The 72,089-nt window shown below is 38.7% G+C and overlaps 1 protein-coding gene and 1 pseudogene across 2 annotated transcripts; one reads left to right on the forward strand and one right to left on the reverse strand.

The window, feature by feature from the left end:
* Window positions 1-5,163: 5,163 nt before the first annotated feature.
* LOC143572510 (CDPK-related kinase 7-like) lies at window positions 5,164-11,515 on the reverse strand. Its single transcript, XM_077057657.1, has 12 exons — window positions 11,433-11,515; window positions 10,546-11,317; window positions 9,884-10,014; window positions 9,750-9,791; window positions 9,566-9,674; window positions 8,899-8,977; window positions 8,516-8,812; window positions 7,803-7,915; window positions 7,424-7,531; window positions 7,268-7,330; window positions 7,005-7,172; window positions 5,164-5,384 (listed from the first exon to the last, which is right to left on the reverse strand). Exons 2-12 carry the CDS (start codon window positions 11,032-11,034, stop codon window positions 5,247-5,249), a joined length of 1,737 nt encoding a protein of 578 aa, XP_076913772.1. The 5' UTR covers window positions 11,035-11,317; window positions 11,433-11,515; the 3' UTR covers window positions 5,164-5,246.
* A 54,717-nt stretch (window positions 11,516-66,232) lies between these two features.
* On the forward strand, window positions 66,233-67,376 carry LOC143572503 (transcription factor bHLH106-like; annotated as a pseudogene). Its single transcript, XR_013142268.1, has 2 exons — window positions 66,233-66,614; window positions 66,939-67,376. The product of XR_013142268.1 is annotated as a transcription factor bHLH106-like (transcript).
* The last annotated feature ends 4,713 nt before the right edge of the window (window positions 67,377-72,089 follow it).

Here is a 72,089-nt window from a genome sequence, read left to right on the forward strand (position 1 = left end):
ATAAACATAGTCTAAAGGGGGTGTGATGCGCCTCAAATGAAGGTGTTTTGTGACATTGTTGAAAAAGGTTATGATTAGAGGCTTGTCTACACATAATATTCATAGAAAATTACATTTTTATTGCCCAAGTGACACCAAGAGTAAGAGTGTTTTTTGTAAGATTCATAATGCTTCTTACATCAAATGTTATAATAAATCAGATAGATGTATCATTTTATGTTGTTAATAATCTTTGAAGTGTAGAATAAGGTCATAGATGAATCTTAAAGACAAATATTGGAACTTTTTAGCTAAAATGGGCTTAAAGTACGTAAATCTCTTCAAATTAACTACCTGTTCAAAGTCTTTAAACAAAATTTTAACTTCTTGGAGTCTTAAGTGAACTATATTCTTGGATTCGAGCATATTTAGTTTCAAAATTGGTTACTCTCTTAACCAATAAAACCAAAGAAATAATGTTTTCTCACGTAAATCCGAAATGCTTTATAATTTCAAAAGGAATCAATTGAAAGAAGGTTTAAAATGAGAATGAAGATAATTGTTTTGTCTTATTTACACCACATGTGTAAACTATTAATTTCTTATGTTATGTTTAACATAAGAAGTACATTGCATGTTATTGTTTATTAATTATTATAAATGACATACTATAGGTAGGTTAGTATCGAGTCTATTACGCAACCCAACCCCATTGGTTCAATCGTTAAAAATAGAAAAGAAGAGTTCATTCGTGTTGATATAAATTAAATTAAATCAATGTGAAATCAAAATATACTACAAAAGACAGGACAAGTGAGACTTACTAAGATGAAAATAAAATTAAAAAGGAAAACCAGTTTATCATTATTACAAAATATAAAGTAAAAGGAAACTAATTTATCAATCAAAAACAAATTATGATATAACATTTTAAAGTTAAAAGAAACTACTTTGTCATCTAATCAAGATAAATATTTCTAGCGTTACTTTTGTTTTCTAACATCATCGGACGAGTTAAAAACGTCATGCTAAAATGAATCAAACCCAATTATCAAATGAACAGTTATGTTAATATGTTATAATAAAGCCAGATTATCTTCAATTATAAACCGGACGTTGGCGTCTAACATTTCATATTATTTCCAAAATTGTTGTCCTTAACTTCTACAAATTCTAATAATTTCAAAAAATGTATCTAATTGATGATGTAGTTATAAAACATGAATTTGAATATAAAGTATTTGTTAGTTACGTTGTGCATTATACATAAAAATAGCATATATTCTTTCATATGATGGAGACACATGGGGCTCACTTTTGACAATAAAAGAAAACTCGATTTGGCAAACCTTAATTATTTGAGGAATTATGCCTTGTTGTGGGACCCCAACTCATGTTTTAGTTGATTAAGTGTTACAAAATTATTGGTCTAGAGATGTTCAACGAAACCGGTTCCTGAACCGAACCGGTGGACCCGAACCGGACCCGAACCGGTTCCTACCCGTTTTTTGTAGGAACCGAACCCTATCTGATTCAACCCGATAATCCGTGACCAGTTCGTGCATTTCTGAGTGGGGACGGGTAGGAACCGGAACCGAACCGGAACCGGTTCTGGAACCTGTTCGACCGGAACCGGTTCGGAACCGGTTCTAGCCGTTGGAGTAGTTCTAGCCGTTGGGAAACGGTTTTATGGCCGTTTTTTGACCGTTGGGGTCAAAAATGGCCGTTTTTTTTGGCTCCCCAAACACCCCACTACTAGTATAAATAGGTATTTGGTGTAATGGGTTCATCACAACACTCAAAACGCAAACCCGAACGCAAAAAAATACAAAAAAACGCTATTACAACGTTCTGAGTTCTCTAATCTCTTGTTTTCTCTTCTTCTATATTCATATTTGTTGTTATGGCTGCCTCACAATCATCGGTTGGTCAAGGTTCCACCGCCGGACCAAGTTTCGTTCGTATTGTACCTCATAATCGTAATCAAGAGATTTGGTGCAATTGGGATTTGGTTGAATTGAGTGACCATTCATTGAAGGCTCGGTGCAAGTTTTGTCGGATTTATTTAAACCCACTTTCGAATTCAAATTTGAAGAAACACATCGAAAGACCGTATTGCAGGGCGTTGAAACAGAACGTCGAGTCGCAACAAACGCAAATGGATAGTGAAGGCGGAATATTTACATACCAAATTGATCGAGTTCAATATCGTATGGCGAAGTTTGTGATTCAAGAAGCTTTGCCGTTTAGCCACTTCGACAACCCTCGCTTAACCGCCATGATTCGAGATACGCTTCAACCACAATACACTCACGTAAGTCGTCATACTTTTAAACGTTATTGTTTAAAATTGTGGAAGAAGGCCAAAGAGGTACTAATTGCATATTTTGAAAATATAAATACGGGAATAAACTTAACTAGTGATGTTTGGTCGGCTCCACATGGTCTACCCGAATCTTATCTTTGTGTCACCGCTCATTGGGTAGACCCGTCATCGTGGGAAATGATGAAACGCACCATTGTTTTCGAACTCTTTGAGTATCCACATACGGGAGATAATTTGTTTGAAATTTTAGATTATGTTATAAAAACTTATAAACTAGAAAATAAAATATTTTCAATTGCATTTGATAACGCGTCGAATAATACATCGGCGGTTGATAAATTAAAATTAAAATATACGCCGATTTGCAATGGTGTATTTTTTCACTCAAGGTGTGTTGCACATATCATTAATTTAATCGTGCAAGACGGACTTGCTTCGGATGAGGTTACATCGGTTATAAACGATTTTAGACTAATGATACATGAAGTTTTTAAGAAAAGTAAAAAAAGACAAATGGAATATAGAAAATTTTGTAAAGATACGGGAAGAAAAGCTTTGGGAGCTAATTGGGATGTACCTCATCGATGGAATTCCACTTGCATAATGTTTCAAAGTGCTTTGAAACAAAGAGAAACCTTACAAATGTTTCATTCTAGTCTTGCCGAGAATGATTTGGCAATCCCCTTTTCAAATGAGAAATGGGAAATTATCAATGACTTATAGACTTTTCTTGAAGTTTTTAAAACATCAACTACGAAATTATCGGGAACGTATTATCCGACAAGTCCCTTGGTTCTTTCGGAGTTATTTTTAATCGTTAACAATCTTAAAGAATTTGAAAATAAAAGTCCAATGTTTTCAAACATCATATTACCAATGTAGTTTAATTTAAAAAAATACTTTCTTGAATTGCCACCGGTTTTTACTTGCGCCGCCGCTTTAAACCCAATGCTAAATGTTACGGGGGTTGAATGTGTGATAGACGAAATTTTTTCAGCCTTAGATATGCATGAAGTTGACCCAAACTTTTCAACAGAGGCAAAAAATAATTTTAACTTGAATTTTAAATTTATGTATGACTTTTATTTAAATAAATATGGGTCAAACATACACATGCCTATGCCGGGGGGGGGGGGGGGGGGGTCTTCATCAAGTTCAAGTGCTACTAGAGTACGAGATCCCATGATTAGCCTTATGAACACCGTTCGCAACGCAACGGCTAAAAAACAAAGGGGTAACACCCCTTCAAGCGAACTAGGAAAGTATAGTGCAAATGATTACTCTACCGGTTTATCCGAAGAGAAATATGGCACTTTTGATGTTTTGGCTTGGTGGAAGGTAAAGAAAACCGAGTTTCCGATTCTTGCCACCATGGCCCGTGATTTACTAACCGTCCAAGCTTCTACGGTAGCTTCGGAATCCGCTTTTTCTCTTAGTGGCAGGGTAATATCGGTGAGAAGAACAAGACTAAATTCGGAGTCGGTGGAGATGTGCATTTGCTTAAAGGATCACTTGGACTCAATCGATCGTATTCAACACGTAACCACTCTCGAAGATGAAACACCACTTGATGTTCGAGTGCACGACGAACAAGAAGACATTTCTACAAGTAATTCCGAGGAAGAAGTCGCCGCTCAATAATTACGACGAACAAGAAGGCTTTTCTAGAAATAATATGTCACAACTTTATATTTATAAGTTTAATGTTCCCACTGATGAGTATTCCTCATCAGTTAATTGTTTATTTTTATGTTAATTGTTTTTTTTATTTTTCATGTTATACAAATACGAATCGTAGTTTAGAATCCAAATCGCAAACGAAAAACGAAAAAAAAAAAAAATTTACACTGTAACCGGTTGGAATCGGTTACGGTACAGGAACCGGGTTAGGAACCGGTAAGAACCGGTTAGATAGGTTAGGGGTCCGAGGGTGGGAGAACCGGTTCGGTTCCCTAACCGGTTCGAGCCTGAAACCGGTTTAAAAGGGGGTTTTGAATATAGGAACCGGTTAGGAACCGGTTCCGGTTCCTAGTCCCAAACCGTTTTGAACATGCCTAGTCTAAACACTAAACAGCATGCCCATGTGTGACAGGATCTAAAACAACATGTCAACATGCCATGGGCCCAACTTTAATCCAATCAAACTCTTATGAAAACTTTGTGCAACACATATATATGTGACATAGCAACGTGTCTAAATAAAATAAATGTTGAGTTACAGAATGAATGACACGTTAAAATATGAAGAAACCATGAGTATGACTAGAGGTCCAGTCTCAATTAACATTAAACATACATATCACAAAGTTGGACCTTAAGATTCAATGCATGACATGAAGATGATACTATTAATATTATGGTCCATGTTTAAGCATAAAAACTGCAAAAATCAAATAATATTACATGTTCCTGGGAACGTGTATCAAATAATATCTGGTGTATGTATCAGAACTAATATATACAAGTATCAAATAATATCTGATAAAAGCATACTAGCACGGGAACGTGTATCAGAACTAAATCAATATATACAAGTATCACAGTTAAAGTAATATATACATGTTCCCGTGCTAGTACGCTTATACACAGTTGACAGGTACACAAAATTCACCCAACAAAGTTGTGTTCCTAACATTATTGTTACAATGACATAACATTGTTTCAAAAGTACAAAACAACAATACATCAGGAACATAACCGAAAACTAACATTAACATAACAAACAATACAAAATTCACTCAACCATCATGTGGTTTCTAAACTAAAACACACTGAGGCCTACCTCTGTACAATTCTCTAGATTTTGACATCGCGGTTTACTGCAAATGGCCTTGAGTAAACGTTTTTGCTTTCTTGTTTCATGGATTCTCTCTTGATTAAGTTTGTATCAACGAGACAGTTTTATGATGGCACGCGAAGGTGCTTTATTTCTTATGATATTTCAAGCCTTTTGGAAGGCACGAGACGAGGCTCCATGTAGAAGCCGTACGAACCCCAAGAAACTAAGCTTCCCGTCCGCGTGTCTGATCCAATCTTGAAGAACAATGTGAACCGGTATTGACGGGCTAAGACCAAGTTCCTATATTTATAAAAAAAACATATTTAAATTCATTAATCTTGAATAAGGAAGAAGAATTATGCTTTAACCCAAACGGGTCAAACTCATGAATCGGGTCAAGGTCAAATGAATTAAAAGCTGCATAGATTTCCTAAATTTATTTATAAATAGTTAAAAAGAAAACAGGCCAAGGTCAAAAAATCGGTATTGATGGGACTAAGACCAAGTTCCTAAAGTTATAAAAAAGTATTTAAGTTTATTAATCTTGAAGAAGAAAAAAATTTATGTTTTAACTCAAAACAGTCAGAATGGTGAAAACGTGTCAAGGTCAAATAGGTATTGAAGGGCTAAGACCAAATTTCTAATTTTATAAAGAAAAATATATATACAAATTTTATAATCTTGAATAAGCAAAAAGATTTATGCTAAAAAAATAGTGGTCGATTCATACTAAGTTTCTACTCCGACGGGTCAAACTAGTAAAACAAATAGATAATTTTAAAAAAACGGGTCAAGGTCACATGGGTCAAAAATCACGTGTAGTGTCTTTTGAATGCATACAATCCCCTAACTCATCTAATTCAAAAATTTGTATTCTTAACTAAATGTTAGTTAGTTAGTTAGTTAGTTAGTTTTGAATGCCTAAGCCACAGGTATATTGTGCGACAAGAGTTTCCCGACTAAACTAAAGGGAAAATTCTATAGGGTGGCAGTTAGACCTGCAATGCTATATGGAACAGATTGTTGGGCCATCAAGAAGGCACAAGTGCGGAAGATGGAGGTAGCAGAAATGAGAATGCTACGTTGGATGTGTGGGCACACAAGGCTAGACCGAATAAGAAACGTTGAGTTTCGCGAGAGATTAGGGGTGGCGAACATAGCAGACAAGATAAGAGAGTGGAGATTGAGATGGTTTGGACATGTAAAGAGAAGACAGACGACGAATCCTGTTAGATCCGTAGAAAACATTACTATAGAGGGGAGGAGGGGTAGAGGACGACCGAAATTGACTTGGGATGTGAGGATTAGGCATGATTTGATAGACCTAAACCTCTCCGAGGACATGGTTGAGGATAGGAATTCGTGGAGAAGTAGAATTAAAGTTAAGGATTTTTAGAGAGAATTGAATACCTTAGGGCTTAGAATTAACTTATTTAGGTCACATACCATAATGGTATTTCCCTTACATATATTATTATTATTATAATTATTATTAGCTTTTATATAGCTGTTAAACTGTGATCTTATTATTAATATTATTATAATTAGTAGTAGCTTTTATATAACTGTTAAACTTTGATTTCCTTTATTTTGCTTCATACACATGTACTTAGAGCCGAGGGTCTCTCTGGAAGCCACCTCTTTATTCCTTTGGATAGAGGTACGGTGTGCCTACATCCCACCCTCCCCAGACCCTACTTATAGCTTTGCTGTCGGTGGGATTTTACTGGGTATGATTGATTGATTGATATTCTTAACTAAATGTCTAAAACTATATATTTTCATAATCATATCTAACACGCTAATTACTCTTATGTTGTTGCTAAAATTATATATTCTTTACTAAAACTATATATTTTCATATTCATATTTAACACGCTAATTACTCTTATATTGTTGCTAAATTTATATATTTCATACCGAGGCAAGTTCTTCAATCATAATAGGACGATTTCCGTCTTTCTCAAAAAGGTCATATGCACGACGCGCGAGTTGCTCCCAGTTATCCATTGCTTCTAGCTGATGAATGCTAATGGCAGCCGCTCCAAATTCTTCAAAATCAATTTTTTTATATTGAAGAGAACTCACCTGTAAAAACATAAACATATATTTTTATTTAGCTTCCATTGTTTTGGTTTCTTGTTATTGATCTTCACCACTAAAAGGGTATTTGAGCAAATTACCATATTCACAAAATCTAGTACACGCGAGTCCTTAACAGCATCGGTGCAGTTTTTCACTAAAGCCTGCAGAGTTATAAACAAATTTAAATTAGCAAAAAGAAAAACACACTATCACTTATGACAAAAAGTTGTGATTATTCAAGACAAAAGACGTACTGATTTGAAGTTCTGCATGGAGATGAATCCATTTTTGTTAGGCCCGAGTGACATGAATTGATCGCGAAGATAACCTAGTTCTGTAACAGTCAATGTCTTTGCAACAGCCTGTCAAGTAGCATAATAAGGTCAAACAATTTGACTTAATACTCAAAATCGTACAATTTCGGTTGCAGTTTTGTCATGGAAATATTTGATGATGATGTTAGTCTGTTGCTAGAAAAAAAAATGTAATATCCGAAATTATATTAAGATATCAAAGGACAGTTCAAGATTTTGACTTTTGAGGTTTAAAAAACAGTCGGTTTGACCATGAAAGTCAAAGTCAGTTAAATCTTTTTTAAGGAAATATGAAAATAGAAATAAATAAGGTACATACCCCTAAAGCAGCTTTTCTTAGAGGAGATGAACATATATACGCTTTTACATTCTTGTAGATTATCATGTCCAACGGTATTCTCACGTCATGATAATTGGCCAACCATGGATGACCTAACGTGAAAACACATAACGTTAGTATAACACTATGAATAATACAAGTTACTTTCCATTTTTAGAAATTTCTTCATTTCCCATATATAGAAAGTTCTTCACTTCTCATTTAAACAAAAATCGGTGTACGTGAATATGCAGTTCTCTACTTAAAATTGGTATCGTATTGAACGTCCCTCTGTTTGCGGAAAGAAATTTTAACTGTTAATTTTTTCAATCTTAATTTTTTTTTGAAAAAATATAAGAAAATAGTATAAATGTAATTGTCATTGTTACTCACTCCTCTCTTCTAAAAAAAAGAACAAATACAAACAAATTAGTCTGATTGTTTGTTCGTGTGTATATAACCTACAAGTGTAGGTAAATGGTACAAAATTAGATCATAATAAGTCACATATGTCCATACTAGTTTGATACAGTTTTTATGCACATAACTATGCATGTGAATGTAAAAAAGCACAAAATTTAATGAATATAAAAGTTTATCAAAAAGATTAAAGATGTATATTTATTCATTTAGTAATTTGGTGTCTAATGATCCTTCTCTCTCTCTCTCTACACACATATATATATATTCTTAGTAAGGGTGGAAAAACTTACTTAGAGCTTGTGAAGCGGTAAGTCGTTTTCTGTAATCTTTGTTTAACAACCTCTTAACAAAGTCAACTGCATCGGTTGACAAAGAAGGCCACGGGGCTTCTTCAAAATTTGGGTCAGCCTTGAGAACAGCCCGGAAGATTCCGGACTCCGTGCGGGCCCAAAATGGCCGACTTCCACATAAAAGAATGTAAGCAATAACACCAATACTCCACATGTCAGCTTTAGTTCCATATGATCTGTGTAAAACCTCGGGAGCTACATAGTATGCACTTCCAACAATATCGTTCAACCTCCCATCTGTACGTGTTTAACCGTTAGTCAAACATGGTCAAAGCTGTTTAGAGCCCGTTAAAGACAAATAATAAGAGTATTAAGACTTTGACCTGGCTTAACATAGTCAGAGAGTCCAAAGTCAATGGCTTTAAGGAGTGAATGCTCGTCTTTAGATGTAAACAAAAAATTCTGAGGCGAAATAAAGCAAATATTAGCAACTACTTTAAAATCTGACGTCGATATCATTTGTAAATGTTGTAGTAACAAATTGCAATGTTTGACTAGACACATAGCTTAATAATAGCTTTGACTAATACTAGAAAATATATATGTGGCAAAACGGTCGGTTTGGACAAAGGGTTTGGGTCAAAACCGATAATTTCTTGTGCAGATGCAAAAGGGTCTGGTTGGATTGACTTGAAACACTTTTTGTCCAAATGTTTAGAAAATATACGAACATGTAATGCGTCAAATATGATTCCAAAACTTATGTTATTTCATATATAACCTAATGGTTAAAAACGATTTAGGATGATTTATGCATTTTTATTTCATTGACAATCTAAGTTTCGAAAATGATTTAAAATGGTTTATGCAAAAAAAAAAAAAAAAAACATTTTGACCAACTCGTGACCGACCGCCCATTTACTTTTTGGCTAATTTTTTTCCTATTTTTAACCTTTTGGCGTTAAAGATTAAAAGAATATCCCATATCTCAACCACAAAAGTCAAAAATATAAAAGTCAAAAGTAAAAAAATGTAAAATGAGTTATTTACCTCGGGCTTTAGATCACGGTGAACCACACCTTGAAGATGACAATACGCGGTGATTCTCAATATTTGGACCATAACGGCCTTTGCATCTTCTTCAGAGTATTTTCCACCCCTACAAACACACTTATTTACAAATTGACCAAAAAGGTTGACCATGTTTGATTACAATAAGATTAACCGTGCATACCTTGCAAGTATTCTATCCAATAGTTCACCACCTTTACATAACCTACAAGAGGGTACACACATACAATATTAACGATTATGCCTTCAAAACATATATGATGCAACGTAAAATGTCAAAAGTACCATCCCACTTACTCCATAACTATGTAGACATTATCTTCATCCTCATAAGCATCATAAAATTGAACTAGATTGTCGTGGCCTGATAATGCCTTTAATATTTTCACTTCTCTCCTTGCATCTTCAATGGCAATTACCGTTGTCATCTGAATAAACATCAAGAAACTTATTATAAAGCCACACAAAACTAAAAGTCTCACTCTATTAAAAATACTGAATACCAAGATTAATTTAGAATCTTTTATATAGTTAAATGTAATAAAAGATTAGGTATTTATACTAACTATAAAGTCAAAATGAAATCTTTTGACCACAGAAGTCAGCCTCCACATAATTTTAGCAATTAAATGTTCTTTTTTGAACTTTTAATGTGATTTTATTTCTTACCTAGAGATTTAAAAAGTAAAATGGCCATAAATACCAAGATTGCTTTAGTATCAATTATAGAGTTACTGTAAAACAAGATTTAGTTTTTATATTAACTATAAAGTCAAAAAGTAATAATTTTGATCACAGAAGTCATCACACCTCAAGCGCGCATTTTATAATCAAGAAATAGATATTACTAGAACAGGAACTATAGCAGATTAACAGTTTTAAACTTTTAAAGGTTATTTATGATCAAACAACACAACATAACAAACAAGTGATATGAGTAAAATTAGTAAAAATCTAACCTTGGATTTGGGAATAACTTTAACTGCAACATCATGACCCTTCATGCTCCTTTTCTTTCCCTTTGCAGTACAAGTATACCCAAAATGCCCCCTACCCACTTCTTCCCCAAGATCATAATGACTCAACAACTGCTTCGAATACCCGAAATTCTTATCAAGTCCAACTTCAAACTCATTTCCTTCAGGAATTGAGGCCTCATTAGGCTTAACAGACCCATGTCTTCTAGCAAGCAAAGATCTAATATGTTTAGCAGGGGACGGTGGTGCGAATGATCGTTTGAATATCCGTAAAGGCGTCGAAACGACACTCGAATTTGCCGGTGAGTTTTTGAAAGCAGTGCTGTTGTGAAAGGGGCTTGGACTGTAATAAGGGAAATTTGATGATTTGCCGGTTGAATTCAGTGCTGTCGGCTCGATTTCATCGTGGGAATTCGGGTTTTCGAGATGAGTTTCGAGGGTTTGATTGGGTTTTCCATGACAAAGACCCATGGGTTCACTAAAAATAAGTTAAAGCAAGGTGCTTTATGGTTATATAGTTCAAGAAAATCAAGAAAGTGGTGGAATTTAACAAATTTGGATGTCAAGATTGTAACTTTATCAAACTTTATCAATTACACTGTATCACCCACCAATTTCTTGAAAACTTTATAAAATTTTATAAAAAAAAACAGAGGAAATTGCAATGATTTGTTAGCTTTATTGGCTTTCTTGGCACAACCCACTAAGAACGAGGTCACCAATTCTTGAAAATAATTATGTTCCTAAATATTACCTGCAAAAGATGGAAGAAAAGCTCAAGACTTTGAAAAGCAAATTCACTTTCTGATCAAGAACAATGATAATAATAATTATAGTAATAATGTCAGAAAGAGAGAGTAATAACTTACAAGAAATCAGAAATGAACAAGGGTTTGCACCTGAAGATTATAAAGAAATAGTTGAGTGAGAATAATAATAATAATAATAATAATAATAATAATAATAATTGTAAGAGGGTTTGTTCTCCATGAAAGTAAAGTGACCGAAGAGGTATGCACCCGCCTTAACATCGAGCGGGGCGGGTCAACTCACAAGATATAGACAAGAGCCTTGAAATCAAGATGTCATGAAGGCACAAAGCCAAAACCTATGCGCATGGCGCATATCACATATGCTCACGCATCACATATGCTCACGCGTATCACATGCTCACGCACCATATATGCTCACGCATATCACATCTGCGCGTGGCGCATATCACATATGCTCACGCATCATATATGCTCACGCATATCACATCTGCGCGTGGCGCATCTGCGCGTGGCGCATATCACATATGCTCACGCATATCACATATGCTCACGCATATTACATATGCTTGCGCATATCACATCTGCGCATGAAACATCTGCGCGTGAGAATAAAGAGAAGACCTCGCGCATCCTCAGGATAGGCGCATATCACACATGCACATAATCAACCTCGTCCTTATCCAAATCAGGATAAGGACAACCCTGATTGTGCTCATCAGACAACCTTCCAGAAGGTATCCTTTAAGGAATAAATAAATAATATGCTGATGTTGACAGCTGCCAATGAAAGGTGGACAACTCAGCAAAAACCCATGTGCTACCACGTGATTGCACATGGGTCAGGTGAAATACCTTGGTCAGAGAATAATCAATGAAAAAGCACCAGGTGTCCTAAGGACACGTGGCGCGAAGCAATAGGAGGAAGCCAAAAAAGCCCTAATGGGATCTGAGCCCAATCATTGGAAACCCTAACACTATAAATACCACACCACCTCCACAAGGGGAGGTAAGCAAGAAAATACACTCTAAATCCTTACTTTAAGATTATTATCTTCTCCTACAATCTCTTGTTCTCACACCGGAGGGTTACCCCAAAGAGGACCCCTCTGTCCCTTTCTGAGGGGTAAGTTCACGGTGCTGCTCGTTTTGTAGGTGGAAGAATTCATACTCAGGAGAACCATCGATGATATAGCATACTCATACCCGAGGAAAGTTGATCGTCTACTAGTGAGCCGATCCACGTTTCTTCAGTGACTGTGTGTGTTTGAGAGATTGGGAGAATGGGAGGTTAAGAAAAGAACCCAGAAAAGTGGAATGAAAAAGATGCTTATTTAGCACACAGAGAAAACAACAATAAAAAAGAAAATTAAAGCCTGCACAAATTTTGTCCTGTTTTAAACATCTCCCAGTCTTATTATTTTTAGGGATGGTATTATGTTGTTGTCATGGGATTTTATACCTAATTATAAAATATCTTAACTATTCATTAATTATTCAGTTTGTTGGTAAATAGACCTTAAAACCGATTTAAAATGTCAAATACTTGACTATATTTCTTACAGTTCTATAATTTTAATACGTTCATCTTTCTAACAGTTTCAAACTTCTTAAAGCTATATGATATATTAATTTATTCGGTTTTGATATTGATAAATAGATTCAGGTGACTAGACAAGTATCGTCCAGTGTCATATGTGTTCCATACTCATAAAAAGCTTTATAAGTTTTTAACAATATTCTAAGTTTTTAAATAATCATTAGAATGTTTCAGGATTCTGATTTTTTTAATCAATGTTTCAACTTTCTTTATTGCCCCTTTACATTTTGTTCAAAACTATTTTAATGAAAGTTATTAAATATTGATAATGATACAAGGTTTTGTGCTTAAAAACTAAAGATGATAAATTTAGTAAGAAACTAAATTAAAGTAATAATAATAATAATGTGAGAAATGGGTGTACTGTTGAGAGATGATTAGAGGACCCTATTATTTATGTGGTGTATTTATTTCTATTGTAATGGTGGTGAGTGGGGTTAGTTCTTTGGATGCTTCCAGCCTGTCCATATTAGAGGCAAGAACTATACATTTGCTAACAAACACTTTAAGACTTTCAGCTTTGACCATGATTTTGCTTTGACCATACTAAAATCCACTTTCAATTACTTAATTATTAGAAGTTTAATCATGCATTTGTAATGCATTAGATGCCATTGATAGTATTAGAGATATCATCTTCCTTTGGGTCTTGTTGTTTGTGGTCCTAGTTTCTTCTAGGCCGAACATTTTGGTTTTTTTTGTAATACATACGACGTTAAAAAAAGAAAAAGATATGATCATCGATAATTTATATAAACTTCCGTTTATTATATCTATAGATTAGGAGTTAATACGGTAATAGTAAAAATTGAACACCTAGAGAATTAAGCCAATAGAAAAACCAGACAACTTAGGAGTCATATAGAAGGATTAAAGCGCATTCGAATTCTTACTGCTTTTAAACTTATAACTTTAGAAAGATGAATGAATATAAAATTATCAGTCTTCTAAAATTGGATGGGAAACTATTCAAACTGTTGTTTTAGTCTATTTATATTGTAATGCCAAAATTTTAACTTTAATAAACACATTTAAGGTTTTAGTCTATTTAAGGTTTCACTCATTTAGATTGTGTCATTTTTGTACCTATTTACATCATCCCATATCAAGTTAGAATGTTGTCTCAAACACAACATAAGTTGACATATTTACAAAAGAAGTCATCGAATGTGCACCTACGTTCGTTCCCACCTCTTCGAAATTTGCTTTTGGATCTCTTCAGTACAATGTCTCGTGGTCCTCTTACATGTTGATGAGGACTCAGTTTCCCCCGAGTCATTGTCATATATGATGACTTTCTCCGTGATCAACGTTATCAGCAATTGAATGACATAAATTTTCAATTCAAATAACTAGCATCAAACATCTCTAAAACATTACTCGTTTATGATCTATTACCTAGTGCATTTCTCTACCATATGGATATAAGCCTCAATTCATGTATGCTTCACATTACTTATTCTTTTACACCTTCAGCTTAATTGTGATAATATTAAGAGCACTTTACTACATTCCGTATGTTTACTAACTACGTCGACAATATGCAATAGTCAACACGCTATGCTTATGTGTTCGTCCTGTTATCGCATCACATCTAAGCGATCAAGTTTCAGTTTATAATTTGTTGAAGCTTTTCTCTAATCATAGTTTTATAAACTTACTTAATGTGTTACTTTTTAACGGTTTTAATGCATTATAATCGCCTATCTATCAAAACAAAATTCAACCATAAAAATGTTACTGAACCATTCTCATTCGTAATTAAATCTTTTTTTCATGACAAGAACATCAATTAACATTATAGGATAATTCACGGGACTTGCCAATACAACGAGATCAAATAACTCATAGCAAATATTGGATAGATAGCTTTCAAAAGATTGTTGTCAGAAATTAGTAGAGTCAAGATTCAGAAAACAAATTTAGATTATTACCCTTTGAAGATTTAATGTACTTGAATGCTACAAGTTGCATACCTAACTTATGCTCAATCGTTATATAACTCATTTAAACCAGTTCATCTGTTTTTATCAACTCTTAACTTCTTGTTCTAACTATCATCTTCAAACTTATTGTGGTTTTTTTTAGATAAAAGGACATACATTTTTTCTAATAATAAAGAGACATAATGATACTTGAGCAACAATTGATGGCGGCATTAAATTTTTGGTAGGATTCAAAGTTGGAAGTAATTGTATTTGAAGACTTTCGTTCAACTACAAGTAACGTGCTAATAATATGTATTTAATACCATTCAATTAAACATTTTACTATTTTTTTCAATTTTTTATGAGTGAAAATTTAAGATTTGTATAGGTTTACCCTTTACCTATCACTTCATATTAAACATGTAAATTGTGTATCGTTTGTATGTTTGGCTTCTAGCAATTTGCTCTGTAATAATATAATATCGTTTTTCAGAAAGGAAAAATACTTAATACAAATTGTTAGATTAATGCAATTATAATTGCTCAAATCATTTAGTTACCAATATTGTTTAGATCTAGGGGGCGTGAGGGTGATATAAGTTTTGTTCTTGATTTTTGCTACTTATTAACACTTGAACCGACAATTTATTACCACCTCACCTTACAACCACATTTCATATTTCACCTCATCATAAGATCGAGTGTTATAGATCATGAAAGTCCTCTGCCCAAATGTCAGCTAGACAACTTTCATGGTGAACACCGCGGATGCCGTGAAGGGTACGTGCACGAAATTGTGCCTTGAGATGGATACAACAGACGTGAAGGCTTGTTTGTTTGATTTTTTTTAATTATTAATTGATAATAAAATCAATCATTTCATTACATCTCACTCTACCTTAGTATTATTTAGCCAATTTCACCGATATCTCCCATACTCCCACACTCTCTAGTGAGTGTAAATGTGAAAGCCCTATTAACACCTCATGGCTTACGTGTCGTAATTTGCTTCTTTCACCTGGGCCTATTCACCCATTCCATAACACACGGTTCAAACATACTTTTGAATGTGATATGTGGATGTGAAATCGATTAAGGCGATAACTTATTTTTCTTAATTAAGATGCGGCATGTATTTCTGGTTTTTCATAATATAAAAGTAATCTTTTTATAGTAACATAGGCAGTGAATTAATAATTTCTAAAGGTTTAGTTGTGGGCGATCGTATATACGTAGCACATTTAACCCTCAAAAAGATATCTAATTCCAAACCACCAATACCTATATTTGTACTAGTGTTTTACACTTCAAGTTTTAATAACCACAATCCAAAATAACCCATGTTATCTTGACCAAATTGGTTTATCTACCCTTAATTATTTTCTAACAATAATACCAACAAGTGGGATTCAACCCGAGCAGTATATGGTTGGGATGTGACAGAAATTCAGTCAGTATCGGTGCATACAATATAACAACCAAAAGAGCAAACCTAAAAAGTTAAGTCGTAATCCGCCTTTGGATAGTACAATCCAAACGTTAAGTCGCAACAAAAGAACAAACCCAAATATACCATAAAAATCATTAGTATGCATATTTCTTTTTAAATAACTGAGTTTGTTGGTAGTTCTTACTCAACTATTTCACTACATTCATAAGGTTTCAAAGCCTATATTATGTACTTAACCAAATTATAAGTAGGTGTCAAGTTGTGATTTTGGTTTATCCTCCGCATGCAACACATTTGATTTCTTTTCATTAAATAAATTTCATTTAAGTTGTTATACATAATATAAATATGGTTAACCACCACTAGGAAAATGCATGTTGTATAATATATGTTTTGGTAAGCATTTGAGGTGGCAAGAGACTGGTGACCTACATGACACAACCCCCCACCACCACACCAACACACAAAATAATTATAATAAATCTTGGTTAGAATATTTGATACACTTTTCACCTCTTAGTTATTAATGTCAACTTTGTTAGTACTTTGGCAGTTGTTTGGTTATACTTGGATTGGTTGAGTTGTAAATGTCTTAGAATTCGAAAATGTTTTAGAATAAACCTGAAAGATTAAGTTTGAATCTAATAATTATGTATTTTCTAACAATTTAGTTGAGATGCGTTAACACAAGCTGTAGATATCGAGTTTAATGGAAGGTCGACTTCAATCCTAAAGATGATGGAGATGATAAAGGAGGAGTCGTTCCTCTAGTTAATAAGTATGTCGTTTTGTAAGTGTGTAGCTTGAGAGAACTTGATTGATTTTGATTCAGGCACCATGTTGTAATTTGTTTGTTTGGTTGTTTTCGGCTTCTTGCCGGGCCTCTATATTTACATATAGATGTTACTGTTAAAAAAATGTAGAACCACAAGTATTTTGTTAAATCATAACAAAATTGATATATTTTTAGGTTTTCTGATATGTTTGTTTGTTTTAGGTCATGTAATCAGATGCAACTTCTTATTACTCGAAAATCGTTTCAACTTCATAATTTTCTGTAATAAAGAGACGGAAAATTTGATATAATTAACAATTCAGTAAAGTACTTAAAAAGTCATGCTATACCTCTACATAGATGATAGTAACCCATAAACTTTTTATAGTTAATGGTTGAATTGTAACATAAGTAGAATAAAGGGCACATGAATCCTTTATGTCAAAGGTCCACATTATGGTACTAAATAAATTAACGGGAAGTTGGAAGTTTGACATAAGTGACGGACCAAACTAGTCACTTTCATTTATTATAATAACCATACGGCAACTATCAAAATGAAGATAATAACTATAAGTATACAAAAAAAAGAACCCTTTTTTTGTAATGCCTATGATGCAATTGGAGCTTATCGGCAAAAACGAATCAATTTAGGTAGTCCTTTGTGGTTGCGATGGCGACTAGATCAACGTGTTATTGCTGCAAGAGAAGTTCCTATCGAAATTCACTATGAATCTTTGGGGACCTATTATGATATTTATGGACATGCATACGTGATAATTGATGTCCAAACACTCCAAAACAGTATACCGGAATGAAGAATCCGATCACCGGTTATCGGCCGACTACAAGCCATATCATGTGTTTGTGTTACATGCATAGTAGATAATGTAAGATTTTTTTTGAAAGAGGGGCCAAAATACAAGGGTAAATCACAAGGGGGCTGGAATTATTTTTTTTTTCAAAAGAGGGGTCACCTCCATTTGTAATGGCGGGGAGTTTTATACATGATAGGGGTGTCAGGTGAGTGTCAGGTACGAGGTTATGCCCTCCATTTGTAATGGCGGTGAGTTTGAAAAAGTGGTCTCCGCTCCATTTGTAATGGCGTGGACTGCAGAAAGGGACTCCCCTCCTTTTGTAATGGCGAGCAGTATGAAAAAGGTATCTCCCCTCCATTTATAATGGAGGGGAGTCTGAAATAAAGTACAGTTCCTTTTAAATCACATTTACATCGAGACATCTACCATATTTATTTATACCAACTATTTCATTTCTTACTACATGCACATTAAATATTTTCTGCATGCACCAACCTTCATCCAACATTTAATCTATATATTTACATGCTTTGGACAACCATACCATCACAACCATCCCATAATTTTTGTTCTTTGTTTATTTTCCTCCAAAGCCAGCAACCTACATGCTTTGTTTATTTCCCTCCAAAGCCAGCAATCACATATTTTTTTAGATCATAACCAAAACCAAAAATGTTTTCTCCGTTTTTTGTTCAGCTATTTTGGGGTGGTGAGGTATCATACGAAAATGGAGTTATTTCGTGTGATAATTATACTAGAAACACTACCGTTATTATTCAACAAAAACTTTCATATGTTGAATTTTTGGATTTGATTTATCTCCATCTTAAGGTTCAAAAAGAATTTTACAGTTTAAAATTGAAGTTATATTATACTCATCTAGGCTATTCTCAATCATCCGAAATATTTAGCGACCCTAGTCTCGAAGTGTTGTATTTTTTAGCGGTCAACGAGGGTAACTTTCACCCTAACATTTACTCTCAAATTGAGCCAATGGTGTCATTCACACAATCCAGTTGTATGGATCTCATGCGTGGTTTTTCTTCTGTGTATGAGGCCCCCCAACAAACAACTCATTCTTATAATGGGTTTATGAACCCACATGAACTTGAAGCCGGCCCATATTCCAACGTTCATGACATGGCTAACGCCGATGTTGACTTTGAATTTGAATCTGAATCCAAATAAGATGTTGAGCAAGCTAGTGATGAAGAATCAGAACCCGATCCGTCATCGGTAGAAACCACAGACGATGATGATGAAATCGTTCATGAATTTATTACACAATATAACTCTACAAATATACAAGCATTGTCACATGATACTGTGAATTATTCCCACGATCTTGATGATTTAAGAGCTTATGAAGCTCCTGATTTTAATGACGGCGACACCGATGAGGATATGGAGGTATGGAACAAAGCTGTTCCCTACGTAGTGCGTCTGGGTATGTACTTTGAAAACAAAGATGATGTTATGTTTGGTGTTCGGTCGTGGAATATTGAATGTGGCAAGGAGTTGTATGTTGTTGAAAGCAAAAGTGCCAAATGGAGAGCAAGATGCAACTCAACAAATCCTAAGTGCAAAACTAATTATAGTATAGGTCCTCCATGTAATTGGTATGTCAACGCTGTTAAGAAGAAAAATGATCACATGTGGCAAATTATCAGATGGGTTAATTCACACAACTGCTACGGGACGGTAGTTGGAAACAACAACAGAAGCTTGAAATCTAGGGATATTGCCACACGTATCATCCGCACATGCGTGAAGACATTGCATATTCTGTAAAACAAATTCGAGCGTCAATAAAAGATCAGCTTCACATTGATGTTTCTTATAGCAAGGCTTGGAGAGCTCGGAAAGAGGCGGTAGAGAGGATCTATGGTTCTTGGGAGAGTAACTTTCGGGAGTTACCACAATACATTGCAGCATTACAAACATCTAATCCTGGTACCGTTGTTGAATGGCTACATGGTCCCACCGGACCTTCTGATTGTTTTACGTTTAAATTTGTGTTTTGGGCATTTGGGCCTGCCATAAAAACATTTCAACATTGCATGCCTATTATATCAGTGGATGGTACTCACTTGAAGGGATCTTACCGGGGCAAAATGCTAATTGTTGTCACGAAAAATGCCAACAAATACATTGTCCCTATCGCTTTCGCAATTGTTGATGAGGAGACGGTGGAAAGCTGGAAATGGTTTTTCACACAACTTTGGGTTCACATCGCATCACATCGGGGGGAAAAGTTGTGTGTTATTTCGGATAGACACAAAGGTATCATCAACGCCCTAAAAAACCTTCGAGTATGGAAAGAAAATTGCGTTCATCGTTTCTGTCTAAGACACATTCGAAGCAATTTTATGCAAAAGTTTAAGGTGTCTAAATTGAAACGCCTTTGTTGGATTATTGATAGCACCACACAAGTAAGGAAGTACAATCATTCAGTTGATATAATGAAGCTCATGAATACAAATGCATGGGAGTATCTGAAAGGTATTAAAGAGGAAAATTTGGACGCTTGTAAAGGATAAGAACCATCGTCGTTGGGGGAATCTAACGACTAACATTTCGGAGAGCTTTAACAATGCGTTAGGGGATAAGGCTTATGCCAATCAAGGCCATAATTAATTGTACGCTTGAAAAGTCGGTGCAACAATGGGTAACGCACACCGAGATTGCATGGAACTGTAACACAAGGTTACCCCCTCGCACATGGTGTTGGTTTGAAAAGCGTGATGCTCGGTCGCGTGAACACCGTTTAATGAGTTTGATTTTCGAAATGGTAGGTACAAGGTCGTATCAAAGATACAACCAAACTCAACCGGTGGAAACGATTACACCGTTGAGTACCTTAAAAAAATTGCACATGTGGTAAGTGGCAAATGGAAAGATTTCCTTGCTCACATGCTATCGCGGTTTGTCATAATAGAGGTGATTCTCTCGATAGCATTATTAATCAATTTTACACAATTGGTGCCTACAAAGCACAATATGATGGTGAGTTTTTCCCATTAGCTCACCCTGATTATTGGATAGACCCGGGTTGGAGAATTAAAGAAGACACATCAAAACTTACCACATCACGTGGTAGAAGAAAGTCAAGAAGAATTCATAACGAGATGGATGTTCGACATCAAGACCAACCTAGAACATTTAGATGTGGAATATGTAAACAAGTGGGTCATAAAAGGAACGCTTGTCGGTCATTATATCGGTGATTATAATGTTATGTGTTAACTCTTTTTCAATGTACTTCCTTTTTAATTTTTTAATGTAACTTTATCATTAATCGAGCAAAGTTGGGTTTGAGATTTTGCAAGCAATTTTTTTTTAAATAATATTACAAAGGTTACATTCCTAAAAACAAAAATTACACAATAATACTTAGCATAAAACCACAAGCTCGTTTATATGTAATTAATCATGTATGTGCTTGTTTCCTTCATGAGTGCCACACCATTTATTATTAACGCCTGCATTTGGCCGTTTGCCTTTTCGTTTAGCTAAGGGGAGGGAACCAGTCAAGGCTACATCTTCATTGTCATCGTCATCTTCATCATCCTCGTCGTCATCTTCAACCCCGTCCTCCTTGTTTAAGTCAAAATTTATGTCTCTGCCATCTACAACTTGTGGCCTGGTTGGTCTTGTATTTTGGTTTTGATGAAACCCAAACCCTGATGAGGTATCCACGTTGGGGTAGAAGGGCATTTGGAGTAAAGGACTTAAAAAATCTTGTTGAATCGATGGGATAAAGTTTGTTGAAGAACCCCCTATTTGCATATCGTCAAGGTCAAATGGCGAGGAAAACATATCATAACTTGCCATAATTAATTGTGAAGACTGCCCGAGCGGATTACTTTGGGATAGACTAAGATGCGGGCTGCTCATACAACTCGCATGTGGGCTGCCCATATGACTCGTATGCAGTGGGCTGCTCATATGACTCGTATGTGGGCTGCTCATACGACTCGTATGTGGGCTGCTTATATGACTCGTAGATATGCCACTCGTTTGCTCCCCCGGGTTCGGTTGCTCTACATTAACTCCACGACCCCTTACATGTCTTCTCCGGATTCGTTGGGGGATAGGAGGCACTTGACGACCAATATTTTGGGTCTCATGAGTCGGATAATAACTCATATGATCACCTAAGCTAGCGTACCCCATGTAACGACCGACCAACTCTCTCACCGGATTTTCATTTGACGTTTGATGCACCTGGCTCAATCCTTCCATCTGCATTTAACTTAGTATTATATTTATTATTTAAATATATAAATTAATAGCATGCAATTTAAAAGAAATTAATAAATTAAATATTAACAAATTTTCACATACCAACATCATAACCCTCCCCCCATCATTTGGATACTCTCGCGGGTTTTGGTAACTACGTGTCGGATTAGCCGTGTATAAAACTGTATGAGACTTAAACCACTGCATGTACTCTGGGCTCGCAGCGACCGAAGTCCACTCAACTTGAGTGACAGTCGTGTGATTACGAGCCATCCATGAGTTAATATACTTTTGATGTTCGTTTAACCAGTCGCCACTCCGACCACCCGCACGACTAATGTTGTGGAGTTTCTTATGTTCATCAACATTCAAAAGTGTATTCATAGGGATTGGTTGAAACATGCCAAATTGTCTCAAAACCCTACTAGGAATATGGGGTTCGACAATTTCCCAACAAATGAGATACGTCTCACTCCTCCAACATTGTTCACCATTTCTTCAAATTTGGGGAAGTCTATGAAGGTCATCATCGTATGGCTTCCACATGAATTGAAACTCCGAATAAGAATTGAACTCCGAACGGTAGGCACTAAGTACGTGTGATGAAGCTTCAAGAAACGTCAAAGGACCTTGCCATCTTTGGAAAAAAAAATTATTTAAACAACTAAATTATATTAATAACACTTTGTAATTTTTTTATATATTTTTCTACAACAGTATACAAAAATATAACGCATACCGTGAAGCTAATGGTTTATTCCAATCAGTTTGGCGTAACTGTTTTGGAGTTGTGCTAGGAAATCTTTCCCATGCCCATAACTGCAACAAAAAAACTCCACCGGCAATCTCATTCGTATTAATATTGGTGGCTTTACAAAGACTTCTATATAAACAAGATAAAACCGCGCTACCCCAGCTAAGCTCGCCGTATGCAGCTAAATCTTGTAGGTGATTTAAATATTTAACATGCACCCAGTTGCTTGAATTTTTAGGAAATAGTTGACCACCAATTAAAAGAATTATAATCGTTCTTGCTCGCTGGAGACATTGTAATTCTGATGGATTTTCTGGAAATTGTACTTCCATTAAATATTTTAAAATAAAAGGCATATTTATTTTTGCCCACTTATGCCCGTACCATTTTCTAGTCGAATACCGGTTAAAGAAAAAAAAGATTCCTGGATTTCTTCAACGTTCCAGTGATGATCATTACCACATACGGCATTACCGTCAACCCGCAAACCACACAAGACTTCTACATCTTGTAAGGTTACTGTTACCTCCCCAAATGGCATGTGAAATGTGTGTGTTTCTGGCCGCCATCTTTCAACGAGTGCTGATATTAGAGCATTGTCAATCCTACCGTTGCCACACTCCAATACACCAGCGAAACCGGCCATACGAATATAATGCAACACGTTCTCCGTAATTGGATTTCTATGAATGTAACCCCATAATTTTTCATCACCGCGTCTAACTCTTAAAAACCCGCCTTTCGGCACGTCTTTTAGTTGTTGAAACACGTAATCTGCTCTGTGGTTACCACTTAAAAACAACAAGTCGTCTTCCAAAGGTCCGGAAGTAAAATGTCATTCCATATTTATATGTAGTTTGACGGGAAATATAGGAGTGAAAATTGGAAGAGAAAATGAAAATCTTGAAGTGTGAAAAACCTTACAAAATCTTATTGATTAGTTGAGTTGTGTAATCTAATGAATTGTCTTCAATTTTATGGTTGAGGTTAGGTGGGATGGTGGATCAATAAATATTGTGTTAATTGAAGTGTATATGAAACTGAGTGTGTATATTAAAAGGAAGTGTGTTCCCAACGTTTATTTCAGACTCCCCTCCATTACAAATGGAGGGGAGATACCTTTTTCATACTGTCCGTCATTACAAAAGGAGGGGAGTACCTTTTTGCAGTCCACGCCATTACAAATGGAGGGGAGACCACTTTTTCAAACTCACCGCCATTACAAATGGAGGGTATAACCTCGTACCTGACACTCACCTGACACCCTTATCACGTATAAAACTCCCCGTCATTACAAATGGAGGTAACCCCTCTTTTGAAAAAAAAATAATTCCATCCCCCCTTGTGATTTACCCTTGTATTTTGGCCCCTCTTTAAAAAAAATCATAATGAAAAGATTTTTTTTACTTGTGTCATTTCTTTGTTTTTAGCATGAAATAGACATTGCAAAATGAATGACCTAGCTTCATCTCATAGATGTGTATATATGTGAATGCATATATGTCTTCCTCAAATAGATTATTCACTAACCGGTCAAACGGGTTAACTTCATTAAGTGGATAATTTTTTTAAAGCATATAAGTCCATGAGCTTGTCTTTTTGCAAATAGAAGTCCCTAATTGTTACCTTTTTTAGGTAGATTAACTACATCATTAATTTGACTAGTTGAAAATCAATACAAAAGTCCATAGTCACAAAGAAACCAAAAGTTTGTTATGGTTTGTAACTCCAAATAAATAACTTGTTATAATAAGATGTTACATCAATGACAACAAAAACACATACATGACATTTTCATGCCTTGGTGACTATATAAAAACTATTAATTTAGATTAAAAAAGGTAACTTTTTAGGCATTATAGACTAATTGATATAGGTCATTTTTTGGTTTGACTAGTTCCATGAATATTTTTAAGGCATTATTGCCACCGAATAAATTCTTCAAATAAAGGGATGATAAAGCCAAATCTTTATATCTCAATGTAACATATTCTCTTACAAAGCAAATGATTTCTATGAAAAAGAATAAAGTAATTTTCCCCTCAATCGGATTTGTTTCTCACTACACTTTTTGGAGTGGTTGGATCTCTAAACACATAAGTTTGAATATTATATTTACATATTATCTTAATCAATATATTTAAATACTTAGGTTGTGCGTTGTGGGCGTTAAAATTCCACAACACCATAGGCCGATAGCCACATCATCAAACTCTAAAGCGTTAAACCAAAACGAGTTTGTTAAAGATGGGGGCCAAAATGTTGTCGTCTCATAACTCATTAAGACCTTAAAGCAACAAGGGAGATAGGGTCCATCACAAACCAACCAATCATATTTTTCTTCTCTTTTTTTGTTTTATTTATTTTTTAAGTTGAACCATAGCAAGCTTATTAAGGATGGGTCAGTTAAAACTTGCCGCCTATGTGGCAGTGATGTAGTCGGTCGTTATCCACTTTTTTAAATAAACCACTACGAACGATAGTACAAATATGTATTACTTAAGCCAAAAAATATTCTCTAGTAAAAAATCATGCAATCATATGATATAGCTTTTCATATTCCCTAAATGAAAGAATAATGTGAGTACCTAATCAACCATAGCAATACTTTGGAAACTTTCTACATTTTTGTAAAAATATATTATACTAGTTTTTATCCCCCGTATTACGGGGTTGTTTTAATTATTTATTTTTAATATTTATTTATTTTTTGAATTTTTATGATTTTTATTGTATGAAAGTTAATAATATATTTATGGTTTGATAATAAATTGTTTTATAAATAAATGAGATTTTATAACCCGGTTTAAAAGTTATATGAGTTTGATAAGACTAAAGACCCGCTTAATTTTTCCTATAAAAGTTGTTTTTTAATTATAAATAATATATATATATTTAAATAAATCATATATTAATTTTTAGTATATCCCTACTTTATAAGATTTTTATATCAAATATTTGGTGAGATTAGTTTTTAATTTAATGAGATGTTATAACTCGTTTAAGAAATATATGGGTTTGATGAGACCCATACCCGTGAATTCGGGTCAAATGCATGAGAAACCTCCATTTAAAAATCAAGCAAATATGGTGACTCCAAAAAAAGGGGGAGCGACCACATCACGACACATAGGATTTTTGTGTTTTCATATATATATATATATATATTACAGAGGGTTGGGTTATAATAAGAAGATTAGTTTTCCTAAGAAGGATAGGAAATAATCTTGTCCATTCATTTTAAAATTGAATGGTTGAGATTAGATTAGAGAGATAATAAAGTGTAAAACAAGGGTAAGGGCATAATAGGGATAACACATTTGTTGATTTTCTCTCTCCACATGCAAGACACATGTCAAATACCCCCCATCACTTTAAAACGCCTATAACTTTTTTATACGACATTTTTTTTTCAAAACAATTTCACCATAATAACGAGTGTTTTTTTTTTATCTTTTATATGATTACTATATTGCTACATAAAAATAAAAAAAAAATCGTGGGTTTTTTACAAAGTGGGTTTTATCAAAATTGTGTTTTACAAAATTGTGTTATACAAGTGTGTTTTATTTTTTCTTAGTGTTTTTTGCATTGTGTAATTTAATTGTGTTGTTCATTGTGTTTTTGTCATTGTGTTTTTATTTTCATAGTGTTTATTCCATTGTGTTTTTTACATTATGTCTTTTTCATTGTGTTTTCCATAGTGCTTTATTTTCCGACGAAATTTCTGAAGACTTTTCCGGCAAGGTGGTGGCGGTGGGTGGTGGTGGTTGTAGGAGATAAGTGAAAATTTAAGTGAGTTTTAATTAAATAGGTTTTTTAAATTAAATTAAGTGGGTTTTCAATATTAAGGTATTAGACAAAAATACCATCCTTTCTAGCCTTTTTAGAATAATCAAACTTCTTATTTGATCTTTTCTCTATATTATAGATATGTAGGGTTTTTTAAAAATAGCTTTGAACCTATTTTATAAACTATAGAAACACCCTATGTTAATTTATATGAAAAACAAAATTGAGAGTTGTGTGTTGCAGTGGAAACAAGATATCTTTATTCCTTCTGGAGTTCTGGTATCACTGTATTCCTGTCAAGACTTTTTGATCATTTTAAATTTCTACCATGCATATTATTTTATTCTCCAATTTATAAAAAAACAGTAAAACGTGTGTGATTAAATAGTGGGAAAGTTGAAACTTAACACTAGTTTTTGTATGGTATTGGAAATAAGATCTAACAACGCGTATTTAAAAAAAATTGGCATAATGTTTATATGAGAGAATGTGATGAGATTTCGAAAGAGATTATGTTTGCTATGTTGAATGTATATCTAGAAAAAAAAAAGAAACAAAAATAAACACGCGATAAAAGATGACGGTGAGATGGCCTTGCCTTTTAGCGGGAGATTATGGGTTCAAACCCAGACAATGTGTAAGCGTTCACATCCCATCCCCTATAATTATGTGTGGGGAGTTTGTAAATTATGGGGTGGGGTTGTGAGTGATTGTGAATGTAAATTATAGGGTGGAGAGAGAAATGTAGTGATTTTTCTGTAAATTTGGGGAAACATTTGGGGAACATTGTTTGCCCTTATTTATTTTTTAATATTTGTTGGATTGGTTGTGAGTAGAGGAGAGAGAAAACTGTAATGATAAAGGTATAAAATATATTATTTAATTGAACATGAGAGAGAAATGTAGTGTTTTTTAGTGTAATTATAGAGATAGGGATGGGGGATGGGATGGGATGGGATGGGAATGCTCTAAGTTATTGTAAGATTTTAGCCGTTAAAAAAACCAAGATGGATGATGAGTGGGTGCAAAGAAAGAACTTGATAATGACTCGGTAATGTGGATGATGAGTGATCCTTGTATATTATATAGAGTTACGTGCTTACCCGTCTTGGTGTTTCAAGTATGGGTTTTGGCTTTGGCATGGGACGTTGATGCGAACAAAATTCATACAAAGAACACCGCACAACCTAGACGTGGTCCACGACAATGGAGCTTTGGCATGGAGAAGTCCACGAAAATGTAGCTTTGGCGTGAAATGGCTTCAAACAAATTTTTTTTTTAGAATTTGTTAAGAATATTTTCATTTACTAATTAATTTTATTTTTCTCTACTAATTTGCACTTGTTAACTTTTTGAAATAATTTAAATGCACCGTGTTGTATAATTTTCTTATGCATAATTTATATAAAATTTATTAAAAACTTACATAGTTTAAATAAAGTATTCTTTAGTTTTGTAAGTGGGTTTGAAATTAAAGAATTTATAGGTGAGCAAGAATTTATAAGTCACTCTATTAACTATATTAACTTTAAAGTTAATATAGGAGTATTTAAATTGTTTTTTCATTAAATATTACTTTTCTTTTACATTTCAAGCTATCATAATCTATTACATAAAAGAATGCATATATATGTAATATATAAACGAATATGTTTGATATTATTATAATCTACTATTAAGTATACATGGTATTATTTAAGTTTATAAAAAAGTAATTATAAAAGACACATATTCAAACACAAAAACTTACAAGCATAATCTTCAATTACAATTCGTCTTAAACTTTTGTCATATAATTACTTTATCACTAAACACCGCCATTTTTTTTGTTGTATGCAACTTTTTAATTCTGTTAATTACTTTTTGCCAACTCGATCAACATTTAAAATTTCACTTACAAGATATGTTTAGTCTTCTTTATGTACTTTTAATTTGAGCAATCATATTCGATTGTCACATCATCACATTTGGAAAATCAAACACAAGAAAATTGTTGGATGTGTTTTTCAAAATGAATCATCTTTCTAATAGAATGTAAATATTTAACAGTTTAACTTAATCCATTCATAAATACATACACGGACATGCATACAAACTTACAAAACAGAGCATGAACATGTTTTACAGATTGGAACCAAGGGAAATTCGTCACTAAACAGCCATGTTATTCTATTAATAATTCCCGAACTTTCTTTAAATAGAGCCAATCATTTCAAATTATTATATACATTAGTAGCTCAAACTGAAAAGTTTGAGATACTTTAATTAATATATTTCAAGTATGTTTACATTAGACGACTTGTAGATTGACGTGATGGATTCGTTTGGTTATTAGCTTCCAACGTGCCGAGATGGTTTTACATTAGACGACCTGTAGATTGACGTGATGGACTAATTTGGTTATTAGCTTCCAACGTGCCGAGATGGTTCGCGAGCTAAGATATAAAGTGGCTTGGTTGAACCAAGAGGGTACACAAGTATGTTGAACCTTCGATGAAACATGGGTTATATGCACAAACTAATGTGCACTGTATGTTTACATAATATAAGATTTTTATGCCTACATATCATAAAAAAAATTTACTATATTGTGATTTTGCATAATAGCTCTACAGCTACCAATTGCATTAACGTAACTTAGGATTACGACGTAAAACTGATATAGTGGAGCCCCAAACTTACATCGTAACAATGATATTTGTGAGTCTAAATGATTGATACTATCAGATTAAAAAGTTGGAAATTGGTCACTTGGAGATCTACGCAAAACTGATTATAAGAATCAACAGAAATTTATGACTCAATTAGTCAAAATCTTTTTAATTGCCATTTGGGTCATTAGGTTTGATGAACTCTTTTTCAATAAGAAAGTGGGTAAACCGAATATTTATACCATCTAAGGGTATTTTCGGTATACAATATAATTTGCTAAAAGAAGTTGGGTTTGTCATTTTTTAACATTATGGCAGTTTTGACTTTTTCTGGGTCAAAGTTGGTTTGATGTGTTGTATGCTTCATACAAGTTTCAATGTAAGTGAATAAAACATAAACTCAGCATTCTTGTACAGTTGTACTTAGTGTTTTGTACTATGTAGTTCCACACGCGGGATTTGGATTAGGTTTTGAAAGGTTTGTGCAATTTGCAACTGGAATCGATAACATTCGGGACACGATTCCATTGCCTCGAGCACCTGGTTCAGCTGAATTTTAGGTTCATTTTATCCGGGAAACACGATTTTCTCGTTGTAACTTCTTCATATGCAAATTTAGACATAAAAGGGAAGATTCTTTTATCATAAACTTATTCAATTGTTTATTATAACTTAATTTTAATTATTAGTTACAAATTTAGTTGGATACATGCATGATTGCAGTTATATTAATTACATCTTTTGACTTATTATAAACGTCTTGAAGGGTGGCATGTCATTGGTAACAAAACAGTAAACTATACACTTAAAAGCAAAACTCATTACTACACAAGTGGTTATGTTGTATAGAAGACTAGAAACCAGAAACTAGGGGTGCAAACGAGCCAAGCTACTCGCGAGCTACTCGGGTTCGGGTTGATAAAAAACTCGAAACGAGCCGAGTTGATATGCTATTGTTTATTAGTTCCTTAACCTTTCATTTGATCATTCTATGTGTTTGTAGAGGACGGTGTGAACTTGATTGTTGAATTGGGCGTGTCTCACTCAAGCCTCTCGCTTTTGATTTCTTTTAATTTATTCCACTTATTACAACTTTTCTTTGTTTGTAAATAAATATGGTGACGAGCAACCAAAAAAAATCTACTACCAATGGGTTTATTTAACTCTATTTAGTTTTGTTTTTTTTCCTTTTTCTTTTTTTCTTTTTGCTACAACGAGTTTTATTTTTAAAAAGTGCAAAAAAAAAGAACGGATTTGATTGATAATACAATATGCATAGGATTGGATGTGTAGAATCAAGGCTTTTCGTTCAGATCAAACAAATTAAACTTGATAATTTGAACTAATTCTTTGTTTTTGTCTTCAGTTGCAACAACTTGCATACACGAGACAGACCTTATTTCTGGTGATTGAAGAAGAAAGGGTAAATATGATTCACGACATAAAAAACTTCAATGGAAGCCATTGAAAACAAATCACAATCATATAAGGCTAAGATTGATTTGTTAATAGATGTTGCGTCAAAGGTATTGGTAAAAATGGTTTAAGTATAAAAAAATATATATATTTACTAAAAATGAAATAGGTAGTCAACATTCACCTTAACATGTTTACAATGTCATAAAGGGAGATCGCTAAGACCGTGGATGGGTGGGGAAACTTTATTTATGATTTTTATACGATAAAGTTTAAACATCACCATTCAGCCAAAACCGAGATCTCTTGTAGGTTGGACAAATGGTGTTAACTTAGCAACGCTATCGAATGGTCGGTTGCAAAATTGGTGTGGAGTCTACTAACTTCAAGCATTTTTTGAAGTGTGCAATGCGGCTTTACAAGTAAATGGCATTTGAAAAAGCCACTTTTGTTTAGGATTGCTTATTTAAAACATTTACGTACTTATTACGCTTTTCCAAAAGCATACAAGCAAATATGGAAAACCTTGTTTGTAACTCATACTTGCATAACTTTTTGAAGAGTCAATACTCACTGCATAACGCGCTTTTGCTTGACCTCACTATTAAGGTATGTTGAGGTTTTCGTTTGGAATCTTGGATTCTACTCCGATCTAACTATACGCATGGTTATGTTTATGATTTTTGTTCATTATCTCGTACGACTTGGATGCGGCATAAGGATGTGATGATTTGAGTATAGCATGGCCTTGGTTCCTTATTTGATTGAATTAAATTTGTGTGATTTTTGGGTGAAAAGTTATGACCATGTGAGCTGTGTGTCGGTATGATTTGGCCATATTTGATTAGTCATGTGACTGATGTGTAAATAACCCATGAAAAAGGTGTGCCTTTGTTGTGAATTCTTATTTTACCCGTTTACTTTACTTACAGCTCAGACTGACTTCAGTACTGGATGAGACAAACACATATCTTATTCTAGATCAATTTTGTAGAACACTTAAAGCAAATTTACATATTTGAATGTATTCATTCAATAAAGCTTATCATGTTGAACTTTCTAAGCATCTGAACATATAGGGAATGACCGCCTCAACGCCCGTGTAACTATATAAGAATGTTAAATGCTGAAATTGGACAGCACCAAAAGGTAACGCATGGTTTAATAACCTTGTTAGTTCTTGCTACAATAGTCAAGTATTAGGACACACTAATTTTTTAGTGTGTACCCTGCACAAAAAAACATTCAACAAACCATATACACAAGCGGCAGTGCACTCGCACTGATAACCCATTATACACCACACCAAACACTACAAACCAATACGAGGGGATAATTTGCGCGAACCCGCGGCACCGCGCGGGCACTTATGCTAGTATACATTAGTAGCTCAGATTTATCTTTACATAAAGGGTGGTGCTAAACATACCTCACCCTTATCCATTTTTACTAAACATACACTCTTCTTTAAGTTTTACATTAATATGATCTAGACTTTTTTGTTGTTTTTTTGTCATTTTGCTATCTTTTATAATCATTATTATTTTTATAAAAGCATTTTTATTCTATTTTTATTTAAGGGTGTTGCTAAACGTACCCCCCTCTCATCCATTTTTACTAAACATACACCCTCCCTCAAGTTTTACATTAATACGATTTAGACTTTTTTGTTGTTTCTTTTGTCATTTTGTTATCTTTTATTATCATTAGTATTTTTATAAAAGCATTTTAATTTAACAATTTTTATTCTATTTATCTTTTTATGTATATTTAAAAGCCTTTAATAAAATTAATTTTTTTAATACTTCGAAAAACGTTTTTTTATTATCTAAAAAACGTTTTTTTCTTGTTTTAAATAAATTTTTTTTTCTGTACTTGTTCTAATCTTTTTGAAGAGCGTTCTTTTTTAAATTAAGAGATATTTTACATTCTTTTATAATAAATCATACTATTTTTTGTAAATAAAAATGTTAAATTACATACAACATGATAAACAAATTTAACTCTTTTCTCAAATAACATTAATTTCATGTATCTAAACCTAAAAAAAATCAAATTGTTTTGAATACATTTTATAAAAAAATAAAAAATAAAAACTAGCTAGAGAAAACATACAAAACTTTTTAATAAATGTAAAAAAATAAACAAACTTTTAATAAGATCTAAAAGAAATAAAATAATAAAATCAATAACAAAAATATATTAAAAAACTATAAAACAAAAATAAAACTTAATAATTTTTTATTTGATATTTTGAGAGAATTATAAAATAAAATAAGAGAGACTAACATATTAATTATAAAAGCTTTTAATAAAAATATATTTTTTCTTACTTAGAAAAACGTTTTTTTCTTCTTATCTAATAAACATTGTTTTTCTTGTTTAAAAAAATGTTTTTTTTTCTATACTTGTTTTAATCTTTTTGAAGAGCGTTCTTTTTAAATTAAGAGAGTTTACATTCTTTTATAAAAAATCATATTAGTTTTTATAAATAAAAAGGTTAAATAACATACAACTTAATAAACAAATTTGGCTCTTTTCTCAAGTAACATTAACTCATGCATCTAAACCTAACAAAAAAAATCAAATTGTTTTGAATACATTTTATAAAAAAAATAAAAAACTAGCTAGAGAAAACATACAAAACTTTTTAATACATGTAAAAAAAATAAACAAACTTTTAATAAGATCTTAATGAAATAAAATAATAAAATCAATAACAAAAATATAAAAAAAAATTGTAAAACAAAAATAAAAACTTAACAGTTTTTTATTTGATATTTTGAGAGAATTATAAAATAAAATAAGAGGGACTGGAATGTCAATTATAAATGTTAATGGTAAATGAAAGTTCAGAGGGGGTGTATGGTTAGCAAGGAAGGTGAATACGTTTAGTCTGACCCTTACATAAATTTAAGGTGCATTTTGTATATTTAAATAATAAATTCTTTGGGTAAGTCTTTTGAACCATGTATATATTACTTTCAGATTAAAATATTTTGATGGTACTTTAAATTCATAATCGAATAATTAAAAAAAACCAAGAATGAGTATGCAAGTTATGTTATGAAAGACGTACCATCAATTAAACTAAGGATCGTCCTTATATAGGTGAAGAATAACACAACGAAACGTTGTAACTCTTCGTGGAAAAGTATGATATAGATGGCAAGACATTTGTACAAAATATATGGTTGAAATTTTATAAGTAAAATCCAAGATGTCCATAATTATTAGTTACCAATGCTCCAAGTTGCCACTGATGCCAATTGCTACTTAAGAGTCGAGTTGCTATATCAATCCCAACCAATCATACAATTCCTACCAAGGATGATGCCATGGAACCCCCTTGATTACCATGGGGTGTAGGTTTTGTGTGTTTCAAGTAATCCTGAATAGTTTTCTAAACCGTGTAACGTTGACTTTCATTATTACGCTTATACATAATATCAATAATCGGATAAGACAATGAATACTATCAAACTAGTAGATGTTCTATTCTATGAAATGTGAATGTAATTAGACGTGTAAAAATAAGACAAACCAAGCTTTTTATGTATGTATTTAGTCATTTTAATGGTTGGGGTGAAACATTGTAACATTTTGGTCCTCGGAGTCCTTTTCGTAGCAAATTCAGTAGCTACCGGAGTTCTAAGATCCTACCGAATTACAAGAATCTATCGCATCTCTGTTGCTACCACAACACAAGTTTACCGTTGAACTTGCTATCGTTAGTAACCAAGTTGCTACAAACAGTAGCAACTTGCCACTTAAAGTTCAGTAAATTTAACGATAATTTTCATGTAACATTTTGCCATTCTTATAGATCCAATGCCACCGCGCCTAGGGGTGTTACCCTTTGGACCCCACAAGGGAAATCCCCTTGACACTGCCACACGATATAGACTTGCCAAGGTGTGGTACCAGATCATGGTCTTTAAGCCATAAAGGTTTCTCCAACGGAAGTCACAATACTCATGCACAATGCCTCCTAACTTGTATCAACGACACTAAAGCCACCAAAAGGTACGTGGCTTTGCTCCATTGAACCAACATGTTATAAGTACTAGAAATGAGCGTAGTCTGTGCACGTGTGTAAGCCACCTTCTTACTCGTAACAATATGTATGCTCATTTTTTTCCTGATCTTGAGTAAATCCAACTAAACTACAAGTATAATTCAATCTTCATGACACTAAAGTCTATAAGCATCAAAATTTGTTTACAATGTTCAAGAAAATATTTTAAAACATTGTTCAACATATTTAATTAAATAATTGAATTTTGTAGATCTCAAACGCATGTTTTTTATGTGTATGCACGTACATACATTCGTATGTATGTACACGTAAGCTAGTAAAAGAAATATGAAATTTGATTACATTTTGAACCATCTGTCCTTATAACGATCAATTAAGGGTGAGCATTTGTAGAATTGTATCAAATATCAATGAGCCATTAAGGTCTTAAGACAGACTATGGGCTCTGTTTTTGGTCTGATGGGCTTGACATATAATAGGCCGTTGAGTAAAAGTGTGCTTATGGGTCAGAAAAACTGGACTTCTTTTTTGGGCTTCACAAATCATTCTTTTTAGACTAAGAACTTTAAGCATTTCAGTTTCAAAGGTTTTTTTTTTTAATAAATTTTCATTTATTTTATTTTAACTTACAATTTTTAATAGATTGACATAATTTGTGAGAGTAGAAGGAGAATGAACGGGTTCCGTCAAATAGGTTGCTTGACGAGCGAAATGAGCTAGCTTCAGGTTGGCCTCGAGATTGAAATTAAACGAACAAACTCGGCTCGGCTTGTTTATTTATAACAAGATAAAGCTTAAGCTCGAACTTGGCTCATACAAACTTAATGATCACACTATGTTTTGTTAGGAAAAAAAGCTAATAACGGGTAAAGGTCACACTTCATTTTAGATACAATATCACCAAATTTACATTTTGTCATTTATATAATTTGAATTTCGGGACACTCAACTTTTAAGAGACCCGTTTGTACAACTATGATACTAGGACACCGTTAGATCAAATGCTCTCTAAACCTTGGGTATAAGTTGTATTTGTGAATCACTTATTTCTTCTACATCTTTTGTTTTAAATTAAACAACATGGATTTAATGAAAGATTTATTTAACTTTCATATAGAATCATATAAAAAAATTGGAATTTACTAACAATAAAGTAATTTACAAAATTAATAAATAAATAATTACCCAAGATTTGAACTTAATTACTTTTATAAATAATAGATAAACTTAAATGACATTCACATAACTCGCGATCTACTTGGTACATTTGAATGTAATTAAAATGTGTTCAATCGTATATTAATATATTATTAAAAAGTACTGAGGAAAATATATTTAGTGAAGAACAGACTCAAGTGATGCTCACAATAAGACATTCCTTATGCGTTATAAAAAAAGTATAAATAACAAGCATATATTTAGAATGATACATACAAAATAAATCGAGCATGTTTAAAATCTGTAAGCGTAAATAAATCGACAGAAATCAAATTTGAGATAAAAAAGACACGTTATATCATAAATAAGACATGATTTTAGGCCTCAAAAAACCCATATGTCCTCTATGTGACGAACCTTTGCGGCGAGAGGGATTGAAGAAAAGAAGTTAGAGTGAGAAAGATATGTCCTCGTGACCGATTCTGCTCTTGACATGAAGAGAGACGGTACGTAAGATCGTCTCCAAATCAACACCTTAAAACCATTTAATAACGTGTTTAATCAGTTTTCATATAAGTTTTTATTTCTTTCTTTAAAAGCATTCGTATTTAATCAGCTTTTTATGCATTCGCATATCACTTAAATGACATTTTTACATTTCCACACAATTAACACTTTTCATATTTTTCTTTCATTTCCAATTTCTATACTAAAATTTTATTCTTATTTTTGTATCATTTAAAAGAATAAAATATATTTAAAGATTGAAAATTTGTGTAGATATTATAATTTGATTTTAAAATTTTAGCCGTTGCATAAATTAAAATTACAAACAATAAACATGGCATATGTAAAAAAAGAGAGACGAAATTAGATTAAACTAAATCTACGGATTGTAAGTGTCTCTAATTCTACAATATTTTCTTTCACCACTTGTAAGGTGTAGACCGTGTAGGGTATATTTGATTTATATCAAATAAGATGATTCTTTGTTTTTTCAGTTGGAGGTGATTGTATGAAAGGTGTAGGTGTTTAACTTAATGCTAAAAATTAAGTGAATGTGAAAAATATAAATATTCAAACTATGTGTGAAAGAAAGTATAATAGAAATGATTGTTGAAGAGGTAGGTCCCAGCAGAGCCCAGTTGGACCCGCAAGACTCACCTTGAAGAGGGACGTCTGCGCAGAAACCAACTGGATCCGCAGGACCAACCATGCTCAGAGACGTGACGTCCTTACGCGCAGTACGCAAGCTGGTCCCGCAGGAAATGCCTCCCGATGGTGAAGGACTCCGCCTGTTCCCGCAGCTTCGGATACAAGCCATCAGAGAAGGCCACCCGCGCAACATGGCTACACGCACAAGGCACTTAGCTCTCAATCACTCAGTGTCACCTGAGGGAATGAGCAAAGCCGGGAACAATCCCGCACAAGGGCGGGAGGGGGAATACTCCCGCCGAAATAAGCCAGTCCGTACGATACGGGAAGATCTTCTGTACTGTACCTGACGAGGTATGGGAAAAAGATCTGACTAAAGGTACGACAGCTTATTGACGACAGTATGGCGAGCAGCATGCTCCTGTACTGTGTCACTATTAGCCGCTGCCTACTCACCAACTACTGCCATACCACGTGCGTAGCCGGCAGTTGGTGGAAAAGGAATGGTACACAGCAGGCCTGGTCACTATCAGCCGCTGCCTACCCACCAACTACCAGCAGGGCACGTGCGTAGGCCACTGTTGGTGGAACAGGAACACTGTTGCAGCCGGCCACACCTCCTTGGAAACCTACCTTCGGCTATAAATACCACAGATGGTATGACCATCATATCTTATCATATTATCATCATATTATACCTGATATCTGCTCTAGTAATCTCTTAATATACTTTTATATTTAAAGAGCAATCTAGTCTGATTCTCACGCCGGAGGGTGGTCACAAGGAGGAACCCCCCCCCCCTTCTCAGTGACAAGCTCACGGTGTCTGTTTTGCAGGTTATCAGAAGAACCATCTTATCAGGGTCTAACCCCTCGTGGGAAACATCTATCTAACCCCCAGGTTATCAGTAATCTGCTCGGGGTCCGGTTAGTGTTTCTTCATTGGCGCCATCCGTGGGACAAAGCTAGAACTTTATTCTTCTCCAGTTTTTTCAAACTTCCAAGATGGTTAAAGAAACTCCGGTAACCACAACCCCAGCTACTGGGGGGAATACCGGCAACACAGTTTTTACAAACACTACCCCGGCTACCCAAGCCGGGGCAAGTGAAGTAAACTTTACGAACACTACCCCAGCTACACAAGCTGGGGCAAGTGCAGTAAATAATCGCTCACTGGGATTCACTGTTACCCAGTTAGAGAAACGAACAAGACTCCCCCGCCAAACACTCGATGAAGTAAAGGCATGGGCGGAGGCACGTCAGAGGGAATTCCAAGCCGAGTTGGACGAACGCTTGCGCAACGTCCAACAGGCTGACGAATTCGAAGATTACTTGGATGACTCGGAGGAATCCGACTCCGACGCGAACCCTCGCCATAGGGCAAAAGGGAAGCGTGAGGAAACGGATTCCCAACCGAGAAGGCATTTTGGACAAGCCTTCAAACCAAAAAGCACAGGTGGAAGTCCACGAGACTTCTCCAAAACATTCAGACCAAACGTTGCAAATGCGGGAACGTCCAAATTTGCAAGGGACATTGCGGAAGCAATCGCCCCAAAAAGTGCTAAACAAATGTCCAGCATAGGCACGTATGATGGTATATCTGATCCAGACGATCATTTGAACAGGTTCATAGCGGGGGCAACCGTCAGTAGTTGGACGGAACCTACATGGTGTTACATGTTCCAAATGACGCTGGTCGGGGCTGCTAGAGCATGGTTCGACCGTCTACCGGTCAACCACATCTACGACTGGGCTGACTTCCAACAGAAGTTTAGCCAACACTTCAGCCAGCAAAGAAAGTATACCGAGGAGCAATGGACAATCCTCAAGTGCATTCGAGAAAAAGATGAATCTTTGCTGGACTTCATCACTCGCTTCAACTCGAAGAAGCTAAGTCTGGGTAATATCAGCGAAGATCTTGTTCGCGCTGCCTTTATCCAGGGCGCGAACGACCCAGAGCTCATCCGCACCTTAACGGGTAAAGATGGCATGCCATCCACATGGGATGCCATCATGACAGCAGCTAAACGCTTTGCGGAAACGGAAAAGCAACTGGGTAGAGATCTCCCACAGAGCACAAACCTCTACACCCAGAAAACAAGGGAAGAGAATTTCCTGACCGCCCGATTAAACAAAAAGCGGAAGCTAGGCATTTGGCAGTCAAGGGTAAACTTTGACACCTCATCCGGCTTGCAGCATTGGTTAGGCGGAAGGGATAACGTACAGTCCAACAAGAACAACAGATGGACGCCGCTCACCAAAAGCGTCACCGAGATATTCGCCACCGAGGAGCTCCCATGGCCAAAGCCTCAAATAATCCGACATCGCCACAATGCTGATCGGAGCAAGTACTGTGACTTTCACAGGACAAAAGGCCACAACACCGAAGAATGCATAGACGTGAAGGACATGGTCGAAGCATTCGTCAGAGATGGGACGCTCGCGCACCTCGTGGCGCAATGAACGCTGAGCAGGCTGATGCGTGTAGAACCCCAGCTGGGGAAAACACGAATAAAATTCCAGCTACAATGTGGAGACTACATGCTGCGTAAAGAACGAGATCCCGAACCAGGTGCGTATCGGCTCGATGGCACTCCCATCCCAACAACATGGAAGGGAGCTCATTTACACAGTTTGCATGTAAATCAATTCCAAATTTGTAAAGAAAAGGCCAAGAGCCACTTCTAATGGAAACGATTCTCCTTAAAACATTGACGCTGATTATTTTACATTTTTATGAACTATCAACACGGATATGCCGGTTTTCACCGCATAAATACGTGGAAAGTCGTTGCGTGGGGAAGGCGGCAAAACCCGCATAAACCCAATAAACGACAAACCTTCACGCAGGTCAGTCGAAGGGGAAAAGTTCAGTCCCATTAAATGAAAGTGCCGGTCTATCCGCATGAATCATGAAAAAGGGAACTGAACACTAACCTATTGACAACCGCGCGTCGAACGGTTAATTTATTCAACACGAATATGCCGGTTTTCACCGCATAAATACGTGGAAAGTCGTTGCGTGGGGAAGGCGGCAAAACCCGCATAAACCCAAAAAAAACGACAAACCTTCACGCAGGTCAGTCGAAGGGGAAAAGTTCAGTCCTCCCATTAAATGAAAGTACCGGTCTATCCGCATGAATCATGAAAAAGGGAACTGAACACTAACCTATTGACAGACGCGCGTCGAACGGTTCAAGACAATTTCTAACAACGGATGAGGAAAACCTACACGCAGGTCAGATGGTAAAGTTTAGCCATCCTACTACGTGCAAGTGACGGTCCTACCCGCACAATCACGGAAGAGGAAGCAAAACTTCACACATATCTACCACGTTCAAAGGTTAACTTATCCTCAAAAGATGAGGAAAACCTACACGCAGGTCAGATGGTAAAGTTTAGCCATCCTACTACGTGCAAGTGACGGTCCTACCCGCACAATCACGGAAGAGGAAGCAAAACTTCACACATATCTACCACGTTCAAAGGTTAACTTATCCTCAAAAGATGAGGAAAACCTACACGCAGGTCAGATGGTAAAGTTTAGCCATCCTACTACGTGCAAGTGACGGTCCTACCCGCACAATCACGGAAGAGGAAGCAAAACTTCACACATATCTACCACGTTCAAAGGTTAACTTATCCTCAAAAGATGAGGAAAACCTACACGTAGGTCAGATGGTAAAGTTTAGCCATCCTACTACGTGCAAGTGACGGTCCTACCCGCACAATCACGGAAGAGGAAGCAAAACTTCACACCTATCTACCACGTTCAAAGGTTAACTTATCCTCAAAAGATGAAGAAAACCTACACGCAGGTCAGATGGTAAAGTTTAGCCATCCTACTACGTGCAAGTGACGGTCCTACCCGCACAATCACGGAAGAGGAAGCAAAACTTCACACCTATCTACCACGTTCAAAGGTTAACTTATCCTCAAAAGATGAGGAAAACCTACACGCAGGTCAGATGGTAAAGTTTAGCCATCCTACTACGTGCAAGTGACGGTCCTACCCGCACAATCACGGAAGAGGAAGCAAAACTTCACACCTATCTACCACGTTCAAAGGTTAACTTATTCTAAAACACTTGGAAAATTGCTAATTTAAACTAAAGTATGCAAGTCATACAACGTTTACAAAGCAAGGAACCCAACGAAAGTAGCGGTCTTACCCGCAAAAAGATTTATATTTCACAATGGTTGATTACAAGAATGGCCGGGTAACTACCCGCCTACAAGAAAATAAATCTATACAAGCTAAATCTATCCTAGCAGCGGGAAGAGATCTTCAGGATCAGGCTTCAGGGCCACTTCCACTTAGACCCGCCCCATCAGTAGAGCGTGGCAGTTCAAGGAAAGCTTTGAGGATAGCTAGCCCATCATCAGCAGCAGCAACTTCGTTTACCTTCTCCACCACAGGATGCGGAAAGGCGGCGTATTGATTTACTGCTTGGTCATATATGGCTTCAGTATCTACATCAAATAAAGGGAAGTTGGAAGGCGGGATGCCTTTCTCAACGAACCCTAGACCAAGCAGGAAGCCGGCCTTTTCCCCATCCTCGTGAGAAGCGTTGAGGGCTGCGCTCATAGCATCGTCGTAAGATGTCTCTGAGAAGACTCGATGCACAACCTACAAAGAAAAATACAAGTGTCAGAACCTTTTCTATTTATAAGGAAAAGCCTGAATGTAACATCCTAAAATTTTTATAATGTTAAATAAAAGAAAGTTATGTTTAGTGATTTCACGTTTTAGTTATTTAATGTCGAGTAAGGAACGGGTCATGGGCTTAGATTACGTAAGATGGGTTAAATGAGAATGGGCCTTGGGTCCGTGGGCTTATAAATACCCATCCCAAGCCCAAGATATCATTTTATTTCCATCTTTCTCTTTTACACACTCAAAAGCACACACATAACCGACCGAGATCCGAAGTCGAGACCCGAGATTTTGCTGGTAGATCTGAGTTGGAAAGGTAAGAACTAATCCCGCAAAGCTAATATTACTGAAAATGGTTAGGATTTGACGGGTTAATCGGACCCGAAACACAACTGCCCAAATCGGACCCCTAAAACGTCGATTTTAGGCCGATTTGATGGTTGGGATTTGTAGGCGCCGATCATACGATTCCGTGGGTACCAAAATCGAGTTATTTGGCTAAGAAACGAAGGAGTTATGGGCAAACAGATCTGCAGCGCGACAACTTCGCCTTCATCTGGGCAACTTCGCCTTCAAGCGATGAACTTCGCCTGCAAGCTAAGTTCGCCTGATGAACTTCGCCTGCAAGCCAAGTTCGCCTGATGATAAGTTCGCCTGAAGCCAAGTTCGCCTGATGGCAACTTCGCCTAAATGGTAACTTCGCCTAAAAGCCAAGTTCGCCTGAGGTTTAACTTCGCCTAAAAGCCAAGTTCGCCTAAGGTTTAACTTCGCCTAAAAGCCAAGTTCGCCTAAGGTTTAACTTCGCCTGAAGCCAAGTTCGCCTAAGGTTTAACTTCGCCTAAAAGCCAAGTTCGCCTAAGGTTTAACTTCGCCTGAAGCCAAGTTCGCCTAAGGTTTAACTTCGCCTGAAGCCAAGTTCGCCTAAGGTTTAACTTCGCCTAAAGTGAAGTTCGCTTAGAAAATAAATTAAAAACCTAATGGAAAATGTGTTAAGGCAGTTATCGAAAATAAAATTTTTCCAAGCTGACCTGGCAGCTTAACCCCAGCCAGGGGCTCTGCCCCTTGGACCCCGCTAGGGGCTGCCGCCCCTAGAACCCCGCTGCCAGGGGCGCTGCCCCCGGACCCCCGTTCGTTGTGGGTCATATATAGATAGAAATACAAAACTAGTAGTAGTAGTTAATTGATATGTGTAAATATTATACAGTTAGCCGAGCCCAGTTAAAGAAAGGAATTACGATCAACGGCGAGCGTAACAGGATCCAGGTGAGTTTCTAGCCCCATTCCTTGTTATGTTTTCGGGGCTGTGTGCATACTTGATGTGTTGTTAATACATTTATCCTAAGTGATAAATGTATGCCATATGTGATATATGTGATATGTATGAATGATTGCTTGATGGTTCGTGAACGATCTTCGGATATTGCACGTACTGTCAGGTTGTAACGTTATAAAGCCATATGTGATATATGTGATATGTATGAATGATTGCTTGATGGTTCGTGAACGATCTTCGGATATTGCACGTACTGTCAGGTTGTAACGTTATAAATATGGCAAGTATGATATGTATGTTTAGGTGTATGAACGTAATAAAGTTAATAAAAGAAGGAAATGATGATTGTATGGTTGTATGGTTACGAAAAGGGTACCAAGCCCTAATAATACTCGAGGTATGTTGCATGTTGTATGGTAACGAAGAGGGAACTGAACCCTACTAATATTCGAAAGCAAGGGACCAGACCCTTATAATATCTGTGATGTAAGGGACCAGACCTTTAGAATATCTGTGATGTTAGGGACCAGACCCTTATAATATCTGTGATGTTAGGGACCAGACCCTTACAATATCTGTGAGGATAGGGACCAGACCCTTCATAATATCTGTGATGTTAGGGACCAGACCCTTATAATATCTGTGATGTTAGGGACCAGACCCTTATAATATCTGTGAGGTTATAGGGCGAAAGGCTCTTTAAAACGTATGATTATGAATGTAAAGAAAGTATGTAAGTAAGAAAGAAAGTATGTAAGTAAGAATGAAGGCATGAGTACTTATGTGTGTATGAAAGAAAGTTATGAGGTTAAGTACGTATGTATGTAATAAGGTATTGTATGGTATTGTATGATTAACTAGAACTCACTCAGCGTAGCTGACTTTTAGTATGCACGCAGGTGAGTAGGTTGAGACAGCTGGCTTGAGTGGAGGACACATGGCAGAAGACTAAAGCCTGGCATCTGAAGATCTGATATGTTTTATAAGTTATGTTTTGATTTTGAAAGACAAGAGGAATGTTTTAAGACATGATTATGAATTGATATGTAATGTTTTATGAAAGTTTTATATTCCGCGTAAAGTTTTTAATTAACTCTGATATTTAGAACTGTGTTTATGAGTAAATCCAACACGAAAGTAGGGTTACCGGTAACGGGGCCTTACACTGAAGACATGAAGTTAGACTTACCTGAGACAACGCTTCTCGAAGAAGCCATTCCTTGGCAACCAGAGCCTCTTGGAGGGCAGCTTGAGCTTCGTTACGGGCGCGTTCGGCTTCATTCTTGTTGAGGTTGGCAAGCAACACTTCTTTAGCCGCAGCCTCTTCGATGCCCTTTAGCTTACGCTCGGTATGGTCAAGCACCCCCCTCTGGTCCAAGATTTCTTGAAGCTTCTTAGCATCCTCCATCGCCAAGGCATCATGAGCCTGCTGAAGAGCCTCTAATTTGGCTTTAAGTTCTTCATTCTCCACGCGCAGAGGCTCAGCAACAGCTTCAGCCTTGGTGGCCCTCTCGGTTGCGTTCCTCGCAGTTTCCTTAGCCAGCCGAAGCTGTTCATTAGCAGCTTGGGCAGCCTTGGAACGGGCCTCGAGTCGTGCCTGAACTTCAACCTCAAGGGCCTTGAAGGCCTTCTCTTTTTCCGCAGCTATAGCGGAAAGCCTTTGGTTCTCCTCCCGAATAGCCCGCGCCTGAGCAACTTCTTTAAGGCGAGCTGCTTTAAACTTGTCGTTTTCACGACAAAGCAGCTCGACGCGCGGCTGCATCCGAGCAAGGAGAACCCGAAGCTCATTGGTTAGCCTACCCTCCTGGTAGCTAGCCATGGCTTCTCCCAACGCACCACTAGGAGCAGCGTGACGAGCCCATTCCACGCACTCCACAGGGGTGCGAAGGGTTGTTCCTCGGCGAATGTTCCATCGTGGAACATACACTTCATTGGAATCCGACACTGCAAAAAACAAAAAGCAGTTAGGAAAAGATGATAAAAAATATATGTAAAAAAATGGGCCAAAAGAACCCTACGCACCTGTAGGGTCAATTACAGGCCGATAGCCGCCGAACCCATCACCTGAACCCAACGGAAATCCATCCAAGAGGTCAGGCAGATGGGAAGGTGGCGGAGAGATGCGAGAACCCCCATGCGTACCTGATGGATCGGCCGTCGTTGCCGATGGCGGGGGCATCGTAGCAGCCGCCCCGGTCGCTGCCGCGGAATCCGCAGCAATCGTAACCGCCGGCTCAATGAAAGATGCTGTAAAAATCGCACTCACGGCCGGCGGTGACGTTATCTCGGCTGGAACAGTCGGCTCAAAGGAGTGAGCAACTGAACCAGCGGGCGCAGGCACAGCCGCCTGGGTCGTCGCCTCAGGTAGGCTGACAGGGCCTACCGTCATTGGCGTGGAGGTACCACTCTGCGCTCCACCCTGGAATGCGTCAACATCCACGCCTGCGTAAAGAAGATAAGTGTTAACGATATTAAGCTATGAAGATAAAAGCAAAAGAAAATTGTACTTACGGGTTTTCTTGAGCCTGAAGGTACGGAGAGGCGGGGACGAACCCGATGGAGCCGGCCTCTTTGCGCCGGTTACCGTCGTCTTCTTGGGCTCTCCAGAGGTGACAGTCGCAGCCTCCGGAGCAGTGGTCTTATCACCACCGGGATTCCCCGCCACCTCTTCGCTCTCGGTCTCCGAATCAGACCGAGGCGCTGGATCGGCAGTGGAGGCCTTCTCCTTCCCCTTCCCGCCGGCAGCCTTCTTCTTCCGCACCAACGGAGGACCATCTGCGGATTCCTCATCAGAACATACGATTAGAGGAATTCCAGCAGAGGTTTCAACATTGAGGGGTCGAGGGTCGAAGAGCGCCTTACCTGGCCGGCGGGCGCTAAGGATCTCATGGCCTAGCGAATAGACCTCCACGAACCGATCCGCCGTTTGTTCTAGGATGGGCAACTCGTTCTCATCTAGAGCGCGAGTACCCATCCGTGCGGGACCGTCAGCCTCCGGCGGGTTCAGGAGCGACTGCAAGTCGTTCCCCTCTGAAATAAACAAGAAAGAAGTTAGAAGAAATTCAAAATCAACAAAAGGGAAAAAGGCATACCGTAAGTAACAGAGTTCGAACCGTATTCGAGGACGATCGGAATCTTGCGCGCATCAGCCTCCTTCCACACCCGGCTCATCCCCAGCATCACCATCCCGGACTCCGCAAACCGGTAAACCGGAGATTGGACCCGAGATATCTTCCCAAACCATTCCGCCTCCTGGTAGCTGGAGGCGTGAAGGCTGGGAAGTGCTTGCCCGTTTTTGAATTTCATGGCAATGGGGATGGCGCGAGCGGATATGAAGAAGAACTCCCGCTTCCACGAGCGAAGGCTGCGCTCGGTCGCGCAAATCTTCAAACCCTTTATCCGGGTTGTCAACGTGTACCACCCCTGGATGCACCTCCAAGTGTAGAAGGTCATCAGGCGGTCAACGTAGGGCTCAACGCCCAAAATCCGGCACACCCACTCGAAGTGGCGAATCTTGGCGATCGCCATGGGGTGCAACTCGGTCAAATGAACACCGTGCCTCTCAAGGACACGGTAAACAAACTTTGTCAATGGGAACCTAAGATTCCCATAGACAAAGAATGCTGCATAAACCCCGATCTTGCCTCTGGGGGCATCGTACACAGTCTGATGGGGTTCAGGAAACTCAGGCTCGAGAGACTCGAGCATGAACTTCCTGACAACATACCGGTACAGATCGCCAGGCAGAGCACACTGGCACTCACCAGCAGTACTCTTGTCATCGGCTATGGATTCAACGTCACGAGACGACATCTTGTGAAGGAAAGAAGAAAACGATTTCGGGAGAATGCTTGCCTGAAAAGGGGAGTATTCGCCGGAAATCGCTTAAGAGATGAAGAGAAGAGTGAAAGTGTGGATTACAAAGAACCCTCTCCCCCTTTATATACTAATCGCAATTAATGCAATGAAATTAATGCGGAGGAGAGAGAAATCGGAGGTGCAATGAAACTATGACACGTGGCAAAAAGCAAACTGGCAACAGCTGTTGACAGGACGAGTACCATTAGTTTCGCGGCCACGCGCCCGAAAAATCGCGCCCACGCGCCTGAAAAAGCGTCTGGAATGACCATGTACTGTCACGTCACCATAACTTCCTGCACGATCTGACACAGTCAGAAGAAACCGTCGCACGACGTTTCAGAGTTTTGGACTGTTCTTATCTTTCCACCAACTCTTTGAATTTCAAAATTCTAAATTCAAAAAGATCAAATAATAGGCGGGAAAATACCCCTCACCTTGGCGAACAAGTAACTATAAGACGGGTGCGGGTACAGTGTTAAGGCAAAACCCTTCACATACCTACCACCCGCAGGGAATTGAAGCCAAGAAAACCTTGGCGAACAAGTAACCGTAAGACGGATGCGGGTACAGTGTCAATGCAAAACCCTTCACATACCTAGCACCCGCAGGGAATTAAAGCCAAGTACCTCGGCAACCAAGTAACTATAAGACGGGTGCGGGTACAGTGTTAAGGCAAAACCCTTCACATACCTACCACCCGCAGGGAATTGACGCCAGGAATACCTTGGAAGTAAAGTAACCGTAAGACGAGCGCAGGTACAGTGTTAAGGCAAAACCCTTCACATACCTAGCGCTCCGCTGGGAATTGAAACCAAGAAGGATCTTCTGGGCAATGCTTGCGGAAACGGAAATAACATCCCCGCATGGCGGGAACGTCGAGAACTACGTTGTTTGAAGCTCCAGGATGGAATTGGTGGTTTTAACATAATTGATCACTATGTTCAAAACTACCAAAACCTCATGGAGAATCCATACAAGTGGGACTCAACGCTCCTGGCTTGCGAGGAGGTTACAGACCTACCCGCATCATACCCAAAGACCAAGCAGGAAACTCGGGAATTTCTGCAAGTGACAAGGACTCCCGCGGGAGGAATCCCCATGGAAAACCTTAAAAAACCCTTTTCAAAACCCTCTGCTTAAGTCCAAAAGTTCACCTCACTTTATTAAACACTCATGAGAAGAACATTGGACTGAGGGGACTTGAAGAGGTAGGTCCCAGCAGAGCCCAGTTGGACCCGCAAGACTCACCTTGAAGAGGGACGTCTGCGCAGAAACCAACTGGATCCGCAGGACCAACCATGCTCAGAGACGTGACGTCCTTACGCGCAGTACGCAAGCTGGTCCCGCAAGAAATGCCTCCCGATGGTGAAGGGCTCCGCCTGTTCCCGCAGCTTCGGATACAAGCCATCAGAGAAGGCCACCCGCGCAGCATGGCTACACGCACAAGGCACTTAGCTCTCAATCACTCAGTGTCACCTGAGGGAATGAGCAAAGCCGGGAACAATCCCGCACAAGGGCGGGAGGGGGAATACTCCCGCCGAAATAAGCCAGTCCGTACGATACGGGAAGATCTTCTGTACTGTACCTGACGAGGTATGGGAAAAAGATCTGACTAAAGGTACGACAGCTTATTGACGACAGTATGGCGAGCAGCATGCTCCTGTACTGTGTCACTATTAGCCGCTGCCTACTCACCAACTACTGCCATACCACGTGCGTAGCCGGCAGTTGGTGGAAAAGGAATAGTACACAGCAGGCCTGGTCACTATCAGCCGCTGCCTACCCACCAACTACCAGCAGGGCACGTGCGTAGGCCACTGTTGGTGGAACAGGAACACTGTTGCAGCCGGCCACACCTCCTTGGAAGCCTACCTTCGGCTATAAATACCACAAATGGTATGACCATCATATCTTATCATATTATCATCATATTATACCTGATATCTGCTCTAGTAATCTCTTAATATACTTTTATATTTAAAGAGCAATCTAGTCTGATTCTCACGCCGGAGGGTGGTCACAAGGAGGAACCCCCCCCCCCCCTTCTCAGTGACAAGCTCACGGTGTCTGTTTTGCAGGTTATCAGAAGAACCATCTTCTCAGGGTCTAACCCCTCGTGGGAAACATCTATCTAACCCCCAGGTTATCAGTAATCTGCTCGGGGTCCGGTTAGTGTTTCTTCAATTGTATTTACAACAATTTTATAAAATTACATATACCGATATACGTATATAACCATTAAAAGATAAACAAAAAAACTTTTAACCTAACCGAATCCGCCCCCATTCGACCCATCCATGACCACGATCACCCTCGGGTCAACTCGAAGTGGGTCTCCATCGAGCCATCTAACCCAACAAAAGCGTGCCACGTCGATCAAAGGATTCCCTCTTGTCACAATCTCATTGAGGTTGCTTTAAATAGCATAGAGGCTAGCTCTCATGGTAATAAACTCGTTTAATATTATTTTTACAAAGTTATACTAAATTAAAATTAAAAGTAATAGTAAAGTGTTGGAGTGTAGGGGGTAGATGGGGTTAATGATGACTGGTGGTGGGCAAGGACATGATGTGTCTGCCGGAGACAAACACCACGCCGTTCGTCAGTCGCAGCTGCACGTCTCTCCGACATGTTTATCTCCTCTTTTACTGCTAGCCGTCAGTAATTGTCTCTTGTGTTATGTTCTTCAGTTGGTAATTTACATACACTTCCTCTTCTTCATGGACCACCCATCTATCCATTTTCATGATATGGATACTAAATATTATTATTATTATTATTATTATTATTATTATTATTAAATTAAAGTACTCATTTTGTAAATGAAAATAACATCTTTATTAGGTTGGCAAACGAACGTGAATAGGACGGGTGGGCAAGAAACACGAAACATTCGAGGCATGTATTCGAATATAAGACTGAGTATAAGATTAATTTGGTTTCTTTTTGTCTGGATAAAACATAATATTAAGCGATACACGACAAATTTATTTATACATTCATAAGTGTTTGCCCGAACTGTTATGCCTATAAGCATTTAACTTTTATTTTTATGCTTTGTAGATTCAGTAATGAAATAATCTAATAATTCATATATTTCTAAGACCATGTGTAGTCAAAACTAGGCATGCCCGGACATTTTACGTCATGTGGCGCCTAGTTTACTTTTGGGCATTTTCCAAAAAGTGGGCGTAGTGAGAAAAAAACCCCAAAACGTCTCTCTCCTCCCCCTCTCTCTACCTTTCTCACAAAACACTCCAAAATTGTGTCATATACACGTTTTGCAGGAAATGCTTGTTCCAAAATGCCTAGCTAAAGCGCCCGGCCGGGGGGGGGGGGGGTTCCCCGGCGTTTTGGGCATAAAACGCTGCATCGAAAGCCGAGTACGCATGGTCTAATTTTATTAGGTAAATGTTACACTACTTACGGGGTATATCCGATTACCCAATGGGTACTAATATTGGGCTAAGTATGGAATCATGATTACCATACCTGTTGTTATCCGCTCGTTTGTCATCTCTATTGCTTAATTTGTTATTTTTTTTATAAGGCTGAACAATAAACTAACAACGTATATAAAAAAACAAATTTTCTTTAAACACTTTAAAATCAAATTTATGGAATTACCATCTTGCTATATGAGAATAACTTCAAAGTAGAATGCGGTAGTGTTTTAATCAAAGTTTTAGTTTTAGGTATAGTATTTTACAAGCTTTGCCTTAAAAAAAAGTAATATAATTTGACCTTGTATGTGTATTTTTTTCTTGAAACCGAGCCTTGCTCAACTGATTTTGAGCTCAAGTTTTCTGCGTGATAAAAAAATTCCAATCAAGCATGCTAAGATGTTTTCAAGCCTGGACTAAGTTAATCCTGATTTGACTCCTACTCAACGTAAACATCTCTACTTGTAAAACAATGTGTAGTGGTTTAGCTAGAAGATGAATTGTGCCCCGTTAGTCGTAACTTCACTATCACGTAGGCATAGGGGTCACCGCTAACTTTTCATTCAAAAACACATAATAGTTTAACTGAAAACACAACTATTACTTGATCTTAAAAAAAGAACAAAATATGAAAAGATGAATTTGCCCAGAGCTCCATTGATGGTCTCGCGCCGAAAGGGGCTCATCACCATAATAGTGTAATGGTTTAACACGATTTTAATGGTGATGCAGTAATGAGTGACCTCCCATCCCCAATAATTTTGGTCTAATGTGGTCACCAAAATAGCAAAGATGACACAAAAAAACTATGAGATACATTAGCATCCAAATGCTTCGACAACATAAGACCGTGGTCCAAACCCAAGACCCGATAAAAACCCACTTCTATACTTGTAAAATGTCCAAACGGGACAAAAAGACAATTTGACAGGAAAAAAAGTGCTTTAGTTTTTGGGTAAAATTAAAACTAATTATTTATTAACTAAAACCAGGGGAACCTAAAATAGGCCTAACTAGAAGAGAAAGTTTTAAAATAGAACAAATTTTAAAAAAGTTTCCAATAATAATCCAATCAAAACTTACGGCTCTTATGGATTTGGTTTTCTGCCGATAATTTTGATTAGTGATTAATAAACTTACACATGCAAATAGTCTGACCTTACCCGTGAATTTTCTAACTAAATCCATCGATCTTTTTGAGTTTTTGTAGCAAAACCATCTCTGTGAAAACCATCTTTTCCGTGATGTTTGGTCATGTTTTCGTATCCCCTTAAGTTTTCCAAAAATGTCAAAAATCGTGTTTTTTTGAAATTTATCTGACCAGACGAATTTAATGTGAATTTTGTCTTTTAATATAAAACCCACAACATGATTTTATCTTCATCTTCATCTTATTCGAAATTTGGCCTATTTTTAAGATTCTCTCTTCTACTTTGGCCTATTTAAGGAATTCGCCCGCTTTAAATTGGTTCAGTTGCTAAGTTGTGGTCATATTGAGTGGTTCGGTGTAGCATAGAATAACTTAATAATAAACTGAACCTCATTTAATAACCGAGCTCCAGTGAATAAAAATTGAGGATCTCTAAACTAAGTGTTGTGGACATGACGGGGGCACCACTAAGGGTGCAAACGAGCCGAGCTCAACTAGGCTCAAACTCGGCTCGTTTAACTTATACGGGGCTCGAGCTCTAACTCGGCTCGTTATGAGCTCTGTTTTCAAAGCTCGAACTCGGCTCGTGAGTAGATTTTTAAGCGAGCTCGAGCTCGACTCGTTATTTATCAATTATTTTATATATTTTTCTATTATAATATTTTATGTACAAAATAATATATATTATTTAGTTATATTTATTTAATTTTTCATAACATTATATATATTAATTAATAATTATTACATAAATGGCATGCTCGTTTAGGCTCGCGAGCCGGCTTAACCTCGATAAATGAAGCTCGAGTTCTGGCTCGTTTATTAAACAAGCTTACTTTTAAGCTCGAGCTCGATTAAGCTCGGCTCGATCCAGCTTTTTAACAGGCCGATAACGAGTAGCTCGTGAGCAGCTCGGCTCGTTTGCACCCCTAGACACCACCCACTTGCCATGTCTTATTCTTTAGGGCCAAAGATCACTTGCCTCCATCAAAAGCCGGGTGCACCCATTCAAAGCAATGGTGCCCCTCTTCCCTAAAAAGGTGGTGTCCAACCCGTACAGCCAATGTTTATTTTTTTTTTCCTTTTTTGTTTTTGTTTAGCTAACCCTTCCTTCATAACAATTGTTTTTAAAATTGGTTAGTTACTCTCTCTCCGTCTCCATAGCAATGACGTGACATATGTAACAACTTTGTGAAAACATCACCACAATCCACATATTAGGTAGCCATAACCTGTCTAAGGTTCTTACATGAATAGAGGGTATAAATATGTATTAGATAGCGTTACCAAGGAGCGTGTAAATAATTGACTTTATTATCATCACTATGTAAGTACGGAAAATTATTGAGTCATAATTACCATTTTATGTTTAGAGTTTGATAGATTAATTGGTTGTTATTATAGACGAAAATTTTGTTCCAAATACACATATCCGTACTAGTATTCGGATTGATTTAGTCTTTTAGGTAAGAGGTATTAGTACTTGAAGAAACACTAAGTAACCCCGGGCAAATTACGGATAATCTGGGGGTTAAATAGATGTTTCCCACGAGGATGAGATCCAGCAAAGAAAGTTGTTCTTCAGGTGACCTGCAAAACAGACACCGTAAGCTCGTCACTGAGAAGGGGGGGGTTCCTCCTTGTGACCACCCTCCGGTGTGAGAATCAGACTAGATTGCTCTGAATATAAGTGTATATTAAGATATTGCTAGAGAAGACAAGATAATGAGATATCAGATAATGTCCTTACCATTCCAAGGTGTTGGAGTATTTATAGCCGAAGGTAGGTTTCCAAGAAGGTACAGCCGGCTGAATAGTATTCCTGTTCTACCAACAGTGGGCTACGCACGAGCCATGCTGGTTGGTGGATAGGCTGCGGCTGATAGTGACAAAGCCGGCTGTATACTGTTCCTTTACTGCCAGCTATGCACTGTTCCACCAACTGTAGGCTACGCACGTCCCACAGTGAGGGTTGGTGAGTAGGCAGCGGCTAATAGTGACAAACAGTACTAGAGGGTGCTCCTCCTCGTACTGTTGTCGGTGAGCTGTCACCCTGTGATTGGTTCATGGGCTGCTTTGGTCAGATCTTGTCTATTCTGTCCATACCTTGACAGGTATAGTACAAAAGATCTTCCAGAAGCATACGGACTGGCTCATTTGGGCGGGAGTATTCCCGCCTTGTTCATTCCTTCAGGTGACATTACTGAAGTATCAAGAGTTAGTGCCTTGTGCGTGTAGCCTTGCTATTAGTGCGGGTAGCCTTCCCTGATGGCTTGTATCCGCAGCTGCGGGAACAGGCGGGTACTTCACCATTGGGAGGCTTTCCCTACGAGAACAGCTGGCGTACTACGCGTAAGGTCTTCATCTCTGAACATGGTGGGTCCTGCGGAAGCAGTTGGTCCTTGCGCAGACGTCCCTCTTCAAGGTGAGTCTTGCGGGTCCAACTGGGCTCTGCTGGGACCTACCTCTTCAAGTCCCCCCAGTCCAATGTTCTTCTCATGAATTATTAATAAGTGAGGTGAACTTTTGGACTTTAGCAAGGGGTTTTGAACAGGGTTTTTAGTTTTAAGGTTTTCCGTGGGGATTCTTCCCGCGGTTTTCCTAATGTCACGCAGAAATTCCCGACTTTTATGCTTGATCTTTGGGTATGATGCGGGTAGGTTTGTAACCTCCTCGCGAGTCAGGAGCGTTGAGTTTCACTTGTGTAGAATCTCCATGAGGTTTTGGTAGTTTTAACATAGTGATCAATTATATTAAACAACCAATTCCATCTTGGAGCTTCAAACAATCTAGTTGTCAACGATCCCGCTATGCGGGGATGTTATTTCCCTTTCCGCGAGCATGGCACAGAAGATCCTTCTTGGTTTCAATTCCCTGCGAGTGCTAAGTATGTGAAGGGTTTCGCCTTGACACTGTACCCGCACTCGTCTTATAGTTAGTTTACTTCCAAGGTATTCTTGGCGTCCATTCCCTGTGGGTGCTAAGTATGTGAAGGGTTTTACCTTGACACTGTACCCGCACCTGTCTTATGGTTACTTGGTTGCCCAGGTAAGGGGATATATTCCCTCTTATTTTTGAATATTTGAATCTTTTTGAATTTCTTTGAAATTCGAAGAGTTGGTGAAAGGATAAGAACAGTCCAGACTATTGAAGGGACGTTAGTGTCTGACGGTTTCTTCTGACAGTTTCAGGACGTGCAGGAAGTTATGATGACATGACAGTATATGGTCATTCCAGGCGCTTTTTCAGGCGCGTGGGCGCGATTTTTCGGGTGCGTGGGTGTGGATTTTACGGCACACGTCCCGTCAACAGCTGTTGCCAGGTTGCTTTTTCCACGTGTCACAGTTTCATTGCACCAGCTCTTTTCTCTCTCCTCCGCATTAAATTCATCGCATTTATTGCGGTGAGTATATAAAGGGGGTGAGGGTTCACAGTAATCTACACTTTCACTTCTCTCTTCTTCTTGTAAACGATTTCCGGCGAATACTCACTATTCCGTCGAGCATTCTTCTGAAATCATTCTGTTACATCCAAAACATGTCTTGTACCCGTGATTTTGAGGCCCCTGCCGAGGAGTCTGAGATGTTCGTCGAGAACCCGACGTCGACGTCCGATAAAGATGACAAGAGCACTGCTGGTGAGTGCCAGTGCGCTCTTCCTACTGATCTCTACCAGTACATCGTCCGGAAGTTCATGCTCGAGCCTTTCGAGCCTGAGTTTCCGGAGCCTCATCAGACGGTGTACGATGCCCCCAAGGGCAAGATAGGGGTGTACGCCGCATTCTTCGTCTATGGGAATCTGTGGTTCCCATTGACGAAGTTGGTGTACCGTGTTCTTGAGAGGCACGGTGTACACTTGACGGAGGTACACCCAATGGCGATCGCAAAGATCCGCCATTTCGAATGGGTGTGCCTCATTATGGGTGTGGAGCCCCATGTCGACCGCCTGATAACCTTCTACTCCTGGAGGTGCATCCAAGGGTGGTACACCCTGGTCAACCGGATCAAGGGTCTGAAGAATTGCGCAACCGAGCGCAGTCTTCGGTCGTGGAAGGGGGAGTTTTTTTATATCTCCGCTCGCGTCATCCCGATAGCGATGACGTTTAAAAACGGGATCGCGCTCCCGAACCTTCCCGCCTTGAATTACCAGGAGGTGGAATGGTTCTCCAAGGTTTCCCGGATCCAGTCTCCGGTTTACCGCTTTGCGGAGTCCGGGATGGTGATGCTCGGGATGAGCCGGGTGTGGAAGGAGGCGTCACAGATTCCCATCGTCCTAGAATACGGTTTGAACTATGTCCCTTACGGTATGCTTTGTCTTCTTTGTTGGTTTAGGTTTTTCTTCTAAATGTTACTTCTTTTATTTCAGAAGGAAATGACTTGCAGTCGCTCCTGCATCCGCGGGAGGCTGATGGTCCCGCTCGGATGGGTACTCGTGCTCTAGATGAGAACGAGTTGCCCATCCTTGAGCAAACGGAGGATCGGTTCGTGGAGGTCTACCCGCCAGGCCACGAGATCCTAAGCGCCAGGCGGCCAGGTAAAGAACTTTTTAACCCTCGCCCTGTGAATGCTGAAACCTCTGCGGGAATTCCTCTAATTCTGTCATCTTCTGATGAGGAATCCGCAGATGGTCCTTTATTGGCGAGGAAGAAGAAGGCTGCGGGCGGGAAGGGCAAGGCGACAGTTGCCTCCACTGCCGATCCGGTGAATCGGTCTAACTCAGAGACCGAAAGTGAGGAGGTGGCGGGGAACCCTGGTGGTGAGACCACTGTTCCGGAGGTTCAGACAGCTGTCACCTCCGAGCAGCCCCGGCCGACGACGGTCACCGGCGTGAAGAGGCCGGCTCCATCGGGTTCGTCCCCGCGTGTTCGCACCTTTAAGCTCAAAAGGACTCGTAAGTGTAAAGTTAATAATTTAACTTCATGTTTCTGCCATTATATTTAAATATGTTGTCTTCGTGCAGGCGTGGATGCAACCGCTTTCCCGGGTGGAGCGGGAAGGAGTGCGTCTGGACCCATGACGGTAGGTTTGGTCAACCTACCCGAGGCGATGACCCAGGCGGCTGCGCCTGCTTCGAGTGTTTGTTCAGTTGCTCACCCTGCTGAGGCAACTGTTCCACTCGTAACTTCACCCCCGCCGGCTGTGAGTGCCATTTTTACGGAATCCTTCATTGAGCCGGCGGTGGTTCCTTCTGCGGGCTCTTCTGCTGCCGCGGCCACGGTTGTGAGTTCACCTCCGGTGAGTTCACCTCCGTTGGTTTCCACCGCGACAGCCTCCACTATGCCTCCTCCGGCACCGGCGAGTACGGCCGGCTCTTCAGGTACATACGGGGCTTCTCGCCAACCTCTGCCTCCTTCCCATCTGCCTGACCTCTTGGATGGATTTCCCTTAGGTTCAGGTGATGGGTTTGGCGGCTATCGGCCTGTTGTCTACCCTACAGGTGCGTAGGGTTCTTTTGGCTGTTTTTTTTTTTTTATCTTTTCTTAACTGCTTTTTGTTTTTTGCAGTGTCGGATTCCAATGAAGTGTATGTTCCACGATGGAACATCCGCCGAGGAACAACCCTTCGCACGTCTGTGGACTGCGTGGAGTGGGCGCGCCACGCAGCTCCCAATGGTGCGTTGGGGGAAGCAATGGCTAGCTACCAAGAGGGTAGGCTTAGCACGGAGCTTCGAATTCTCCTGGCCCGGATGCAGCCGCGCGTCGAGCTGCTTTGTCGTGAAAATGACAAATTATAGGCGGCGCGTATGCAAGATGTGGCTCAGGCGCGGGCCATCCGAGAGGAGAACAGGAGACTCTCCGCCACTGCTTCGGAGAAGGAGAAGGCGTTCAAGGCTCTCGAGGTTGACGTTCAGGCCCGGCTTGAGGCCCGTTCCAAGGCTGCCCAAGCTGTTAACGAACAGCTTCGGTTAGCTAAGGAAACCGCACGGAATGCAACTGAGAGGGCCGTCAAGGCTGAAGCTGTTGCGGAGCCTCTACGCGTGGAGAATGAGGAGCTTAAAGCCAAATTAGAGGCTCTCCAGCAGGCTCATGATGCCTTGGCCATGGAAGACGCCAAGAAGCTCCAAGAGATCCTGGACCAGAGGGGGGTGCTTGAGCATACTGAGCGTAAGCTAAAGGGCGTCGAAGAGGCTGCAGCGAAAGATGTGTTGCTTGCCAACCTTACAAAGAACGAAGCCGAACGCGCCCGTAATGAAGCTCAAGCTGCCCTCCAAGAGGCTCTGGTTACCAAGGAATGGCTTCTTCGAGAAGCGTTGTCTCAGGTATGTATAGTCTTCATAATGTCTCCACGCTTTTCTTTATACCTGGAAAAGTTGACATTTATTATTATTATTTTTTTTTTGTAGGTTGTGCATCGGGTCTTCATGGATACATCTTAGATGATGCTATGAGCGCAGCCCTCAACGCTTCTCACGATGATGGGGAAAAGGCAGGTTTCCTGCTTGGTCTGGGATATGTTGAGAAGGGCATCCCGCCTTCTAACTTCCCTCTATATAACGTAGATACTGACGTTGCTTACGACCAAGCAGTGAACCAATACGCTGCCTTCCCACATCCGGTGGTGGAGAAGGTAGACGAAATTGCTGCCGCTGATGATGGGCTAACTATTCTCAAAGCCTTCCTTGAACCGCCATCGTCAACTGATGGTGCGGGAACGAGTGGGTTTGGGGGGAGTGGTCCTGAAGTTTGAACCTGAAGATCCCTTCCCACCGTTAGGATAGATTTTTACTTTTGTATAGATTCTCTTGTATGCGGGTATGTACCCAGCAATCCTTGTAATATTTGAATTTTGATGGAATAAAGATTATTTGCCAACGCCTTGCCTTGTTTATTTCACGCATATTTTGATTTAACTTAGGAATTTCTTGAGTACCTGGATAAGTTAACTTTTTAACGTGGCAGATTATAAGTTCAAGTTTCGCTTCCTCTTTCGTGATTGTGCGGGTATGACCGTCACTTTCACTTAGTAGGGTGGCTAAACTTTACTTATATCTGTCCTGCGTGGAAGTTTTCCTCATCTTTTCCTTAGAAATTTTCTAAGTATTTTGAATAAGTTAGCCTTTGTACGCGCGGTTGTTAATTGGTTAATGTTCAGTTTCCTCTATCATGATTGTGCGGGTAGGACCGTCACTTTCATTTAGTGGGATGACCAAACTTTACCTATAACTGACCTGCGTGAAGGTTTTCCTTATCTTTTCTTTTGAAATTTTTACCGTTTTATGTGTTTATGCGGGTTTTGCCGCCTTCCACACGTAACGACTTACTTCTTCCCATATTTATGCGGTGAATACCGGCATATCAGTGTGGGAAGTTCATAAGTATAAAGGTAAGGCTATCAACACAATGTGAAAGGAGAATCATTTCCATTAGAAGTGGCTCTAGGCCTTTTCTTTACAAGTTTGGAATTGATCTACATGTAACATTTGCGTAATTGAGCTCCATTCCATGTTCTTGGGATGGGAGTGCCATCGAGCCTTTTGAGCCGGTATGCGCCTTTTCCCAGAACTTCTTTGATAATGTATGGCCCTTCCCAGACCGGGGCCAGTTTTCCTAGGCGTTGTTGGTTCGAAGCCTCGTTGTTACGCAGTATGTAGTCTCCTACATTGAAGTTGCAGAGTTTTACCCGCGTGTTGTAGTACTTTTGCATTTGTCGCTTGTAGTTCTCTTCACGCACTGCGGCTAAGTCTCTGCGTTCCTCGGTTAGCATAAGGTCTAACCGTCTTTCCGCATCATTGTCTTCTGGCTGAATCAAGACCCTTGGTGAGGGTAACCAATTTCGACCGGGACCATGGCTTCAGTGCCATAAGTGAGGCTGAACGGGGTTTCTCCCGTACTGGCCTTTTTCAGCGTTCTGTTTGCCCAAAGGACGTGCGGAAGCTCGTCCACCCAGCCGGATCTGTGTTCCAAGAGTCTTTTCTTTATGCCTTCGACGATGCTCTTATTTGCTCTTTCTACCTCACAATTACCCTGCGGGTGCGCCACTGAGGTAAAGGTGTGGGTGATTTGAAGTTCTTCCAGCCACTTTTGTAGCTTCTTGTCAGCAAAGTTGGTGCCGTTATCGCTCACCAAATTCTGTGGAAGTCCAAAACGACAAATAATAAATTCCAAAATAAATTTTTTGATATGTTTCGCGGTTGTTTGGGCTAAGGGTTTTGCTTCTATCCACTTGGTGAAGTAGTCGATGGCTACCACTAGGAACTGAACGTTTCCTGCGGCTGTAGGAAATGGGCCTGTCACATCGATGGCCCACTTCTGAAATGGCCATGAAGAGGTGACTGGAACAAGTTCATTCTTCGGGCGATGCGTGTTGGGTGCGTAGAGCTGGCAAGACCTACACTTTCTGATGTATGCCAGCGCATCCGTATGCATCCCCGGCCAAAAGTATCCCGCGTTGTTTAGCTTAGCTACAACAGCGCGTGGACCTGCGTGTACTCCACAGATGCCTTCGTGTACTTCTCTTAGGAGGTAGTCAGCATCTTGGTTGTCCACACATCTTAAGAGTGGGCCAAGAAAGTTACGTCTGTAAAGGATGTCATCGATGAGTTGATAATTCAGTGCTTTACAGCGTAGTTTTCTTGCCTGTGTTTTTGACTCTGGTAGTATACCCGTCGCAAGGTAATTTATTATTGGTGTCATCCACGTTTCTGTGCCGGTTTGGATGACACAAATTTCCTTGTGCGGGACTGAAGGTGCCCCGAGGAGTTCAATGCGGATGTCCTTTCCCAAGTGGGTGAAGGCTAATGATGCAAGCTTGCTTAACACATCCGCAGATTTGTTTTCTCTACGCTTGACGTGTATGACTTTGCAATCGTTAAAATCGCGCATAAGGGTTTTTGCTTGTGCGAGGTACAGGGCCATTGTGTCATTCACGGCCGTGTACGTCCCGTTTATTTGGTTGGCTACTAACATGGAATCCACGTGGGCTTCCAAGTATTTCACTCCCATCTTACGCGCAATTCTCAGCCCGGCCAAGAATGCTTCATACTCGGCTTCGTTATTCGTACTTGGAAAATCCAGTCGAATAGCGTAAGTGTATTCTTGGCCTGCTGGGTTGGTTAGTTTCAACCCTGCGCCTGAACCCTCGTTACTGGCTGCTCCATCAGTGTAGAGTCGCCAGACATCATTGATGTCCTGTGCTGGAGAGGGTTGAGCCTCTTCCTGGCACTCTTTTTCCCGCGATGCAGGCACTTCCGCAATAAAGTCGGCCAAAACCTGGCCTTTTATGGCTGGTCTTGGCTTATACTTTATCGCGTATTCCCCCAACTCAATTGCCCATTTGGCTAGGCGTCTCGATAACTCGGGTTTGCGTAGAACGTTTGCAAGTTTGAAGTTGGTGAGAATGGTGATTGGGTGACCCTGGAAATATCGTCTTAACCTGCGTGAAGCGTATACAAGTGCTAAGACTAATTTTTCGAGGGTAGAGTACCGGGTTTCTACGTCTGTTAGGATACGGCTGACATAATAGATTGGCATCTGGATGCCTTTCCGTTCAACTAGCAGGACCGCCACGGTTGCTCTATCTGTTGCGGAAAGGTATAGGATTAACTCCTCCCCCGCTTCTGGTGCTGTGAGCGTTGGGAGTTCGATCAAGCGTGACCGAATCTCCTGAAAAGCTGCTTCCGCTTCTAGTGTCCAGCGGAAGTGCGTTTTCTTTAAACAGTTTCTCAATGTTGACACGAAAGGAAACGACTTATCCGCGTGGTTTGCCAAAAAGCGATTAAGTGCGACTAGTCGTCCATTCAGTGTCTGAGCCTGTTTGATGGTAGTAGGTGATTCCATTTTGATAATGGCTTCGACCTTTTCAGGGTTCGCTCTGAAGCCATCTTTAGTGACGATGACCCCCAAGAACTTCCCTTCTTCCATCCCAAAGGAACACTTGCTCGGGTTGAGCTTCATGTTTATCTTCCTGAGCGTGTTGAAAGTTTCTTCGATGTCTTTCAACATCGCTTCTGCGTCAGGGCTTTTGATGACCAAGTCATCCATGTAGACTTCCAAGTTCCTGCCAATTTGGGCATGAAACTGGTTGTCCATCAGGCGTTGGTATGTGGACCCGGCATTCTTAAGTCCAAATGGCATCATTTGGTAACAAAATGTGCCATCTGGCGTCCGAAAAGCGGTTTTGTCCTGATCATCAACGGCCATGTGGATTTGATGGTACCCCTTATACGCATCCAGGAAGCATTTAAGGCGAAACGGTGCTAACGAATCCACCTTAAGATCAATTTCGGGTAACGGATAACAATCTTTGGGGCATGCTTTGTTTAAGTCCTTGAAATCTATGCACATGCGCCATTGTTTGTTATTCTTCGGTACCATAACGGATTTGCAACCCATGTTTGATATCTGCTAACGCGTACGATGCCTGCGTCAAGGAGTTCCTTGACTTAGGTTCTACACGCGTTAGTTTGTTCTGGCCCCATTACTCTGCGCTTTTGTACGACTGGCGTAACAGCTGGGTCGCACTTGAGCTTATGCTCTGCCTTACTTCGGGGTACGCCAGTCATGTCAGCTGGTGTCCACGCGAAGATGTCAGCGTTTTTCTGTAGTAAGCGTTTGAGTAAGGTGCGCGTGGGATCAACTACTGTTGGGCCAATGGTAACGGCCTGGTCAGGGTATTTTCCATTGAAGGCCCATCTTTCCGGTTCGGTGATGGTTGGTTTAGCCATCTTTGGTTTGGGTTTAGATGAGACAGATGCGATGCATACCTGGGGAATGCTGGTGATCATCGCTACACCCTCAGCTGTTGGCCATCCCATCATGCCGTGGACTGAAGATACCACGACGTTGAATCTTGCCATCCCGTCTCTCCCGAAGAGAATGTCGTATGTGTGGTGTGGCTTCCTCATCACGACAAAGTCCACATCTTCTGTGCGGGAGTGTTTCCCGTCCGTAAGAGTGACGGGGAAAGATAGGATACCCAGGGGGTGTTTGTGCTGCCGTCAAACCCTTCCATCGAGGCGTAGACCGTTTCCAGGCGTTCCTTGTCTTCGTCATCTAGCTTGTCGAAGAACTGCCTGTACATCACCGTTGACGAGGCGCCGTTGTCAGCAAGAGTGCGGGAAGTGATGTAGTGCCCCAGCTGGCTTTTGATGACGATAGGGCCTTCTTTGCTGGGTCCTCCTGGCACTCGCGGGAAGCGCACCTCAGCTTCCTTCCACGCGCATGGTTCTGTCGTTCGCCTTTTTCTTCCTCTGATGTTGCCATGAACCATGTTGATGCTGATGTCAACGGACTTTCGTCCGTTGCCTCTGTACTGGTTATCATTCCTTCCTCCCTTCTTGATTGATGCCACAAGGTGTGCAAGTATTCCATCCTTGACGAATGTTTCAACAATATCCTTCAAGGATGTACACTCCTCCGTACTATGACCCTTTGTCCCGTGGAAGTCACAGGATTTGCTTTGATCCGCATTAGGTCGCTGCCGGATCAATGGAGCTTTTGGCCATGTTAGTTTTTCGGTGGCAAATATCTCCGTGACGCTTTTGGTGAGTGGCGTCCACCGGTGTTTTCGGCTTGAAGGGTGTGTGTTATCCCTTCCGCCAACAAGAGGGCGAGAGCTGGATGAGGTGTCAAAGTTTACCCTTGACTGCCAAATACCTAGCTTCCTCTTTTTGTTCTGCCGGGCGATCCGAACATTGTTTTCTCTGGTCCTCTGCGTGTAGAGGTGTGTACTCTGGGGAAGATCCCTACCCAGTTGCTTCTCTGTCTCGGCAAAGCGCTTGGCCGCCGTCATGATGGCATCCCATGTGGATGGCATGCCGTCCTTACCCGTCAACGTGCGGATAAGCTCTGGGTATTCGGCGCCCTGGATGAAAGCGGCGCGAACAAGATCTTCACTTATGTTGCCCAGACTCAGCTTTTTGGAGTTGAAGCGAGTGATGAAGTCTAGTAAAGATTCATCCTCCTCTCTAACGCAGTTGAGGATCGTCCACTGTTCTTCAGTATATTTCCTCTGTTGGCTGAAGTGTTGGCTGAACTTGTTCTAAAAGTCCGCCCAATCATAGATGTGGTGGACCGGTAAACGATCGAACCATGCCCTTGCCGCTCCAACTAGTGTCATCAGGAACATATAACACCACGTGGGTTCCGTCCAGTTGCTGACGGTTGCCCCCGCAATGAATCTATTCAAGTGATCGTCTGGGTCGGATAGACCGTCATAAGTGCCGATGTTGGACATTTGTTTGGCACTTCTCGGGGCGATTGCTTCCGCAATGTCCCTTGCAAACTTGGACTTTCCTGCATTTGCAGCAGTTGGTCTAAAGGTTTTGGAGAAGTCACGTGGGTTTCTCCCCGCGTTCGTTGGTTTAAAGGTTTCTCCAAAATTCCTTGTCGGTTGGAAGTCCGTTTCCTTACGCTTCCCTTTCGCCTTATGGCGAGGGTTTGCGTCGGTATCGGATTCTTCCCGCTCATCGTCCGAGTACTCCCACTCACTGTTCATGTTGAGATGTTGGCGAGTACTGCCGAATTCGTCAGCCTGTTGAAGTGAACGCAAGCGTTCATCCAACTCAGCTTGGAACTCTTTCTGACGTGCTTCGGCCCACGCCATAACTTGATCGAGTGTTTGGCGAGGGAGCCTCGCCCGTTTCTCCAACTGGGCATCAGTGAACCCCAGTGAAATATTGTTTACTGCACTTGTCCCGGCTTGGGTAACCGGGGTAGTGTTCGTAAAATTTGTATAACCGCCGGTGTTCCCCCCAGTTGCTGGGGTTGTGGTTACCGGGGTTTCTTGGTCACTTACTGGCCTTGGGACCGGAGTAACGTTAACCATTTCTTCAGAAATTTTGAAAAAACTAAGAATTAGTTCTAGCTTTTATGCACGGATGGCGCCAATGAAGAAACACTAAGTGACCCCGGGCAGATTACGGATAATCTGGGGGTTAAATAGATGTTTCCTACGAGGATGAGGTCCAACAAAAAAAGTTGTTCTTCAGGTGACCTGCAAAACAGACACCGTAAGCTCGTCACTGAGAAGGGGGGAGGGGTTCCTCCTTGTGACCACCCTCCGGTGTGAGAATCAGACTAGATTGCTCTGAATATAAGTGTATATTAAGAGATTGCTAGAGAAGACAAGATAATGAGATATCAGATAATGTCCTTACCATTCCAAGGTGTTGGAGTATTTATAGCCGAAGGTAGGTTTCCAAGAAGGTACAGCCGGCTGAATAGTATTCCTGTTCTACCAACAGTGGGCTACGCACGAGCCATGCTGGTTGGTGGATAGGCTGCGGCTGATAGTGACAAAGCCGGCTGTATACTGTTCCTTTACTGCCAGCTATGCACTGTTCCACCAACTGTAGGCTACGCACGTCCCACAGTGAGGGTTGGTGAGTAGGCACCGGCTAATAGTGACAAACAGTACTAGAGGGTGCTCCTCCTCGTACTGTTGTCGGTGAGCTGTCACCCTGTGATTGGTTCATGGGCTGCTTTGGTCAGATCTTGTCTATTCTGTCCATACCTTGACAGGTATAGTACAAAGGATCTTCCAGAAGCATACGGACTGGCTCATTTGAGCGGGAGTATTCCCGCCTTGCTCATTCCTTCAGGTGACATTACTGAAGTATCAAGAGTTAGTGCCTTGTGCGTGTAGCCTTGCTATTAGTGCGGGTAGCCTTCCCTGATGGCTTGTATCCGCAGCTGCGGGAACAGGCGGGGTACTTCACCATTGGGAGGCTTTCCCTACGGGAACAGCTGGCGTACTGCGCGTAAGGTCTTCATCTCTGAGCATGGTGGGTCCTGCGGAAGCAGTTGGTCCTTGCGCAGACGTCCCTCTTCAAGGTGAGTCTTGCGGGTCCAACTGGGCTCTGCTGGGACCTACCTCTTCATTGGTTGTTATTATAGACGAAAATTTTGTTCCAAATACACATATCCGTACTAGTATTCGGATTGATTTAGTCTTTTAGGTAAGAGGTATTAGTACTCATTTTATTTTTTTCGTTACGGGTAAAATTGGATTTGATACGGCTACGTTTGGTGTTTTGTACTTGTTTGTCATATATCAAGATTTTATTAGAATTCTCCTTATTTTGTATCTAAAATAAATCGTAAAACCGTTTCATCATAAATCGTATTACCATTTACGAAGCATCGAATGTCGTCCTCGTCAAATCTTCGACTAATATATGTTTACTTTGGTATTATGGTTTATTAGTTTTATTTTTAGTTTTGACTTTATGTTTTGGTTGTAGTATTAGTAATGTCGATACACATACTGGTATCTGGATTGATTCAACTTATTTGTTATTCATACTAGTACTAATACTAAAATCGTTAGAGATTTGAAACGAATAACAATAAAGTGATACAAAAGGGGGTATCATGCCGAAATACCTGTATCGTACTAGTAAATTCAATATGGGTATCAGTACTCGTTTCCAATAATTATTTATATGGGTACAATCATGTAAGAATACAAACGAAAAAGTATTGTACCAATCCTTTCCCTAGTTGTTACTGTCTTGTGATATTTTCCTTTTACATTTATATAATAATGATTAGATACATACTTTAGTTATTCATGAATTGTCGTATGAGCTCGGTCGAATTTTATAGCAGACCCTTGTCAAATTGTATAGTACACCGAAACACGTTACCTCGTTACTAATAATAGTATAATTGGATAATCTTATTTATCAACAAATCTATTACTAATTTAGTATTTTTATTTTTTAACCACCTTATTGTAATATTATCTATTGCACACATAAACATGAACAAAATATGATTAGATTAAATCATTAATAATAAAGAAAACGACAAGAGAGTAAAGCACGAGGAAAAACACTACCTCGACCATCAGTCAAAAAGCATCCCATAATAATAATTCATAAACCCCCACAAGTCTCTCACGCCACTCCGGACAAAACATGCATTCACGTCTCCACCATCACACCAACACCCCAAACCACCACCTTCCACCACATGTTACAACAATACACCACTACCATTAGATCAATATCTCTCATGCAATAACTCCTTGTCCACGGATCATTCATCGCTTTCCACACGATCATTCTCTTCTACGTCATCCGCTTCGATCAATCACAAAGAAGCGGAGAAACATCGAAGAGAACGAATCAACTCGCATCTTGATCGCCTGAGAACGATCCTTCCATGCAATTTTAAAGTAATTATATTATTTTCCAACCTTTTTTTTTAGTTTTTATTTTCTACGGTTATCTAGGAACCAGTGTTGGTTCTGGTTCCTAGACAACCGGTTTGGTTTGTTATGTTAATCGGTTATTTTGTGCACCTCGAATGATTATCGAAATAATTGATATATGATTGTTGAAATTGAAATAGGATTATTAATTCTTTTGATCTATGAAGGCTTTTAGGGTTTTCAAGTGGTTTTGGGAAAGTTGTTCAACTTTTATAAAATTAGGGTTTCTAAAATCTATTAGACTATTACTTTTTTAGGGTTTAAGATTACTAACATTTTGATTGATAGATAGATAAAGCATCTCTACTAATAAAAGTGGTTGAAAGATTGAAGAAGCTAAAGCAAGGAATATCAAGAATGGAATTACATGATGAAAGTATACCTTCGGAGACCGATGAAATCACGGTGATCTCGTTGAAGAACGATGTAAATGATGGAAGGATTATTATAAAAGCTTCAATGTCTTGTGAAGACGGATCAAATCTTCTTGCGAATATGATCCAAACCCTAAGTTCGATGCAATTGACTCCGGTTAGGGTGGAGATAGTGGTGATCGGTGGGCGTGTACACAACATTATATTAGTGGAATGTGATTGTGAAAGAGATGAGTGTGCTGAGTTGGTTGAATGTGTGAGGGAAGCGTTGAGTTGCTTGGTTGGAAGTGATTTAGGTTCAAATAAATCATCGAAAAGAAGAAGGATGATGGTGTGTGCATAATTATCGATTGATCGATCTAGCATGTAGATAGATTATCTTTGCTACTTTAATTGATTTTGGGTGTGTTTGTAAAATACGAGCTTTTATGAAGTTAGTGTTAAGATTCAAACTTGTTTTCATTAACCTGTTTAATAGATAATGATCATGGAATTTTTCTCTATCAAAACGCAAATGTTTGATTTCACAAACTGTTATTGTATTGATAGTGAAGAAAATGGTATGGAATGACTTACGAGTCGTCATATTCAAGTTATGTTTGTTGTATTGATGTTATTTTGGTTTTGTGTATTTTACACTCTCAAAAGCATACATCCGACACGCTATGTTAACAAACACAAATCTTGTGTTGTGCATTATTAATAAATATATATGTTGCATTTATTAGTAAATGTATATGGATTCCTAAAGCCATTTTTATGGATCCAAGAACATAATAAACACATCATAACTATTCATGCGACTCACATCCAAATCCATGATAAATGGTTAACTTAGTGACTATCTCACTAGAGATGAATTAATTACTTTGTAGTTGTTATTTGATGTTACTAAAAACCACCAATACAAATTCACGTTTACTGTTGTTTATATTTATGGTATATAACTTATATTTTTCTAGTGTAATAATTACATAACTATCCCGTTGATAAATAAGTTAACTTTCAAACTTTTTAAATGAGCGTTAATTATAGGCTAAAAGTACCTTTGAAACATACATAAGATTTGATAATTAAATTTGGGGCCAAATTGTATTATTAGAATGTTAGATCTTTCATACTGTGCCCAATCCCAAAATTCGTTCTATACATATGCCCAGCAATGAGAAAAATAAATGCAATAGCTAAATGATAATGAGCCATATCAGTCAGCCATAAATTTTGGGTTTGTGGATGGAATCCCCCGAGAAGGGTTAAAATGGCAGTTCCTGCTCCTTGGAAGGTACCAAATAAATGACTACTTGAATCAGGATTTTGAGCATAAAGATTCCACTGACCTGTAAAAAGTGACGTTGCATATTAGAACTCATTAAAGCCCGATTCGCAAGTTTTAATATCAAATAACATGAGATTCTCAATTAACTACTTTAAGCAAATCATAAAATTTGTCACCGATGAGTCAAGTTAAACTTGGCCCATCCCACTAACTAGTCTAAGCCAATAAATAATGCAATACCCCATCGCATTAACTATTTTAAGCCAATCACAACTATTATTTTACCATGTGTAGTGCCAATCACAACCGAGCATTATAGTAAAGTTGTATGGTGGGGTATCAATGGTTGAAGAAAAAGACAATGATACCCTCCTAATTCACTAGAGAACATTAATCTCGTGTTTTTGTTTTTTCAAATCAGTAAGTACAATTGGTTATCGAAAGACTTATCATTCGTGCATAACTGACTTCAACCAAGTTCAAACCCCTTCTAGTGGTATTGTTTGTGGTTTAGAACGTGCACGTGAGTCAAGTTTGAACGTGAGCGCCATCCTACGATGAAAACCCTTAACCACCCCATCAAAATAGAAATGACAATTTTTATGTTTATTTGGTAAAATTATTTGCATGCGTCTTAATTAATTAATATCTTGAAAGGATACAAAAGGAAATTATGTGATCTCTCATACATGAAGTATGGAAACAAAAGCTACAATTGTAATCTTTATAACCTTCACTAGTTCCATTTTACTTATGGTATTTCAAGTCATACTTCCGCTTGCCATGTTTTAAAACTCGATCGTACCTTAGATATTTGTAAGAAGTTTCTCAAATGCGTCTCAAAACCCATTTTTATGAACACAAACACATAATAAGCATATCCGTTAAGTATTCAATTACTCATAGAACAAACTCTATAATAAATGACGAACTAAATAACCGTTTAACGTTAAAATGAAATTATTTTTTTAATTCTCACTTGACAAATTATATAGGCTAAGATTTTAATATTTTATTTTACATAAGTGGTCCATAACTTTATATGTCTCTATTGTAATTATAACTTAGTTATTACAAATTAATGATAGGATAAATGAACAAATTGTAAGATTTGATAACTCATTTGTGCTCAAAATTATTTATAGTAGATTGTTAAAAGTTTTAATGTGAAATAACATAAGATTCTCAAATCTCAACTACTACTTTAACCCAATCATAAAATTGCTTTCTAACTCAAAGATGGATCAAGTTAAACATGACCCATCCCACTATCTATTCTTAACCGGTCGCAAAAGTTTAAGCCAATAAATAATGCAATACCCCATCACATGCACTATTTTAGGCCAATCACAACTATTATTTACCATGTGTGTTACCAATCACAACCAAGCATTATAGTAAAGGTGTATGGTGGGAAATAAATGGTTGAAGTAAAAGACAATGATACCCTCCAAAATCTCATGAGTAATTGTGGTTAAGTTATATGCAAGCACCTCATCATACTATGAAAGGATACATGGGAAAGATTGGGTGCTCTTAAGACCATATGAAGATGCTCATGAACTTTCATGTCAAACTGCATTAAGTTTACCTCATGAACTTTACTTTTCTTCTCTTCTTTTTTATGAAGCATACATCTTTTCTCTCTCCTTTTGTCAGAAAATGAACGGTGCCCGTCACGAACAGTCCATTGCCAAGAATACATGTGTGCCATTACGCTTTGCCGTGCTAATGGTTTGTTTTGGTTGCATAATGAATACTAGGATTAAACTCTATTATATTGATGCAAGCCAATTACTTTCCTTCATATGCTATATTGTTCACCTTTAAATCTACACCACCATTAGGCCAATACGGCTAGTGATATAATGCTAAATATTTATGTTTCCCGTGTATATTTTAATTAATATTTTAATAGTTTTTGTTTGTTTTTAGTCGAGATTTGTATATTACTAACGTTTTTTATGTTTTGTAGGTTCCGGGGTTTGATCGTGATGAAAAAGGGCGAAAAACGAGCCGAAACGGAGATCCGGAACGCATCAGGAAGGAACCGGACAGAGAACTAATCAGACCGGGCCGGTCTGACCGCCCCCCATGGAGGAGCACGCCGCGCCGCGCCTAGGCAGAAGGCTAAAAGTCCTTGGCGCGGCGCCTAGGCACAGCTGGGCTTAATTATTTTCGTTTTTGCTTCTTGTCGGGCCTTGTTTTGGGTATTTAAACACCTTTAACTTAATCCTGACATAACCTGAAGCCACCAGACGATTTTGGAGAGTTCTTAGAGCTATTTTACGAGTTTTTTGGTGATTTTGAAGGCACGAGAACAGCCGGTGAAGAGCTTTATGTTCAAGATCGAAGACTACGGGTTTTATCGTCTTTAATATTTCGTTTCTCATTATTTCACCATGTTTTCAGTTTTATTTGCTTTGTTTGATTTAGACTATATGATGCTAGGCTAAACTTCATAAACTACCTAGGTCGTGATGAACCTTTGTTCGGTTTGATTTTAATTGGGAATTCTTTTCGTTATGGATTTTATGTTCTAAGTAAAGTGTTGAGTTTGAATTAATTGATGCGTATGATTGCTTGGTTTTATTTACTTGGATTTATTGTTTCACATTACCCTTGGTGATTGTTTCATAAGATAGGGTTTTGTTAGGTCATTTACTGTGTGTTCTTGACTAGTTTATGATTAATATGCATTAAAATTATAGAAACAATAAAATCAATTAAATAGATAAAAGTGAGCTGCTAGCCTAGAAAGCTGTAAGGTGATAGGTTATTGATAGATCTTTGTTGGTCAGGATTGCTAGATTTAGTTTTTCGTAAGAAGTCCGTCTAGGTTTGATTGTCAGCTTAGTCTATTAAGTCAATTGAGTCTTCTTAACTATCTTTAATTTTCGCGCTGTAAGGTAGGATTTCGTCATAAAGATACTTAGATATAAATTATTAAATAACCGTAAGGAAGTTTAATTTATAAAACTGGTGAGTCATAAAACTTGTTAGAAATCCATAGGTGTCTTCTTGAAGGTCAATGGTCCTGTTCGGGTTTTCTGTCAATGGTCTATTTTACGATCCCAATTCCATAACTTAAGTTTCCCATTTGATTGATTGTCGTGACATTGGGGATTCTAGCCTAGGTAGTTATTTTCATCATCTGAGTTAATCTAAGTGTTTTAATAGTTTATTATATTTTATTTAATTAGGGTTAGGTTTAGTTAATTAATAATTAGTTTAAAACCCCCCTTCAAACATTATTATTAAATAGTCACGTCTTGTAGTTGAGTCTAATTAGCTAGTATACGTAATTTATAGAGTCTCGTGGGTTCGATATCCAGACTTACTTAGCTGTACTAGAGTCGACCGGTACACTTGCCGGTTAGTAGTTTAAGTTAAGTTTAAGAGTCTAGAAATTATCACTTAGTGTCTAGATTAGCTTATTTTTAGTTAATAATTATTTGACTACTTCAAGCACATCAGCTAGATTAGCATCCTCTTGTGAACACAAACTTAATCCGCCTGAAGTGATCGGACTTGTTACCCCGATTAAGCTATATTGTATTGATATGTTCAAACAAATGCTAAATATAAAACTCATAATCCAAACATTACCCGTTGTGGAAGTCTTCGAAAATATTCAAACTTCAACCCAATTCTTAGAAAACAAATATAATGGCATAACATAGTCATATCAAAAGATGTTGGCCAAGATCATGTTCCATTACCGGCCAAAGAATTTGAGTTTTGTTTTAGTGATTGTCCGAATTTCTTGCAATTCCACACATTGCGATT

The sequence above is a fragment of the Bidens hawaiensis genome, unplaced genomic scaffold, assembly GCF_021521415.1.
Source record: "Bidens hawaiensis isolate Kalapana, Puna unplaced genomic scaffold, B.hawaiensis_p1.1 tig00025960_1, whole genome shotgun sequence".
In the NCBI taxonomy this organism is placed as follows: domain Eukaryota; kingdom Viridiplantae; phylum Streptophyta; class Magnoliopsida; order Asterales; family Asteraceae; genus Bidens; species Bidens hawaiensis.

What these genes read in the sequence shown, in the direction of transcription:
- LOC143572510 (XM_077057657.1), bottom strand. Translation starts at nt 11,034, where the DNA reads ATGGGTCTTTGTCATGGAAAACCCAATCAAACCCTCGAAACTCATCTC. An exon ending in TACTAGATTTTGTGAATATG is followed by an intron (nt 7,173 to 7,267) that starts GTAATTTGCTCA and finishes ATGTTTTTACAG; the next exon opens with GTGAGTTCTCTTCAATATAA. An exon ending in TGATTGAAGAACTTGCCTCG is followed by an intron (nt 5,385 to 7,004) that starts GTATGAAATATA and finishes TTATAAATATAG; the next exon opens with GAACTTGGTCTTAGCCCGTC.